The sequence below is a fragment of the Protopterus annectens genome, chromosome 4.part0 (assembly GCF_019279795.1).
Source record: "Protopterus annectens isolate FY-2018-M chromosome 4.part0, PAN1.0, whole genome shotgun sequence".
Taxonomy (NCBI): domain Eukaryota; kingdom Metazoa; phylum Chordata; order Ceratodontiformes; family Protopteridae; genus Protopterus; species Protopterus annectens.
The window spans coordinates 1,777,766,071-1,777,838,159 of record NC_056733.1 but is presented as its reverse complement, the minus strand read 5'-3'; positions in this window follow the sequence as shown (position 1 = coordinate 1,777,838,159).

Genomic DNA, 72,089 nt, shown 5'->3' with positions numbered 1-72,089 from the left:
CCACCCAGGAGAGCTCCTACACCAACATGGGACCTCAACTTTGTTCTGGAAAAACTAACACTACCTCCCTTTGAACCAGCTTTCTTTGCAGATCTTCAGTTCCTATCATGGAAGACTGCCCTGCTCCTAGCAATAACTTCAGCTAAGAGAGTCTCAGAGCTACAGGCACTAATGGCAGTGGAACTTTTCCTCATTTTTCATCAAGACAGAATTTCTCTATGAACTAATCCTTCCTTTATGCCTAAGGTGGTTTCCAGTGTAGCTTTTAATCAAACCATCCACTTACCCACCTTCTTCCCCAATCCACAGAACAAAGGTGAGAGACTCCTGCATTCCTTGGACATTCACAGGCAGCTTCGTTACTACTTGGACAAAACTAAGGCTTTCAGAAAATCTGACCAGCTCTTTGTATCCTATGCTACAGCTTCTCAAGGGAAGGCTATATCAAAGCAAACCATTTCTAAATGGATAGGTCATTGCATACGTTTCTGCTATACCCATCATGGGAAACCAGTTCCTGCTACCATTAGATCCCACTCTGCCAGGGCAACAGTTACCTCTACAGCCTTTCTCAGGGGGGTCCCAACCAAGGAAATTTTAGAAGCTGCAACTTGGAGTTCAGTACACACCTTTACCAAACACTATCACTTACCTCTTTACTCTAAGTCCAGGGCGGGCTTCACCACTGCAGTTCTGCAGGGCCTTATTGCCTCCACTAACCCTCTATGATACCTCCCCCCTACCTTAGCTTTGGGATTCAACCCAAGTGTGATGACTGCAGCAGGGTAACACGATGAACATAGTACAGTTTTGTACCTACCATAAATGTAGATGTTCGAGTGTTCACCCTGCTGCAGTCCAGGTTACCCTCCCTCCATCCCCTCTGATCTACTGGCTAAATCTCTTCTATACCTTACTGATGTATTTGCTTATAGCTGAAGGGATTTTGTGTTTGTGCAGTGGTTACTCCATTTGGTACTAATTCTGACCACCTTTTTGGGGGCACCTGACATCTGGGGCAAGAAAAACTGAAGAAAATGGCATTGGTTGCATTATATATACCCCTGGCGCACTGACTTCAGGGAAGAGGCGACAGCAACCGACGCCGGACCAAGACTTTGGAATTCCGGCCAACTGCGGGACCGCCTGACGACAGGATAACCCAAGTGTGATGACTGCAGCAGGGTGAACACTCGAACATCTACATTTATGGTAGGTACAAAACTGTACTTTAGCAAGACAACCATCCAAGTTATAGCTAGCTATAGACCACCGTCCATGACTCAGGACACCCACTACTCTTACCTGGATCTACTTGACTCCATCAAGGTACCTCCTTGCTGACTTCAACTACCCCATCATAGACTGGGTGAACTATTCTTGCACTAATGCACTCTCTCAATGATTCCTTGACTTCATCAGTTCTAATGCACTAGACCAGCTCATCTCATCCCTCACAAGGGGAGATAACATTCTGGACTTTGTTCTCAAGAACATGGGTGACCTCTGCACCACTCCCATAGTATGTTCTTCCCTGGTGAGATCAGATCATCGGACTGTCGCATTTGAAGTTTCGATTCCACCCAATCCCCCAGCTGTAATCAAGCTAAAAACCTTCTCAAAAGCTGACTACAACCTCCTAAGGAAGGTTATCTGTAGCTTCACACCACTGCCCACTTCAGAGGATGCAGACAACTATGCTGAACAGTACGTCAATGCAGTATACAAGCACCTTTACAACTGCATGGACTCAGCCATACCCAATAGAAGTAAAACCTGCTCAACAAGGAAATACAAACCTGTTTGGTGGACATCCTCTATCAACAGGCTTTACAACAAAAGGAAGAACTAGTTGTCCAGGGGTAAAAAGGAACAAATTCCAAATTGGAAAAACTCCCTCCCTGTCCTCAACAAGCAAATTAGATCACTAGTGAAAACATCCAAGGTCAATCATGAATCAAAACTAGCCTCCAAAACAAAGGGAAACCATAAAGTCTTCTTCAGTTACATCAGGAATCTCCGTGGCAAAGCTCAGGTTTGTTCCAAATTAGTACTTAACAGTATCACTTACACTGAAACTGTTGACTTATCCAACCTGCTAGTAGACAGGTTCAGTGCAGACGTCACCCCCCTGTCCCCACAAAGGCCCTTTCAACATCCCCAATACTTGTCCCGCACCTCACATCTCCATAGATTAAGTGCTACAAGCCCTATCCTAGACAAAGAACACAGCTTCCATGGGACCTGTTAGTATCGCAGGATGTATTCTGCACCACCTCCAGCAAGAACTGGCTTCACTATTGAGCACCCTATTCAACCACAGGCTAAATACAGGCTTCATTCCAGCAGAGTGGAGAACTGCCACTGTCAGCCCCTTGCACAAAGGTGGTGCCACTACTGACCCTAGAAACTATTGCCCCATTAACTTGACAAGTCTGATCTGTAATGCCATGGAGCATATTATTATGGATCTCATAAACAAGGGCATAGGCAATCTCCAAGCACTTGATCCCATCCAGTTCAGATTCGTCAAGGGCAATTCTTGCCTGTTGAACCTGGTTGACTTCTTTGAGGGTGTCACCAAGAACCTGGATGAGGGGAAAGTCAGTGCATACAGCTTATTTTGACTTGGCCAAGGCCTTTGACACAATCCCTCACTCGGGCATCATCGAAAAGCTAGCACAACTTGGCATAAATCCCTATCTCATCATGTGGGTGGCCAACTGGCTCACCAACAGGACTGCAAAGTCAAAATAGGCACCTTCACCTCCGATAGCAGACCTGTCACTAGTGGAGTTCCACAGGGATCTGTCCTGGAACCCCTACTGTTTGGCATCTATTTCTCAGATGTTCAGGCAAAGGCAAAAGGCCTGTGGCTGATGAAGTTTGCAGACAACTGTAAGTTGGGTGCTGTCATTGACTCCCCAAATGATGTTAACATACTTGAAGAGGATCTCACAGTAACTAATGACTAGTGCCAAAGTCATAGCCTCAAGCTAAATGTAAAAAAATGTATCATCATACCATTCGGTAAAAAAAAAATGACCGCTACTGATTACCACATCAACAGCAACCCCCCTAAGCACACAATCTGTGGTGAGAGACATGGGTACTCAGGTTGATAACAACCTCACATTGGACCATCATATAGCAGCAGTGGTCAGAAAAGCCTTTTACTTGATATATCTCATAAGAAAAAAGATTGCATCCAGAAAAAAGAAGGTTATTACTTCTCTATACTCCTCCCTCATCAGACTAATAATTGAGTATAATGCCCTGTTTGGGATGTACCTCTCCAAACATCTGCACCAATTGGAAAGGCCACTGAAATACCTCACAAAGAGAATCAATGGCCTCCAACACCTGTCCTATGCAGACAGGCTCAAATCACTATCACTCTACTTGGTATCGCACAGATTGCTTAGGGGTGATCCTTTTCTCGCCTACAAGGCAATCTGGGACCCTGCCCTACTAGAGATGCTCAATATCCATAAGTCTAACTCTTCATGCACTACCCGCTCAAAAGGCCTGAATCTAATATGCGACATCAACAAAACCTGCTGGAGAGACAGGTGTCTCCCAGAGGCTGCCAAGTCTCTGGAATAGACTTCCTATACATGTCAAACAGAGCACCTTGCTGACCCTCTTCAAGCGCAACCTTGATGAGTGGATGGGAAACCACAAATTTATCCCAAGAGTTCTACCTGTGTCCCTCAATGACAGAGGTGACAGGTGCTGACTGAGGTTTATTTTGGGGATAAACTCTTGGCTAGGCATGTAAGGGCACCAGGGCCATTAGCCTAGTAACCTCGTATGATCCTATGATCCTATGATACAATATACAGGTCAGATATATTTTTATCAACCAGAGGTGAAATTGTCGACTGCAATTAATGAGGAATTGACAAAGTTCATTTGAGGGGGAAAGAGGGCAAGAGTTAAGTGAAATAAGTTGTTTCTCCTCACAGAACAATGTATGTTTAGGATTACCAGATTGAAGGGATACTTTAGAACTACACAGTTATGGCTCATATACATAACTCAAACAGAAGATTACAAATCAAAATGGAATGAAACTATGTTGAAACAGGGGGAAAGTCATGAACTAAGGAGAGAAAAGGATTTTGGGTGCAAGGAGAACAATAACAACCAAAATAGAATATTATGTTTACAAAGGATCAGAAAGTATTTTGAAAGATAAGACAATATGGGAATGGAGAAATGAGATGTTACCAGTAGGGGTGACTGCAAGTAGAGTCCTAGATCACAGGCAAGAGGGACTTGAAATTTATTGGAGAAAATTAGCAAAGGAAACAAGGAATTGGGATCAAATAAAAAGAGAAAAAGTCATAGAGTGGGATAATGCCACACAGAAGTTTAGAATGTGGGTTGAAGACTGCCTTCCCTACCAGGGACAGATAACAGCATATAGCCAAAGAGAAAGGGAAGGGGGGGTATTGTATGAAAAAAACAACTCTGGCTGAGTTTTCAGTTGTGTCTAGAACAGTAGCTGCAATTAAAAAAAGATAATTAGCAGGACATATCAAATAATGCATGATAAGTATAGGAAAAGGCAATATATAAAGGAACAATGCAAGGATATTTTATGGCTCCCAAGTGTGCAACAAAAATCTAGAAGATTTAAGATTTTTGCACATCTGTATTTGAAGAGGTATTTTTAATGATTCATAGATTACTAGGCTAATGACCACTAGGGCCTTTCTAAACAGCCATGTCCCCCGATCCAACCCAGATTTGTTCCTGAGTACGTTGGATATCTATTAGGAGGGGGTATGATAATAAGGTAGCTAAGAGATTTGTGGGGGGGTGGTGTTAATTGGAGAAGATTTCACTTACTGATTGTTTCTGTCCATCACAGACACAGGAACCAGACTGGGAGCGAATTTGTGATTTTCCATCCAGTGGTCAAGGTTTCATTCAAATAGGGTCAGGGACGAACTCTGTTTCACATGGATGAGGAGCCTATTCCATAACACAGGGATCCTTTGAGTCATATATATGTCCCTCCAGTTTGTTCTGTTTATGTCACAAGTGAAGTTCAAATCCTTGAATCTAGTTTTTCTAGTGCTGTTTGTTTTGTAGATTTGCAAAAGTTCTGTCAAGGCTGGATCTCATGCCTTATGAGCCAGGAGTAGATCACCTGTCAGTATGTAGGATACTGAGTACAGACACAGGGCCTTTAGTTGATCCATATAGAATAGGGTATTCATGCCCTGAATTCTCCTGGTGAGGAACCTTTGTTGGCATTCTAACTGTTACAGGTGTCTGGTTAGGTACATGGCTAAAGGGGCATTGTACAAAAATGATGGTCTGACAAGAGCTGATGAGAGTGGTACTATAACTTCCTTGGACCTGGATACCATACCCTTATCTATAGGTTGGGTGACATAGAAAGATTTTCTTACTGCCTTTGCTACACAATTTTTAAAGACCAGATTACTCTCTCTCTCTCTCTCTCTCTATATATATATATATATTTTTTTTTTTTCTCCCAGATCCCTAAATATTGGGTCAGCTCTTAAGTTTATTTTATTCATGGAGTAATTAACTTGGGTGGACAACTTCTCAAATGACATTGTAATGCATTTATAGGCATTGAATTTTAAACGGTGACTTTGGCACCAGTCATTTGTCTGTGTTAGATCATCTTGCAAGATGTTGGTATTGTGGGGAGAATCTATGATAAGCTCCTAATTTACAGTCACCTGTGAACTTGGTGAGTCACAGGCCTTTGACATTAGCCTTGACTTCCAAGAAATAGATGTCAAACAGGAGTGGGCCCAGCACAGAGCCCTGAGGTACTCCACTGATGACCAGTCTCTTGGTGGAGGTGGTCTCACCAGTCCTGACATCTTGGGTCCTATTTGTGAACCAGTCAGCAATTTAGTGAGTAATGAAGGGATTTATGCCTAGTTCAGAGAGTTTGTTAACAATACCTGAGTGGGGTATTGTATTGAATGCCTGGGCCAGGTCGAGGTATACAGTATGCACTGTTTTACTCTCAGTCATTGCCTGGTGACCTTCTTGAAGAAAACAATCAGGTTAAGTAGGCATGGCCTTCCCTTGACAAAGCAAAACTGGAGTGGGTCCAATGAATGTTGGTTGCCAATGTCCTTGTTGATCATTGTTAATTATTTCCATGATAATTCATTCCATGGCTTTGCATATTAGACTTGTCACACTGATGATTCTGTAGTTCCTGGGGATGGTTGATTGTCCACCATCATTAAGAGAAATCACCATTACTGTCCTCCATTTACTTGGTACATTACCTGTTTTGTGGCTGCAGTTGAAGAGTGGCTCAAGTGGTCCTGACAGGTCATGTTTTAGACCATTCAAGAGGCAACCAGAGATATTGTCATTGCCCATTGAGGCAGTGTTTTTGGCCTTGGTGAGCACTGCCATAACTTGATCCCTGCTAATAGTTAGGGGTGGTGGTGCTTGAGGGGATTTCACACGGCGTAGCTTGGAGGAGAGCGAGAGTTGAAGTTATTGTTGAATTTATCAAACAGTAAATTTGTTATGTCTCCTTGATCAGTGAAGGTGATACTGTTAACCACTAGTTTAGCACACAGCTGTGTGTAACCTTTAAGGTTCCAGACATAGCTGAAGAAAGCCTTGTGATTGTTCTTAGCCTGGGAGGATATCCTGACCTCTTAATTGGCCTTGTTTTACTTAATTAGACCTCTTAATTTCTTGTTTAGTTGAATCAGAGAGGTCTTTTCTTTATGGGATAGCTCTTTCTTACTGACATACTTAACACATCTCTACATCAGGCCATAGTACTCAAGTGCTTCAAGAACACAACAATCATACCACTACCCGAAAAGTCTCAACCAGCAAACCTGAATGACTATTGTTCAGTAGCTCTCACTTCTACCATAATGAAGTGCTGGTCAAAGACTATTTAACAACAAATCTTCCTGCAGAACTGGACCCACTCCAATTTGCTTATTGGTCCAACTGCTCCACTGCAGATGCCATCTCAATGGCACTGGACACATCCTCATCCTGGAAAACAAGAACTGTTATGTCTAGTTGCTATTCATTGACTTCAGCTCTGCCTTTAACACAGTCATACCACAACATCTGATACAGAAACTGATTCACTAGGGGGTCAGTACTGCATTGTGTAACCAGATTTTGGATTTCCTAATTGACAGACCACCAAGAGTGAGGGTTGGCAATAATCATTAAGAGCCTTACAATGAGCATGGGAGTCCCTCAAGGATGTGTTCTCCATCCTCTGTTATTCACCATGCTGGTCCATGACTGCACAGCCAGGTTCAACTCAAATCACATCATCAAATTCATGGGTGATATTACAGTCATAGGCCTAATCAGCAATGGTGATGAAACACCATACAGGCAGGAGGTGAAATATCTGATTGACTGGTGTGACAACAATAACCTGACTCCGAACATAAACAAAACTAAAGAGGTAATTGTAGACTTCAGGAAAAACTGGGTGACACAGCTCCCACTCACAATCAAGGGAGAAGAAGTGGAAAAGGTGAAGAGTACCAAATTCTTAGGGGTGTGCATTGCAGGAGACTTGACATGGTCCATCAATACTAATCACATTGTCAAGAAAGCACAACAAAGGCTTCACTTCCTACTCAGGTTGAGGAGAGCAAACCTCCCACCTTGAGTGCTCTCAACCTTCTAAAAGCCACCACTGAGAGCATCTTGACAAGCTATATCACATTATGGTATCGAAACTGCAAGGACATGGATTGTAAGGCCCTCCAAAGGGTGGTGAAAGTAGCAGAGAGAATAATGATGCCCACTCTTCTGTCTATACAGGATCTGCAGTCTGCACAGTGTCTCAAAAGAGCCACAAAGCTATAAAACCATATCCACCTGACTCAGGAACTGTTCTCCTGCTCATCTTCGGGCAAGCGTTACAGAAGCGTATATTGCAAAATGACTAGATTCAGAAACAGCTTCTTTCCTCAGGCCATCAGACTATTAAACTTAAGTAGCAAGGCAAGCCAACAGGTCATCTAGTCAGTACCCACGCATGCTGAAGGAAATATCTTTTTCTTAAAGTGCAATAACTCATTACTAGGTTCTGTCACTTGTGCAATAGCTCACTGAATGCCTATTACTTTTTGTGCAATAACTTGAAATACAAGCTTCATTCTGTGCAATGAACAAAATGGTCCCTAGTCTACCACTGCTTAAGCCTCTAAGTGCAATATCTACTGTGCAATACTAAGTGCTGCTATAGTTAGACTTACAAAAATTGTAATTATGTCCTGGTGTTGTGTCAATGTTAATGTCATATATAGAGTCTATAGTTCTGTTTTTGTGTCACTGTTAATGTCATTTATAGTCTTTAGTTCTGTTTTTATATTTATATTGTTATATTTTTATATGTTTTTAGTCTGCAGACTGAGCTCAAAGCAACAAAATTTTGTTTATCCTGTACTCGTGTGTGGGTCTAAATGATAATAAAGTTTACTTTGACTTTGACTTGACTTTTTTATTTTGGCCATGACTTTATTTTGTTATATACCCTGTTGAGGTGGGGATTCCACCAGCTGGGGATTGTTTTTAGTGTTTGTTCTGGGCTAAGTTCTGGTAAGTATGACACCTTCTATGCAGCCATTTACATGTTTGTACAGTGTTTCTGTGAGTAATTCTGTATAGATAGCTGTGGTCTTGGGGTTAGGGGGTGTCTTGAAATTTGAAAAACTGTTACTTAACAGGATGTAGTTTACTTTAGAATACTTTCTAACTGATACAGGTTTAGGTGGGTTTTCTTAGTTAATTTTTATTTCAAAGGAGACAGCTTTGTGATCTGAACTGACTATTGAGGACATGCCATGGGGGTGCAATGCTCTCCCATGTTGGTAAGTACTAGATCCAGTATATTTGATCTTCTGGTTAGAACACGGACTCATTAGATCATGCACTGATTAGAGGATGTACTGGTTAGAGCATACACCGTTTATAGCATACACTGATTAGACCATGCACTGGTTAGAACATGCACTGGTTAGAACATGTACTGATTAGAACTGTGACACCCATGCACTGGCCCAGTAATCAAGGAGTCTCATTCCTCACCACTAACACCAGTGAGGGGCATCCACATTGGGAGGATAACAAGCACATATACAGTAAAGTGCAATTTCCCTTAAGAGCACACAGAGATCACAGTCAGTCTGGGGCTGGTTTCTCCCTTTCTCTCCAGATCCACAATAAGACTGCCCACTGACACAGCTATAGGGTACACATCTTAGCCAAGTGGTCAAGTCAAAACCTCCAACACCCTCTCTGTCCAACCAGTGCTTTGTGTCCCTGCCCAAGTAGCTGACACACACACACACACACACACACACACTTTGAGATATGAATTATATCCAGACACACAGACACTCCAGGGAAGGCTGGCACAGGTTCTCCAGCTATGCCCCCTTCTGCCCAGACTATAAGGTAGTACCGACTGCCACCAACCACCCTTATCAGCTACTATAAAGGCCCTTACCAAAGGGTGCCCAATTCTACTGTGCATTATTATTATTATCCAATTGGTAAGTGTGACTAAGACTTGAAGGCTATTTAGGAGTGGCCTATACAGTGTCACCAAACACATGAAAATACTCTTAAGAGCTTAAATATCTCTACACACAAACCAGCCACAGTTAAAAGATTTAATGTTTAATAATAAATTATAAAAACATAAGACACTACTCGCCAATTCAACACAGTGCTAAGAGAGAGTTCAGAAATCACAGGAAAATACTTTAAAACAATATTGTAGGATAGTCTGACATAAATATAGAAAACAGCTAGGCTAATCTGGCTATATTCCTATCTGTCTCTAAGAGAAACTATGTTCTAAATTCTACTTCCAAGGCAAAGTGCTGGTGAGTTGTTGTCAGCTTCTGAACAAAATACAAACAGCTAACTTTCTTTCTGTCCTTAAATTGATAATACACAGTACTGCTGAGTCATTTCAGATTACATCATTCCTGTCTCTTCTCTGATTAAGTTTCCCAGGCTCACATAACTTAACATTTAACATTTCACTTTTGATCTCCACCTGCCAGGAAGCCACAGCAATAAAAGACACTTTACACGTGAGACCTAGTAATTATCTATGTCTTAAGACAATAGAAAGCATTTCTAGCCTAGACATCCTGTCTCTGAGCTTGAGATCAAACAGTCATAAAATGCTTTACTTGTCAGCTTTCTTCCAGCAGGGTGCACTGTGGTTACATTTTTGAAGCTCAGAACATAACACACTTTTCTTTACATTTTTGAAACACAAGCCTGTGGATCATGTTAATATTTACAATGACATAGAGTTATGCATAAAATTCTATCTGGCTGGGCTGGAAGGCCCTCAGTTTATCACATTTCCTCTCTCCGAGAACTCAAGCTAGTTTTTTAAGTTTTCCTTGAGAAACGTTGCTTGAAAGGGTTGAGTCTATCTGGGTATACCTTACCCCATTCCCTGTCTTGAGAACCCATCTGCGTTGGCATTGCTAATCCCACTATGGTGCTGCACTGACATATCATATGCTTGCAACCCAAGGCTCCACCTTAGCAACTTGGCATTTTGCTGGCTGGCTCAATGTAACCATGTTAGGGGATTGTGATCTGTAACTACTGTGAATTTTCTTCCACACAGATAAGGCTGAAGTTCCTACAGTGCCTGCACTATAGCTAGACATTTCTTTTCTACAGCTGCATAGCATTCCTCCCTGGGTTGAAGCCTACGACTGAGATAAACCACTGGGTGCTCTTCTCTGTCTGAAGAAATCTGGCTAAGTACAGCCCCCACCCCAAGGTTTGGACCATCCACTTGCACAGCAAATTATTTGCTGTAATCTGGACTGGCTAACACAGGGGGTCCTCCCAAAGCTTCTTTAGTCTTCTGGAATGGCTGCTCACATGCTGTGGTCCACACTACCTTATCTGGCCTGTTTTTTTCTTGTCAGGTCTGTGAGAGGAGCAGCTATGGTACTATAACTGGGGACAAACTTTCTGTAGTACCCTGCTGACCTGCTTTTGGTAACAGGTGCAGGCCATACCTGAATGGCTTCCACTTTGGCATGTTCTGGCCTGATCTTACCACTCCCTACTCTATGTCCCAGGTAGGAGAACTCTGCCATACGCACCTGACATTTGCTGGGCTTAATGGTCAACCCTGCCCTCTGTAGTCTGCCCAGAACCACCCTGACATGCTGAAGGTGCTCTTGCCAGGAATGGCTGGAGATGGCAATATCAGCTAGGTAAGCAAGGGCAAAATCTCCTGCTCCTGCTATGATATGATCTACCAGAGTCTGGAAAGTCACTGGGGCATTTTTCATCCCAAAAGGAAACTTTGTGAACTCATACAAGAACAAAAGAAGTCACAAAGGCTGACTTCTCTCTAGCACTGGGAGTCAAGGTCGCCTGCCAGGAACCCTTTGTAAGATCAATGGTTGTAAGATACTTAGCCCCACCCAGCTGCTCTAGAGCTTCATCTGTCCTAGGCATGGGTTAAGCATCTGACTCTGTGTGACTAATTTCCTGTAGTCCATACAAACCTTGTGCTTACATCCTTCTTTGGCACCAGCACCAACGGGGAGGCCCAAGGTCTGTTGCACTCCTGAAATATCCCTAGTTCCACCATCTCCTGCATCTCCTCCCTCAGAGTCTGTTTGACTATCTCAGGCACCCTGTAAGGGGGCCTGCCTAATAGGCCTTTGGGGTCCTGTATCCACCTGCTGCAGCACCAGGTGAGTGCACCCTGGTTTCCCAGTGAACATGTCTCCAAACTCCTGTAACACTGCTTGGGTTTCTCGAACCTGGGTAGGCGATAGCTGCTGGGACATTGCTACCCCTTCCACTGAAGTGTCAGTGCGAGCCTCACTGAGGAGATCAGTCACCAGATCTCCCTCAGACTCCTCCTGAAATACACTGAAAATACTCAGCACAAGGGCCTCCTATCATGGTAAGGTTTCAGCATGTTAACATGGTACAATTTGTGCTCCTGCCTCCTGCCTAGCAGTTCCACCATGTAGTTAACATCACTAACCTTCCTTGCGACCTTGTAGGTTCCCTCCCAAGCTGCTTGCAGCTTGTTGTGTCTGACAGGAATAAGAACCATTACCTGCTGCCCTACAGCATACTCAATAGCTCGAGCATTCCTGTAATACCAGATCTTTTTCTGTTGTTGGGCCTCTGCCAGGTTCTCCTGGTCCAAGCCTATGAGATCCCTGAGCCTTGTCCTGAGACTCCTTGAGAGATTCACACTCACCTTCCCACTCATCACGAATTAAATCTAGAGGCCCCCTCGCAATATGCCCATACAACAGCTCAAAGGGTGAAAAACCTGTGGATTCCTGGGGAACCTGTCTGTAAGCAAATAACAGTCAGGGCAAATATTTGCCCCACTCCCTCTAAAACTGTCTTGCAAATGCTCATAGCATGGACTTGAGTGTAGAGATTAACTTCTCAACAAGACCATTAGTCTGGGGATGGTAGGGGGTGGTCTTTAGGTGCTTCACCCCGCAGTACTTCCACAAAGAAGCCAGCAGGTCTGACATTAAATTGGCACCTCTGTCAGTCAGTATTTCTTTTGGGAAACCTGCCCTGCTGAAAATCTCTAACAAAGCATTTGCCACCTTTTCCATCTCAATGGAGGACAAAGCCACTGCCTCAGGGTATCTATACCACTAGGATATACTTTTTCCCTGTGGAACTTGGGGTACTCAGAGGCCCCACAATATCCATAGCTACCCTCTGAAATGGCTCTTCAATCATAGGCAAAGACATCAAAGGAGCTTGCAGCTTGTCTCCTGCCTTGCCTATCTTTTGGCACTGCTCACAGGTCCTGCAGTAGTACCCTGTTACATCCCTGAAAATCCCAGACCAATAAAAGTCCTGCATAATAATTATCTTTGTACATTTTATGCCCATATGACCTGCAAAGGGAACATCATGGACTATGGCTAAAAGTGCCAGATGGTAGGCTCTAGACACTACAAACTGCTATGACTTCTCACCTTCTAGCTCTCCTTCAGGGGTCCACTTTCTATACAGTAACCCTTTGTCCTAGTATAGAGATTCCCCCTTCCCTTGTGAATCAGGTGCCTCACTAGCTACCTGCCTCTGACCTTGTAATGTAGGGTCTGAGAGCTGAGCTTGTCTCAACTCTCTCTTTGTAACTATTCCCAGCCCCCTTCCACAAGAAGTCTGGTATCTCCTGACAGTGGTACCTCACTGTCAGCCTGGGTACTACTACTCTCCTCTGCCCTTGCAGTCACGCTGTCCAAGGGAACATCAGTACCAACAAGCAGCTGTGACTCACCTTCAGTCTCACTGCTACAGGGTAGCTCCCTCCCTGAAGTAACCACCTCACCAGTCCTGGCTGCAAGTGTGTGGTCTGTCTGGGTCTCCCCCAGGCTACCAGCCCTACATGCTTGTCTCCAAGCCTGACTGCGTGTGACTGCATTAACACATGGTACTGCATTATCAAAATCCTTCCCTATCAGGACATTTGCAGGATAGTAGTTTGGTACCCTTGTTGTCTCAAGACACATACTGTTGGCATTTTGTCATTCCCACTTACTGGCTCTCTCACCTTTTGTTCCCCACCTTGCCTCAATGGACATCTATATGCCACATGGCCCCACTGGTTGCATTCAAAACATTTAACCCCAGGTCCTGGATGTGTACCTGGACTAGTGGCTTCCCCTGCTTCTGTCAGATTCTGTTGGGGCAGTCTGAGCTGCCCACCATGGTTTCCTTTAGCAGATGAGCAGCACCAGGTGTCCCTTTCCTGTGCAGGGATGCCTGTTTGCTAGGTATAGGTCTCCCTTCTTCCCCAACTCATCTAGAGTAGAGCATTATCTAACAGCTAACCAGATCCTCATGTCCTCAGGCAAAGTGCTAAGGGCTTGTTCCCTCACCTAAAGGTCTGCCAGCCCTTCAAAAGTGGTGACCTGACATCAACTCACCCACCTATGAAAATAAGTGCTTAGTTCAGCAACATATCCACACACACTTTCATCTGCCTTGTGTCTCTGCTCACAAAATGTTTTTTCTGTAAGCTTCAGGTGTTAACTTAAATGCTCTAATAAACAATTTTAACAGTATTATAATTTAAGCAGTCAGTATCAGACAATTTAGAAATAGCAGTTACAGCTTTACCGTGGAGTAAGGGGGTCAGGAACTGTACCCAGAGCCCTTGGTCAACATTATATTGTTTACATACCCTTTCAAACATATGAATGAAACTATCAAAATTATCCCCCTCTGTAACCTGTAGAAAAAAATTTACTGACCTTTGTTGCCTCTGGGGTTCGGTTACACCCTTTCCCATTACCCCCATGACTCTGGGGAAGAGTCAGCATCTCCTTCTCATGTTGCCTCTGACTCTCATTCTCCTTAGCTTCCAAACATCTCAGTCTCTCTGCTGCTGCTTCTAATTCCATTTGTTTCTCCTGCCGCAGTCTCTGCTGATTTTATTTCCAAATGTTTGGCTTCCAGTTCAAGTCTCTTTAAATCCAGATAGATTTTTAAGTCCTCTGTGGAAAGGTTGAACTGTCCATTTTCTGAGAGCTGTACATTCCCAAGGCCAGTCTGATTGTCCTCCTGGTTGCTATTCTGTGATGCAGCTGTGAGTAAAGCTGCAATCATTTATGCTTTAGTCAGGTTGGCATGCACCAGTCCTTTAGCCTGGCAAATCTCAGACAACTGGCTTCTTGTCAGCTTGACATACCCCTCTGCTGATGTGCTTGCCTGCTCTCCCTGACTAACTAAGCTACCAAAAAAAAATAAATAAAGCAATTGTGATATGAAACTCTGAATGCTCACTGTGTGAGTGATTGAGAGTGCAAACACCTTCAGTGACCACTGCTCACAGGCTACAGGAATTCAATATCCACACCCCTACAAGCCAATTTATATGTGTTGTGGCTATCCCATGACTGCTAACAAATTAATATGTGACATCCCTGCACTGGCCAATAATCAAGGAGCCTCAATCCTCACCACAGTAGTGGCAGTAGTGGGGAACGTACACACTGGGAGGATGACAAGTACACACACAGTAAAGTTCAATTTCCTTTAAGAGCACACATAGATTGCAGTCATTCTGGGGCTGATTCCTCCCTCTTTCTCCAGATCCCCAGTAAGATTCCCCACTGGCACAGCTATAGGGTTGAGATCTCAGCTGAGTGGTCAAGCCAAAACCTCCAGCACCCTCTCTGTTCAACCAGTGCTTTGTGTCCCTGCCCAAGTAGCTGACACACACTTTGATATACATACAAAGACACACACACACACACACACACACACACACACACACACACACACACACACACACACACACACACACACACACACACACACACACACACTCCTGGGAAAGGCTGGCACAGGTTTACTAGCTATGTCCCCTTCTGCCAAGACTGTAAGGTAGTTTTCACTGCCACCGACCAACTCTTAACAAAGGGTGTCCAATCCTACTGTGTAATGTTACTATTAATCCAAATGTTAGTTTTAACCAAGCACAAGGCTATTTAAGAGTGGCCTGTACATTGTCACCATATAGATATGCAAGTGATCTAAGAGCTTAAATATCTCTAAACAGACCAGCCACAATATATAAATGCAAACAAGCGTCACTTGCCAAAACAAACTCTTTGTATTGAAGACTGAAAAAACAGTGGCATTTGGTATTAGTGCTGCAACCTCTTCGAATGTGCGCATTGGATGATATGGACTTTTCAATGCCTTGTTCAAATCTCTTGGGTCAATGCATATTCTGATTTTGTCTGAGCCTTTTTTGTGAACTGCAACCATAGACAATGCCCATTCAGTTGGTTCTGAAACTTGTTGCACCATTTTATCCAACTAAGCCGTAACTTTTTCCTGCATAGCTATTGGAACTTTTCTTATAGGTTCATAGGTTCATAGGTAGGTACTAGGCTATTGGCCCAATGGCCTACGTAAGCCTAGCCAACAAAGTTCCCTGGCTTATGCCACCCAAGAAAGTTATTTTCCTGTATCACTGTCAAGCAGAGACACAGAAGTGATCCCCGGGGTATATTTCCTATTTCCCATCCACTCATCAAGATTTTTCTTGAGGAGTGCTAATGAAGAACTTTGCTTGATATAGATGGGTAACCTGTTCCAGAGTACAAGAAGTCTCTGGGACAGGAATCTATCCCTCCAGCATGTCCTGTTTCTTGCTGGTCTGATTACTGGAGTAACCTCTGGGTCTAACTTCATGGAATACACTACTGGAAGTTTTCCAACCTGTCATCGATAAAGGAGGGGTTAATCCAGAAAGGTTCTGCATCTTTGTGGAAGACCAGATGTGGGAATTTGGCTCCGAAATTCTCATGTCAGAAGAAATGATATATGTACCTAATAGCTGACTGCCAAGGTGGCACTGGGCTACAAGCAATCTCAAAAAAAAAAAAATCCTGAAGAAATATTTTATAAATTTTCAAGGAGGTAAAATAGAAACTCACATTTAAGTTGAATATTGGCTGCTCTTATTTAAAGGCTGCTTAACTGCAAGCATGTCCTGGGTAGGAAATAAGTTCAAGATAGTCTTCTAAATCTTGAATTATCAATAAGTGCAAGGTAGTTAAACACCAAGAGAAAAGGATCTGAAAAGGGATTTATACCTACTCACATAATGTCTAATGTGGCATAATTATCGATTAGAAGGTTGGCATAATGGTTAAGGTGTTTACCTTACCGACACAAGGTGCAGGGTTTGATTCTTACATGGGGTAATTGGCTAGGCTTAAAATGGCCTACACGGGCAGCTAGCCTAGTACTAATCTATGAACCTATGAACAGCATACTCTGAGAAAATAGCTTCAGAAAAATTAGAACTAGGTGATGCTCTTATGTGATGAACGTCTTTGGTAAAACAAAGCAGATTCATTCTCAAACTATCTTTGAGAACCAACAAAGACTGCACTGGTCTTCTGACTATATAGGATAACAAGTTGTAACAGTTCTTGGCCAAATAACATGAAAGCATCACTGAGCCTTCAGTTTGAATCTCTTCACTTCCACAAGCAACAAGTTTCACACTACTGGCTACATCGAGTTGCTCATTAGTTCTCACTTTAGCAAATGTGTCTGCTGATATAACATTACACTTTGAACCAGTGTCTACTTTAAGCTCTGTAGATTTACCATTGATCCAGACAGTACAGAACACGTCACCTTTTGCCAATAAATTCACCGCATCAGCTCTTTCACCAATTATTGATACACCATCCACATAGAAAGCTGACTGCTGTGTCTCTACTTGATCAGCCTGCTTTTTTGTGTGACCTTTCTTTACAACTGTGTGAGGTTTACTTGATTTACAAATTTTTTGGAAATGGTTCCATCTTTTACACTTGTGACATTGCTGACCAAATGCTAAGCATTTCTCTCTTTTACACTCATAATTTGCACCACGATTGCTACAGTTAACAATAAAGTTGGACTTGGGTTTTGCTGATTCATGCTTGTACTGTACTGAGCATGCTCATTTAACTTAACTGATCTTAGAACTTGCTGGAAAACTGCATAGTTTCCTTGATGAACCAGCAGTGGTTGCAGCAGCCATGTGCTTAGGCCTACTTCTGTTTGCCATGTGTTGCATGCTATTTGCATTTGCTCTGGAGCCTGCTGAAAACATGCTCGTCACTTGCAAGCATAATTGTATGTTTTTCTGTCACTTCATGGATTTGACAAATCTCTATGGCTTTACTCAACATTAAATCACTGTCATGAAGCAAGATCTTTCTCACAGTAGCACTATTAATACCACACATGAGCCTGTCCTTTATTAACTTATATTTTAAGTTACCAGACCGACTAGTTTTAGCCTTGTTTCTCAGATCAGTTATATAAGCTGCAAAAGTTTCCCCTGGTTTCTGATCTCTCGTGTAGAACAACTGCCTCTCTAATGTAATGTTTGTCTGGGGGTTACACCAAGGTGACCATTTTGTTACAGGACCTAAACTGGGACACATGAGGGCTGCCCCAGGAAACCAGGTCTGCAATCCCATTCTCCCAGCCCCCATGGAAGTGGAGATAGGGCAGCCATGTCATCTCGCACCAGAGCAGGCAGGTTGGCCTCCCATCCTTCGCCAAGCACTGTGGGGATGTCACTCTGTGAATAACACCACCCAGGAGGTAAGAGACCACATGCCAGGAAGCTTGAAGTGATGCACATTTGTCAGCACCTGGCACCATGGGGGTGAGAGACTGAGGTGTGTCACAAAAAGTGCAGAGTTGAGGGGACCCAGGGCCATCTCCTCTGTGAGGTTGAAAGCCCTAGGTGCAAGGCAAAGTGGAGAACCAGTGTCACAGAAGTCTGGCTGAGGGACTGTCTGAGGCTTCGTGGCCCAGCAGAGTTCCATGAAGCTGAGAAGTTCCCCTGAGAGGCTTGAAGAGCACATGTGATACTGCATGATTTGGCAGCAGTTAGGAGATATGTAACAATGGAAAAGATCTCTCTGTCCTGGGTAGAAGTGGAACCCCAGAGGGGGTCAGTCCCGATGGAAGTCTGGAAGGGAGAGAGAGGTGGAAAGTGACTGGTACAGGACAGCTCTTACCTGGGTGAGGGGGTACGGACCATGCCCCATCTGGGACAGAAGTCTGGAAGGGGAGAGGGGCAGATAATAGCAGGGCTGGTCCAGCTCTTGCCTGGGTGAAGGGGGTCAGGCAGAGCTCCTCATAACAGAAATCCTTAAGGGAGCACTAGGGCAGACAGCAGCGAGGGCTGGAGAGCTCCTGCCTGGGTGAGCAGGGTCAGGCACAGCCACCCACGATGGAAGTCCTTAAGGGAGCAACTGGCAGACAGTGGTGGGGCCTGGAAAGCTCCTGCCTGTGTGAGTGGGGTTAAGCAGAGGTCCCCATGATGGAAGTCTTTGAAGCGCCAGGGTGAATGGCAGAGGGGCCTGGAGAACTCCTGCCGGGGTGAAGACATCCAACTTCACCCCATAACCGACTGCATCCTTGAAAAATCTCAAAGTCCCAAGAGCTGCTCTGGATGGGAAAGCAGAGGGACTCTGAAGCATTCATGAGAGTGGATTTGCCCCTCAGTGGCTGAGGGGAGTTCTGGAAGAGTGGACAGGATTGGAGTGAAGCTCCCCTGAGCGGGTCCGAGGGCATGAGCGATCCAGCACAATTTGGCAGCCTGCAGGAGATATGCAGGTGGCAGAGTCCCCTGACATGGGGGGCCATGGCTGGGGAAGGTCTCTTAGCCAGGTTGAAGGGGAGGACTGTAGCATTTTCCCCTGACAGAAGTCAGTGCAGGAGCACCAGGCAGATGGGTGTACGGCCTGGAGAGCTCCTGCTTGGGTGAGTGGGATCAAGCAGAACCCCCCCAGTGGAAGTCCTTGAGGGAGTGACTGTCTGATGGTGGCAGGGCCTGGATGGCTCTGCCAGGGTGAAGGCATCTGACCTTACCCCATACCCAATGGCATCCCCAAAAAATCAGAATTGTCCCCAGAGCTGCTTAGGATGGGAAAGCAGGGGGACTAGCCTCCCTGGGAAGCCAAGTCACCATTCAGACTGCGCAGTCTAAACTGGGACATTTCTGTGTCCCAAAGACAATGTTTGGGATTCCAGGACAGAGACTTCCAAACTGGGACTGTCCTGGAAAAACTGGGACCATTGGTCACCTTGGATTACACATTTCTCTGAACTTGCTCTTCAAGCACTCAGGGTCTTGTCTTGACTCAGTCTGTACAATAATACGATGGTTTTCACCTTCTCTGTCATATACTGCTGGTGCATACACAAATGAATGCCCTCTTTCTATGGCTTCTGACCCAGCTAGGTTTAGCAAAATGAATGCCTTGGTGCATGCATCTTTGTCTGAATAAGTGGCTTGTATAAAAATATTGTACTCTTGCTCAAATATTCTCCAATTTTCTGCAATATTCTGATCAAATACAAGAGGTAAGGGTTTTTGAAATCCATCTTCCATATTAACACATACCAGAGAAGACTTTTGCAAATACGCACAAACACAAACACATACAGATATGCCAGAAATTTATGCCATTACTTGTAACTTTGCCCAGTAGCACAACGAGCGTCTGTATAACTGAACTTTGTGAAATAAGCTTCTCTCGGGCACTGTAATATATTTGAAATTACTGCATTGCACAAAATCACTTCTTATCAGTATAAGAAACACATCAAATAACTGCACGATGCAAGCCTCTGTGTAACTGGACTTTGCGAAATAAGTTTCTAGGGCACTGTAATACTTTTGAAATTATTGTGTAGCTAAAGTAATTTGTCATCATTTTAAAAAAGCACTTCAAATAACTGCACAATCCGAATGAACTGGGTAGGAGAAGCTCAGCGTCAATAACATTTCGAAGTAATGACACTTTGCAAATAAACTGTACACAACACACTGAAACTTCCCCCAAGTGGCAGTACCTTTCTAGGCAATACTTTACACTGCAAGAAACACTTTGTAATGGCGACACTTTGCGAATAGGCACACCTAGTATAAGAAACTTTTCAAAATGACTATACTTTGCACTTCACAAAAAAGTTGCACTTTGCCCACAAATAACTCTTCAAAATACATACACAGTAATAAGCAGACACTGTAAGCACTTTTACACACTTTGAGATACTTTAAATAACTTTAGTTATGTCCTTGATACAATATGAAGCTGTAGTTATGCCAAAACACAGCACTTTGACAAAAACATGTAGTTGCCTTAATTTATTTATGCTTAATGTGTGACTTTTGCCCTTATTATATTCATTTTGCTCATTTAATCATTTTTCATGCCCATTGCACTTTTTTTGTGCTTGTTTTATTCTAAGCGTGCCTGTTTTGCCTTAAAACATGCTCATTTTACTTTTCTGTTAATCGTTTCATCAAACACATTTCCCTTAGTTAATACGCCTTTTATGCCTCCTCCTTGTTTAATAATGCATTTCTGCCCTTGTAATGCCTCTTTCTGTCCTTTTCATGAAATAAGTAGTTAGTGCATATTTTCATTACCTTTGCTTCTTTTCTGGCTCTTTTTCGTGCTTGTTTCTCTTAGTTTACCTTCACTGTCATAAGTACACGAACAACCAAAGAACTGCCAAAATAGAAAATAACAACTCTAGTACAATCCACAAATCCACAGAAAACAGGCAAGTTTATTCCTCTGACGTCTCGGCTTGAGCCTTCAAGGAGTAAAGAACAAATAAAACATGCTGCATTTATATATACAAAGTTAATTGATAAAACAATTAATCAATGAAACAATTTAGAAATAATGAAATTTTAAATAAATACTCTCCAATTTAAGTCTTCATTAAGACCTTGTGGATACATAGTATTAAATTTCAATATATACATAGCTTCCTTATATATTAGGACTTGTTTAATATTTGAAATATTATGCCATGAACAACTTATTTTTTCTAAAACTGTAGCTTGAAGTTCTTCATTTTTACTATTGTGAAAATCCCTAAAATGCACAGCTACAGAACTTGCTTCTCTATTATTAATAATGTCCCTAGCATGTTCCAGCAACCTAACTTTAAATGACCGTTTGGTTTCACCAATATAAAATTTCTTGCACGGCCATTTAAGGGCATAAATCACCCCTTCAGAGTTACAGTTGAAGGAACCAAGAATGTTAAATCTAACATTATTGATATGGGAAAATTTGTTAACCACAAAACTACAAGCCTTACATCTCCCACACTTCAAGGTACCATTAGGAAACAAATTTCGTTGTAAACTAACACCAGGCCTTTCAAATCTACTTTTTACTAAAAAATCTTTAATATTCCTACCTCTTCTATATGAAAATCGTAAATCCACATCCAGCCATTCAGATACATTATGTAAAGAACTAAAATAATTCCAATAATGACTAACTACACGAGACATCTCCCCACTGAAGCAACCATAAGTAGAAACAAAATATAAAATATCTCTCAGATTAACTTTACTATGGGGTACATTTGGACCACTATTATAAGTTTTGGGAACAATTTTTTTTATATCTGTAACCACAAAACTTATCATAACTATTTTGTATAACTTGCTTATTATAACCCCTTTGACTAAAAGTATGCATTAGTAGATTCAATTCCTTATTAAAAACAACCTCACTATTACATAGTCTAGATGTTCTAAGAATTTCACTATATGGCAATGCTTCTAATGTATGTGGAGGATGACAACTAGTGCCATACACATACTGTGTACCACCATCAAATTTCCTATTGACAGAAGTTACAAGGCTTTTACCATCAAAAATATTCAAAATAATGTCAAGGAAAGGAACAGATGTACCTTTTTTCAAACCATCAAACTCCAAGGAAAACCTATTTTTATTTAGGTCTAAGATAAAATTATCTACTAAAGTCTCACCACCTTCAACCAAAAAAATTAAATCATCCACAAACCTAAAATATTTAATAACATAATTTTGAAAAAAATATTTTCGATATAAAAATTCTGATTCAAATAACCCCGTAGCTAAATTTGCTTACATGGGGGCAAAAAACTGCCCCCATGGCCGTACCTCGTTTTTGTCGATACAAAAAGTTATCAAATTCAAAAAAATTATTAATCAAACAAAAATGAATGAGCTCTAAAATGTATTCTGTAACAGGATAATCACCTAGAAAAAATCTAACAGCCTCCATACCAAATTGGTGACTGATGTTTGTATATAGGCTTTTAACATCGATAGTAATCCAATGCATTTGCTCATTCCACTTTACATCATTAATTTTTTCTAAAAAATCAAAAACATCAGTAATATATGAAGGTAAAATTTTGACCCTAGCTAACAAAAAACTATGTAAAAAAAGACCTAAATTGTGCAAAAAATAGTTACATCCTGACACAATAGGTCTTCCTGGGGGTGAAGTTAAACTCTTATGTATTTTGGGAAGGCAATAAAAATATGCCATTTTACAACCTTCACTATTAAATTTTTTCTTTAAATCCATTTGAGAAAAATATCCTAACCTTACACCTTTTTCAAGTAATTCATCATATTCCTTTAAAGCATGGTTGTACAAAGCATGTGTTGCCTTTTCATAAACATTTTCATCACTTAAATGTTCAATACACATTCTAATATATTGAGAATAGTGCATAACAACAAGCTTATTGCCTTTATCAGATGGCTTAAAAACAATTTCATTCATCTTACTCAGTTTAAGTAAAGCCTGCCATTCATTAAAACATAAATTATATTGTATGTCAGCTCTATATTTCATATATTCTTCAAATGCATACTCACTCGAAAAATTTAATAAACTAACAAAATGCATAACATCATGATTCAAAATAGGTGGAACAAAGTTACTATTATGTTTAATACAATTAGTATCAAATTTAAAATAAGCATCATATGTATCTTCTGATGCACATGTATGAAAACTATCACAAGAAGAATTAGAATTATCTAAAGAAGCCACAGAATTAACATTATTATAAAAAAAACTTTTTAACTGAAGCTTTCTACCAAATCTATAAATGTCCCTTTTTATTTCATGTATACGTGATACCACAGTAGGAATAAACTTAAGTCCCTTGTGAAGAACAGACAATTCAATGTCTGTAAAAGACTGTCCCGATAAATTAATAACATAACTATCATTCAGAGGTAAAGAAAACACATCACCATCTACCTCTTTTGTAGTTGCCTTGTTGAAATTGTCCTCTTTGCGATGAACCTTGTACTTCCCTCTGGCGTTTTCTACCCTGGATACCTCCACGAGCATTTCTCGTATCTCCACGAAAGGTTTGGTTAAATCTATCGGACTGTTGAGGTTTCGGTAGTGTAGGAAAGTCAGTATTCATGTTGTATATCTCTTCACCAGAGGTGTAACCCCCTTCCAACACTGAAAACGAAGAATTATGGTTACCTTCACTTCCGTATTCATTTTGAAAATGAACCCAATGATGTGGCTTCTTGCAATTGGCTCTAGAGAAAAAAGCCTTGTTGCTCTCATAATCGCGCAAGTCCCTCAATAGTTTGCCTTTTTTTCTCTCTAGCAGCAAACTCTCATAATCTTTTAACTTCTCATTTATGCCACTCAAAAAGTCATCCATAATTAAAGCAGGAGTACAGGCATTAAGGTTTTCGCAAAGTCTCTTGATTTCAACATTCAATACACGTTGTTTCACCCTATCACGCTCTATCAAAATTTGTATCCATTCGGAAACACATTTATGAGCGGATGCAACCCAGCGTTTGTGAAAGGCAATGTCTGTATCTTTTTGCAAATCAAATGGGGTCGTTGGATCTTTATACACTCTTAACCCCCTTGGTGTTATTTCAAGATCAACATACTTTTGTAAGCCACAAATATTAAAATATGTAGCCGTTTCCTTCCACATGTTTTTCTCTAGCTCATTAAAAAGAGATTTACTTTCAGCACTAATGGAAGAAGGTTATTTACGTCCCACACCATTAAAGGGATTAGGGAAGCGTTTCTTCCTTTCATCCTCCCATTTATCCCAAACATTAGATATATTACCAGTCACATTTCTTTGTACAGAAACTCTATCAGTACGATCTGAAGTAGTAGCCAAAAAATTGTCCAGAGACATTTGTGTACCATCCACAGTCTCTCTTAAAATACGAGGCAAATGAAGTTGTGGATCACTGGCCATAAGTACATGAACAACCAAAGAACTGCCAAAATAGAAAATAACAACTCTAGTACAATCCACAAATCCACAGAAAACAGGCAAGTTTATTCCTCTGATGTCTCGGCTTGAGCCTTCAAGGAGTAAAGAACAAATAAAACATGCTACATTTATATATACAAAGTTAATTGATAAAACAATTAATCAATAAAACAATTTAGAAATAATGAAATTTTAAATAAATACTCTCCAATTTAAGTCTTTGTTAAGACCTTGTGGATACATAGTATTAAATTTCAATATATACATAGCTTCCTTATATATTAGGACTTGTTTAATATTTGAAATATTATGCCATGAACAACTTATTTTTTCTAAAACTGTAGCTTGAAGTTCTTCATTTTTACTATTGTGAAAATCCCTAAAATGCACAGCTACAGAACTTGCTTCTCTATTATTAATAATGCCCCTAGCATGTTCCAGCAACCTAACTTTAAATGACCGTTTGGTTTCACCAATATAAAATTTCTTGCACGGCCATTTAAGGGCATAAATCACCCCTTCAGAGTTACAGTTGAAGGAACCAAGAATGTTAAATCTAACATTATTGATATGGGAAAATTTGTTAACCACAAAACTACAAGCCTTACATCTCCCACACTTCAGGGTACCATTAGGAAACAAATTTCGTTGTAAACTAACACCAGGCCTTTCAAATCTACTTTTTACTAAAAAATCTTTAATGTTCCTACCTCTTCTATATGAAAATCGTAAATCCACATCCAGCCATTCAGATACATTATGTAAAGAACTAAAATAATTCCAATAATGACTAACTACTCGAGACATCTCCCCACTGAAGCAACCATAAGTAGAAACAAAATATAAAATATCTCTCAGATTAACTTTACTATGGGGTACATTTTGACCGCTATTATAAGTTTTGGGAACAATTTTTTCTGTAACCACAAAACTTATCATAACTATTTTGTGTAAGGCTTGTAGTTTTGTGGTTAACAAATTTTCCCATATCAATAATGTTAGATTTAACACTCTTGGTTCCTTCAACTGTAACTCTGAAGGGGTGATTTATGCCCTTAAATGTCCGTGCAAGAAATTTTATATTGGTGAAACCAAACGGTCATTTAAAGTTAGGTTGCTGGAACATGCTAGGGAAATTATTAATAATAGAGAAGCAAGTTCTGTAGCTGTGCATTTTAGGGATTTTCACAATAGTAAAAATGAAGAACTTCAAGCTACAGTTTTAGAAAAAATAAGTTGTTCATGGCATAATATTTCAAATATTAAACAAGTCCTAATATATAAGGAAGCTATGTATATATTGAAATTTAATACTATGTATCCACAAGGTCTTAATGAAGACTTAAATTGGAGAGTATTTATTTAAAATTTCATTATTTCTAAATTGTTTTATTGATTAATTGTTTTATCAATTAACTTTGTATATATAAATGTAGCATGTTTTATTTGTTCTTTACTCCTTGAAGGCTCAAGCCGAGACGTCAGAGGAATAAACTTGCCTGTTTTCTGTGGATTTGTGGATTGTACTAGAGTTGTTATTACCTTCACTGTCATCTCTGCACCTCATGGCACTGAATATTATTCTCTGTGATCCTGGTTCTGACACCATGTTGCTCTCCTACTTTCGACACAATAGAAGGGTCTTCATGGGTTCTGTTGAAGCAGCTTTATTTTATACAAACACATCAGGATAGAAGTTAACTCATTTTAGCTTAAGTAACTTATATACAAATTAACTGCTGTAATCATACATGCTTACTCCCTGGCTGCACACTTAAAATGGCACTAGGAATGGCACGTGCTTGACATTTATACATGCATGCTTAGTCATTGACATGCTTCTTAAAGACACAGCACGTGCACTCTGATCTACACGTGGCATCATCCTGTTTGACCATCCTGGAGGTTTATTTGTTGGTAACATAGATTAAGACAATTTTAGTCTTTGTTTGTGTTGCTGTTGGTCTAAATGTGTGGAAGGCACTGTAAGCTTGCACTGCCTGAGTACTTCCTAAGGCTTTAGACCAAGTCTCAGTAATGGCACAGATGTCTACATTCTCCATACTGAGGAGGGCTTGTAGGGTGTGAAGGTTTTGTTTAGGCTCCTAGTAGTTTATAACCCAAGTAGACTTAGATCATTTTTCCTCAGGTAAACAACAAATGTTGGAGGTGTTTTGGGAAAAAAAGGGTACTTGGTAACATACTTTTTCAGAATGCAACAAGTTGGCAGATTTAAAAAAATATCTACTGGGTACTTTTATCAAAAATACTAGGTGAACAAATTATTATAACCAAGGAAATGACACAATTGAGATGGGAATTAGAAACTGAATTGCTTAGACATAGTAAGGTTCTAATAAGTTTAATACTATTGGCTGCCAAAACAGAGCAGTTACTAGAAAATGGAACTCAACATCTAACACAACCACAGCTGAACTATTGAATGTTGTGAAGGAGATAAAAGAATTGGAGGTGGGATTTTTAGAAAAAGGAAGGAGCAAACTGCATAGAAAAAAATGGAATTTGTAGGAACAATACATACAGAATAATGTTCAGGAGGAAGAGGAGTGAAATCTGAGGGAAGGCAGGACATGAACAATCCATGTCATGCTGAAGTGAATGATAATTGTTAAGAAAGAAACTATATCAGTATAATGCATGAAAAAGAAAAAAAAAATATTTATTTGTTTGTTTGTGCCTTTGGGCTTTTCCTGGTTAGGGGTCGCCGCAGCGGAACTCTGGTCCTCTAATGATTGGTAGTTGATTTTTACATACCGAGTTACCAGCTCTGATGCACAACCTTCAACGAAGGTACGCCCATTCATGCATGTCTCCACGCAGAAGACGCTCTAGCTGACAATCGAACCGGACAGCATCTTACTGTGAGGCGACAACGCTACCGCAGCATTATAATAGTTTGTTTTCTTTGTTTAAAACTGCATATATACCAAGATAACTGAGCACAGGTGTGAGAATATAGCAATAACCCATGCCTGGGTGTGGGTAATGCTGGATTTACCCACGGTTGGTGTGGTTTGGTCATGAGGGTGAAGACAACTGTGGGTAAATGACATTATTTAAGAAAAAAAATACTTACTTTTCTTAAATAATGGCATTGTATAATGCCTTCTTGCTGCCCTTCCTCAGCTGTCTGGTATTCTGCGGCAGTTCTGATGTACTGCGCATGCGTATGCTTACGCAGTACATCAGAGCTGTGGGTGGAAGCAACGGAGAAAGCAAGATCTCAATTGCTTTTTACAAAGTGTCTCGGTATGTTAAAGGAGTTTAACATAGCGAGACAGCTTTCAAAAAAGCAACGGAGAATCTCTGTTGCTTTTTTTAAAGCTGTCTCGCTATGTTAAACCCATTTAACATAGCGAGACAGCTTTAAAAAAAGCAATGGAGAAAGGAAGATTTCCGTTACTTTTTTTAAAGCTGTCTCACCATGTTAAACTCCTTTAACATAGCAAGACAGTGTGTAAAAAGCAATGGAGATCTTGCGTTCTCCGTTGCTGTAAAAAGACTTATACTAATGGAAAAAGTCTGGGTGACCGGACCTTTTTCCATTAGCATAAGTCTGATTTACAACATGCATACTGACCAATCAGCGTGCACGTTTTGGAATATTAACGGGGGGGGGGTCATTGTATAATTTGGAATAAGTACATATCAAAATTCCCTTCTCTTGAATGAAATGCATTTCACTGATAAAATGGCAAAATATATGTTTTTCAGATGAAACACAAACCTGTGTTTATAAAACATTTACACCAAAATATTATGTAGTGCTTAAAAAAGCTGGGCCAAGTGGATAATGGATATAAATAAAAAAAATGCACACAAATGGAATGGTTAAATCATGAACTATATAAAAATATTTTATTTTGCAACAATATGCACTTAAAAATTAATAATATATAGCGGACTCCAAACAATTACACAATTTAGATGTTATTAATTCAGGTAGTTGTACTCCCTGCAGTTTTGGAATGGAATGCTATTTGTATTACAAAATTTGAGAAACCAAAAGTGTGAAAAATCTTTGGAAGGAACTAGTAGACAGATTTCTTCACATGATTTTACTTCATGATTTACAAGATTCACAAGAATTCTGGTTATTGGGTGTTACTACCACATATTCTAAAGTTAAAACATTAGAAGGGGAAAAAAAAAACAAAAAGTGAGCAGAATGGCAACAAATTTATTTATAAATAGGTTGCCATTCACCTTACTTTTCAAGTTTTTTTGGGGGGTTAGTTCTTTGTTCATGCTTTTCTTCTGGAGGTGCCATTTTTTTACCTTGCATCATAATGAATATGGTTGCTTTTTATAGCCTTCTGTATAAAAAAGTTTATTAATATGACAATGACCTAGAAGTAATAAAATAATAGTATAAAAATTGATTTTGGCAGTGCCAACTTGATCTAAATGGATTATATTCTTGGAAAATAACACGTGTTCACGGCTAAATCAAGAACTTACAAGCCACTCATCTGCTTTGCATGTTTAAAGAGATTCTATACTTGGGTACATAGTTTGTTTGTAGCTATGGGGTGAACCTGTAAATGGTTCATTGAGATCATTATTTTACCCTGGTTTTATTTATTTATTTTTATTTAATATATTTGTTAACCAAGTAACAAATGTCATTTTTCAGGGCAAATAGGAAACACTGTCTTGTCATGTGACTTGCTCAGAGTAACATAGTTGGCAAATAGAGATATAAGGAATGAAACCCTTGACCATTAATTACAGGAAGCATCTCATGAACAACTCATAGCCTTAATTCTCCTTTTTAACTATCACTCTTTGGTTAAATAAAAAAAAGTAAGCAAATAAAGTATTGCAATCACCAACTATATCAATGATTGCAATCTTAGTAATTTCATTTTTTCAATAAAAGATACACAGTTCCTCCAAAGTGGAATATAATATTTGTATACCTGGTGTAATAACAATGACCTCAATTTTAATGTCAATTCATATTGCATCATAAGACTTGGTGAAAGTGCATGGATTATGATTATCAGATAAATGCTTACACTATAAAAAGTAATGCCACTAGTAAAGATGTAGAGACTGTGGCAGACTATAATCCAAATTTTGATCAGTGTATATTTGCCAGAGCTGAAAAGCATATTTTCTCCCTCATCTAATGAATAGGTAATTCAGAGAGATAACTTTTAATTATGTACTTCACTAATTTGGTCTGTTGTGAAGCTTTCAAACAGGATACATAAAACAACTTAAAAAAGGTACAACAATTTCTTATTAGTAAACATTAGGGTTGAAAAACTTGAACTACTTGGAGTACATGGAAAGGCTTTAGAAACTGTAATATTTTGTTTCTATTGGTTACTTAAAAGTGATCCCTGACTGCTCTTCAGGGCAATATATAAACCCATTCTTCTTGGAAATCTATGCCTGCAATCTGCCACTGAGGAGTTAACATGGAGTCATGGAAGCTAATAGTAAAATAAATAAATAAATAACTATTAATAACATAAACAAACTGATATTTGTATTATGCAGTGTCTTCCGGAATTATGAAATAAGATTATCCTTACAATCAAAAGTAGGAAACTGTTAACATCTTTTAAAAAATGACTTGATACATATGTAGGAAGAAAAAAATATCTTCATGAGGTTACAGACATAAAGCTTCTTGACAGTCAGTTGGTCATGAGTTTGTCACTCAGATCTGTGATCCTATACCTGGTATAAGAAATTTTAACGATAACTTTATAGCTTGTGGAAAAACACATTCTGATAATGGCAGCAGTATTTTAATAATGCAAATAAAACAGTTTAACAGAAAATAAAGAAAAATAAAAGCCCCATTAAACTTTTGGCCATATTTTCTACATTCAGGTCACGTCCTTAGACCATAAACAGAAAGAGTCTCTTCAAACACAGCAACGTCTGAGAGTTTGTATGAACAGCCAAAAATTGTATAAGACTTGTACACATTGGTGAGGTTCCTTTTACTGAAGCACATTTCCATGAAACCTAAATGCTTGTACACAGATGACTGAAACAGACAAAAGACTAACATGCTTACTGGAAACACATTTTATTGACAATATGAGGACCACTGTAATAACCTGAAAAGATGCTACTGTTTTTTTTTCCAAATAAAATACACAAAACATATACTAGCTATACTGAAGCTGTTTCAAATTAAAACGAGTTTAAATAATTATTTATCTTTTCAGTAAAATGTCAAATGTGAAAGAAAATGTGTAAAATGATATTGTCGTGGACAATAACATGCCTCAACACTAAAAGAGCAAAGCAGATGATGTTTCATTTCTCTGACAATGTATTATATGACATGTAGCAAATTGAACAGCATCATTTACATCATCCTTTAAAATTCATATACTTTAAACCACATTGATTTATACAAAAAAGGAAATATCATCTCTACACTGATTTTTGAAGAGCATGTCTGTGTGTGTGTGTGTGGGGGGGGGTTCTGGCATGGTGAGGGAGTAGCTGGAAGCAGGGTGAAACTTCTCCATCTGAGAAAGAGTGAAAAATCAAATAAAACATACTTCAAATGTTAAGAGCCACCAAAAGCTTTGTACTACTGTAAAAAGTAGAAAAGAAACACTGTCAAATGGGTGATAATACATCTCAAAGGACAGTAACAATAAATGGAGTTGCTTCAGACCACTCAGATCACATGGCCTGGCAGGCCCCAGCAGCTCAGGAGTGTGTTGATGGATGCCTCTGACCCCCAGCTGGGGGAGAAAATCAACCAAATCCATAAGGAGATTTTTAAAATTAGCCATACACTGGATGACTACATAAGCGCTAATATCAAGTAAATCCAGGAGATGGAGGAGGCTTTAAACTGACACTCAGACAACTTGACCTCTCCCCAAATGTCCTCAGTTCACCTGCAAGAAAAGTGTGAAGGATACAAGGCTGCATAGGAGGACATAAAATGAAAGTGAATTCAACTGGAGGATCATTTGAGATGAGAGAATATCAGGTCAACTTCATCAACCAAGGAAGCAGACAGGTAGCACTGTCTTCAATTTGCTAGAGACTTATTAAGTACCTGGACTGGAATAGAGAGGCAAGAAGTGAAAATAGAATGAACACTCAGGATATTCTTTTCAGCAGTAATGCCTGAGGAAAACTCCAAGACCGATCTTAATAAAGTTCGTACAAAATCAGCAGAAGGACATGGTGCTCAATGATCTTAGCAAGTTAATTGCCAATTTAAATGTTGGACAGACAAGAGTATACATATATAATGATTATTCTACTGATACACATAGACAGAGAAATCATTTTATACCAGTGATCAGAATGTGCAAGACAATGAACATGAAATTCAAGCTGTTATATCTAGACATGTTTAAGATAAAACTTTCTAGCTGGTACTAAAATATTTTGGGATGCTGAAAGCATGATAGAAGAACTCTCCCAACTCCATGAGATGAGCTTGATAGCTACTAGAGTGAAGGAGCACCTTTGAGTGAATTCTATCCAGCCATTGAAGGACAATGTGACTACCAGACCCCCAGTTAAGCCTTTTCCAGTTTTTCAACTAAAGATGCTGGAGAGACAATGAAGGATGAGAGAACACACTAAAAAAGTCAAAAACATCAATTAGTGGATCTTAACAAACAGATGGAAGAGGACTGATACGACTATTGAAGAGGGCTTGTTGTTTTCCTTTTTGCATGAGACTATAAATGGAGGATTTCCTCTTTCTTTCTTTCTTTCTTTCTTTCTTTCTTTCTTTCTTTCTTTCTTTCTTTCTTCTTCTTTACTTTTTTCTTGCAAAACAAGGGGAAGTGGCATGCCAATGGGATGTGAAGAAGTGAGAGAACGATGGCGATCTTCACCCACAGAAGAGAGAGACTGAACATTCTGGAGTTTGAACTTGTTAGCCACAAAATTATTCTGAAGTTGCTACTGTTAGTATAGTGACTGTATAGTGCAGAAAGCCCATAAAACTTTTTTCCTTAACTCTTGAAAGGACTAAGTTAATTACTGTTTTTCTTTATTCAGCTGAGTCATATGTGTAAAATAAGTTAGACACTTGTAAAGTACTTTAATATGTAAGTGCATTTGAAAATCATTTGTCATGGGCAAGAAAAGGGTGGGGGAGGGCAAGTGGTCTATTACAGTTAAAAGTACTTGTGATTGGAAAGTGAGAGGGGATATAGAAATAAATGGAAATCAAAATTATATGGGCAGAATGTGACATACCAGCATGGAAGAGAAAGGTGATTATAGGATGTAACAACAAAAAATACTTGGGGAATTTTCCTGGGAGGGGAGGTACCCATAATCCAATGGGAAGGGGCCATGCCTAGAAGTCCCATTATTCGATATCCTGATTGAGCTTGGGTTTGGCCCTTAAACAGCAAAAATGTTGGTAATCTTGTGTGTATAGTTATTATAGGGAAGTTGAAAATTGTTGGGGAGGGGGAACAAACGTCACTATGCCAGTATGTATACTAATAGATCACTATGTACAAGTGACATCAATAACCTGCCACAATCACTATGAGCATCAGAAAAGACTATTAAGTATAGAATATTGACAGATGTCTAGTTTAGCTCTAGTAGCATGGAATATGAACAGTCTCACAGAGAAAAAGACGAGGGAGCAGGTTTTAGCCTTCCTAAAGAAAACTAAGGCTGGAACACTATTACTCCAGGAGACACACATGTCTTTGTCTAATATGCAGGGTTAAATAAAGAAAGAGGGGGGTGAGTATATTAATGTTATTTAGAAGACTTATAAGTGTAGAAGAAGAGAAAAAAATATAAAAATGGGACATATATAGCCATTAGGGAGGATGGCTAGTAAAATCACTGACCCTAATGTGTGCCTATTTTTCCACAAAAAATAATTTAAGAAATAAAAGGCATTTTTGGGGATATTGTGGAATTCCAGTTTGGAATAACAATAGCAATGGGGGACTGGAACATGATGACAAATCCCACAAATGTTCTGGATGATACAGGACAATGAAACCACCTAGAAAAGGTGTTCATGTACAAAAGCTTTTAAGGACCTTAGGTTTTCTTGATGTTGTAGGAACTGATGACTATAGTGCAAGTTATACATACTATTACATGCAGTATAATACTTATTCTAGAATTGATAGGAGCTATATTACCAAAAACCCACAAGTGTATTGCATAGAAGAGTGATGCACACATCCAATAGTGCTCTCAGATCATGCCCCCATTCGAGTAAGGATAAGAGGAGAAAAGAGATCCTGGGAGAAACATTGGCATTTCCCTGCATATTTCCTAAAAATAAAGGATTTAGGTTAAAAAACATACTGAAACAGGAGTTGACCCAAATAACAGATGAGGAACGGATGATGCAAAAATATGAAAAGTGTAAACACAAAATAAAAGCTAGAACCACTCTAAAAGCCAATGAGATCTGGTGGGCTAGTAAAATGAGTTATCAGACAGCAATTGCTAAGTTTAAAAGAAGTGTAGACAAAGCAGTGGGAGCAAGGGAAGGTGGAAGTAACAACACAAATTATAGAACAAAAGACAATTCTTAATACCCACTTAGACAACTTAAATGAATAGAGAGCTGCAATGGTTCGGTTGGCTTTTTTATATAACAACCCCGGATCTGTTCGAATGCTAGCACACTGGCTCAGACAGCAAAAAGTGGAAAGGAATATTGCACAATTAAAAATGCCAGGAAATGTAACATTAGAAAAAGACCCCCCCCCCAAAAAAAAAAAATAAAAATACTAGAAATTCTAAAGCATTCTTCTTCTTCTTTTGGCTTTTCCCAGTTAGGGGTCACCACAGCGGATCATCTGTCCACTCATGATTGGCAGTGGAGTTTTACGGTGTCAGCCCGGTGCCCAACCTTCCACAGAAGACACACATGCACACACTCACACCTCAGGCCAATTTAGAGTGCCCAATCCACCTACTGCATGTCTTTGGGACGTGGGAGGAAACCAGAGCACCCGGAGGAAATAGTCAGAAACAGGATCAGGAGGGGAATTCCCAGGAAATTAGAAAATATCTAATAAGATTAAACATGCCAAAGCTCATGGGGTAGGAAGAAGAAGGTCTTATGAAGTCTACAGACAAAGAGGAGATACTAATAGCAATAAGACCAACAAAATACAGGTAAAAATTCCAGGGCAGGATGGAATTCCAGTGAAAATATGGAAAGTACAAAAGGAGGAAATAGTAAAAGTGTGGGTCAAACATTTCAATAGGATACTACAAGGGGTGGAACTCTGATGGTCCTGTGTTCAGGCAATCATAGTAGTTTTGCCTAAAGAAGGAAGAGACAGGACAACTCTATATTCCTGCAGACCCAACTCAATAGTAAAACATGATTACAAAATCTTTATGATAATATTAGCAAATAGGTTAGTGGAAATATTGCCAAGCCTGATTAATCCCAACCAACATGGTTTTGAGGCAGGGAGGCAAACCTTTGACACCATTATAAAAACTAGATATTACGATGCAGAAAGCTATAGAAGGCCTCTTTTATTGGTAGGCCTTGATGCAGAAAAAGGCTTTAACAGGGTAAGTTGGACATTCCTTCATTTAACCCTGTAAGCCTTTGGTTTCCACAGGGATTGGAATACACTTTTAATAACGTTCTATAAAGAAGCTAAGGCAAGAATAAAAAGTAAGGGGGGGGGGGTGATGTCAGATTCCTTTGATCTCTCTAGAGGAATGAGGCAGGGATGCCCCCATTATGATTATTAGTTGCCCTCTGTCTGTAGCCAGTGGAAAACAAATATCATATTCAGATCTACGGGGATATACTTGGGGTCAAACAAGTGAAAAAAATATTTGTGGATGATACTTTGTTATATGTAGCATGCTCAGAGAAAAATTTGGAAAAAATATATTTGAGAAACTTAATGAATACCACAAATTAGCTGGATATAAAATAAATAGCCATAAGACAAAGGTTATACCAGTGAAATATATACTCCCACAATGAACTTGTTACAACAATTCCCTTATCTGTAGGGCCATGATAAGATAAAGTACTTAGGGATTTGGATAATGGATAAAGTGGATGAGGCAGAAAGAGAATCTTAGAATGATATAGTCCATCAAAGAATTTCCAAAATATGAAAATGGAAGCTGATGTGGATGGAATTAGGCAAAAAAACTTCAGTGAAAATCTTTTTGGTTCCACTAGTTTTATACCTGAGGCATGCCTTTTTCTATCAGCTTGGGGGGAAATTTGACAAAAATGAAAAAGGAACTCAAAGAGTTCATTTGGGAAGGTAAGAAGGGTAGGGAAAATGGGAAAAAAACTAATGTTCCCAATAGAATGGGGGGGGACTAGGAATGCCAATCGGGAAAACAATTTTAAAGCCATCCAAGTGAGATTTTTGCAGCTGATGCAGGAGGCCTCCTATCTACCCAAGTGGAAAGCGCTATGGTTGAAGAAAGAAGAATTGATTATAGGAGAAATGATAGATGCATGGGAGTCTATAGCACAAGACCCCAAAAATACTACTTCCGTGACTACATTAAAGGTGTCCTGGAAAAAAATGTTAAAACAAAAGAACTTAGCTAGAAGGCTAGAGTATTGCCAATAGGCTTTAGGCTAGATGACAAAAGAACAGAAAGTCAAGAGATGTCAGCTGACAAAGGTTGGCTGAGGAAAAATATAAGACCATGATTCTGGGAATAAATATTTTAGGAGTGTCACTGGATGTGGCTTCTAGAATATTTCATCAGGGTATGATTTTCATGAGTTGGGGACAAGCTAAGGAAATATTTTGACTGAATAATGCATAGCTTATCCTGTATGGACAAGAAAGTCATGAAAACAGTAGTACAAGACAAGGTCTGGAGACTAGATCTGAATGAGGGAATGGAAGACTCTTATTAGCAGCTGTACAAGTCCATCGTGGAAAATGTGACAAAAGACACATTGAGTATTAAAAAACATGGGAGGCCATTTGTGAGAAAGAATGCACACCACAGGAATGGGAAAGCATATGCCTAGTAATCAAGCCAAAAAGGAGAAAAAACTTGGCAAAATGTCACCAGTAAACAGAAGCACTAAATCAAACCGATCCAAAGCAGGAGGCTTTATTGTACATACGAAAAGCACACAGGCAGTTACTGAAAGCATATGCCTAACCCTGATGCAAGCAACTAGCATATTTGTCTGGTGTTACCTCCACAAAAATAAAGAAAATGTTTCCCACACCAAGCAGGAAATGCTGGAGGTGCAGTGCAAAGGAGCTGGGAGCATGGAAGCATGTATTCTGGGGATGTGAAGGACTACTAGAATTTAAAAAGAGGCTGCAAAATTGTATAACATGAATGAAAGGTCAGCAGGTACTCCTGACCAAGAAAATGAGGTTGTTGAATTGATAGGATATTAAGTGTTCTGAACACATTAGGGAGTTAATGTCACCACTGACAAGGGAATAACCTGGAAATGGAAAAAATGAAAGCGGTTGTAACAATGGGCGAGATATATGCAATGACAGGGCAGGTAAAGGAAATGGGAAGAGAGACTCACTCAGCACATCTACAAAGAAAAGCAGGAATATGTGGGAAGCCTGGTCCAGAGTGAAGGAAAATTTGGAATTATAGAGATTACATAGAACACCCGAAAAAAGGAAGAAAGGGTAATAGTGGGTCTGGGTATTTTCTGGAGTTAGTTTAGTCACTATATAAGTTAGATACCAGTAATTTTGATAATTGTCTACTGACTTCAAAATATTTGATTTGCAATTCCCATTTCTGGACTGGCCTATTTGTATAATTTTAGAGGTTAAACATTTCATGTGACTTAAGTATCATTGCTAGTAACGGAGTGGGACTGGTCAATGGGGATGGTAAAATGTAATTACCTAAGGATCATCTACAATGTGTGTGCAGATAACCCTGGCAGTTTTCACAGTTCTTACATATGGCAAATCTGTGTTCTGTATATAAGTTTGACAGGGTTGACTTTCCACAAGGGCATTTTGTGGGGGATGCAGGTCACATATTGGAACCTTGGCTCATGGCACCCATGAGAAACCCACACAACCCCGTTGAGCAAGGATACAATGATGCCCATGCTCAAACCAGGAATATTGTTGTGCATGTATCTGGCCTGCTCAAATCAAGTTTCTGACATCTAGATACTTCTAATGCTGTCCTGCAGTATGAACCATCCACCTCAGTCAAAATACTCACATTCTATGCCAAGTTTCACAATAGAATTGTTAATAAACAGCTGCAAAAAGTCAGCAAGTCCAATGACTGCAGTTATCAGCACCACAGACAGGGCCGGTATGGCAAGCAGATACACATGAGAAGTGTGAGGTAGAACCAGCAGCTGTAGGTGATCCAGGCAGGCATAGGTGTGCACAATATGTTATGGTTTTGGCTAAGTGGTGGGGTATAGCATACACACTCAATACCTACGGGAAATCTTAAGAGGTTACGCACATACAAACAGTAACAGTGATGCATACAATAACAGCAAACTTTACTTACCCACGGAATGGTTGTGTTCTGCGAACATTAGACAGAGTCAAACTCAGAAGCCACATCTTGCAACAGCAGCATTAGCCACTATAAGTGATGAATCTATAAAAAAGAGATAGAGGTGATTACTCTCACATGGAAGAACTGTACATCATTAAGTTAAACATGACTCAGCTGTACAGGAATGTCAGCAGTAATTCATGACTAATATATGGAACATAAATATTAATCTGCCCAGTACTGTGCATCACACATTAATGTTGCCCAAAGTATACATCTCCAACAGTGACCAGGACAATTTTAGCACCAATTGCACATGATACTGAGCAAGCAATAATTACTAAGTTGTAAGACCGCATTACTAATATAAATACAATACAAATACAATACAGTTTTATATGCATATGGTAAGGCGTTGCAGCTTTAAATGTGTTATTGAAAGTTGGCGCCAAATTGTATATTTAAAGTCTGGTTTGATTATTAAGCATTGTTCTGATGAAGCACACGTTGTGTGTGTGAAAGCGCTTAACCTTGTGTCGATTGTGGATTAAATTTGGTTTTACTAGCTCTGTGATCCGTGGAATCTTTTTTCAACATCAGCACTAGTTTAGCGGTTTATTACAGTTGGTATTCCCTGATTCATTGGCGTACAGCGTTCCAGCACGCCACTATTGTTTTCTTTAGTTACTTCGCTGTTTTTGGTTTATTGTTTCTGAGAGATGGATCCGGGAAACATTGGAGATAATGCCCCCACACAGGATGAGGAACTGTCGGACGTTCGGTCCGAAATAACCTTGTTGCGAGGTGAAATCAACAAACTCCATGAACTGGTAAACCGCTTAGTTACACGCAGTGGAGAGTTGTTTTATGGTGAAGCGGAGACGAATCTGGCTGGTCACAACAACTCCACCGAAAGACGTAACCGTGTGCAATGTGATGGTTTGAAGCACGGAAAAGAGCAGAATTGCCCAGGAGAAGTACGGAAGGAATTCGTATTGACCTCCTCTCCAGAAATTCCGAATGGACAGGTATCCAGGCACAGTGTAGGTGAGAATATAGACCTACCTGATGTTGGTGATTCTACGGAGCATGTAAACAGTAAAACTATACCTACAGAGTTCACATTTGATTTTTCTTTTGGCAATTATGCGGATGAAGCCAGGAGAACGGGGGCTAGACCTAAATCTAGTCAGAACATGAGGACATATGCTAGTGCTGCTACAAGGGAACAGAATCCAAAAGGTACTGTTGTTCTCAGTAAACAAACTATAATTGGAAAACCTAGTAGCGAACCAAGTAAAGAACATTGTTTAAAAGATTTTTTGGACAGAGATTGTGTGTTTGGTAAAAAGAAGGACAATGTTAACAATTCTTTTTGTAACATTAAAAGGTCTTTAAAGGACCTTATATTTGAATTTGGCAAAAAGCTGAATGTGATTAATGCAATTAAGCTTGACAATGCTTACTTGACACACTGTATTAATTTTAAAGTTGTACCAATGGGACTTCGTTTTTTTAAAACACCCATGGGCATTAATTGGTCAGATGAAATAGTCTCTGATTTTAACAAAATGTTTGACAAGTTTGGCACAGAGTATATGAACATGTTGATTAAGTACTATGACGCCAAACTTTGTAAGGAATTGGAGGAAATTGAACGTATGAATGATGTTATTGTAAATGATTTATTGTTCCCGCAGTGGGAGAAATTATACTATAGACAATTTGATTCTGCAAAAAAGAGAACTGACAAGATTTTTGAAAGGAAATATAAGAAATTTAGTAGGGACATTGAGCAATACAATACAGGGAAGGCATACATTTGGAATGGATTGTATCAGGTTCCGCATAAGGAGGTTAGGGATGAAGAGAACATTAGGGAGGTTAATTATTATGATGAATATGCGGAAAATTTTCATCAGGATTACAACAGAAAGCCACACAAAAGGTGGACAAAAAACAAATCTTGGAGGTAAACACACATAGAGGGACAAAGTATGTGGGCCCTATTTTAGATGTTACGCATTCGCACAACACTACAACAGGTCATGTTAATGACCAGGATGAGCACATTGAATATGACGGATGTATTAGTAGGTATAAGAATTTTCAAATTTTTAATTATACTAACATGAAACTGAATAAGGCACACTTTGGGCTTTTATCCAAAGGAATGAAATTTATACCTGTAAGAAATTTTAGATTAGTTGATTGTGTGTGTGATGTTAAGAAATATGTGAGAAAATTAAATTTAGCTATCATGTTTAAGGACAACACATCTAATGTGGAGCAGTATACCTCTACAGATGTGAATATATTAAGGAAGAGAAGTACTTTCATGCCGATAATGAACAAGGAGGTAGGAAGATTTGAAAAGGCAGTTACACATGAAATATATAAGAAAAGTAGATCATTTAGAGGAAGTAAAAAAAACACTAACCTCACTGTGGAAGAAAATGAAGTTTTGGACGAGTTAAGGTCTAGGGCAGACATTAGAATCATGAAGCCCGACAAGGGGGGTGGGGTTGTGGTATATGATAACATGGAATACAGAAATAGAATACATGACATACTTCACAATTTGGAAAACTATGAGAGTATCTCCACCAATGAGTTGAATATAGCATATAAAAGGATTGATTTATATTTAGAAGAATATTTGATTGACAACAGAATCACTGATGATTTATACAAATATCTTAGGGTGGAACATCCGACATTGGCTACTATGGTGGGGATACCGAAAGTACATAAAGATGTCAACAACCCACCTTTTCGACCAATAACTTCGGGGAGTAAATCAAAAACATTTCCAATAGGGGTAGCCATTGACAATATGCTGAAACACATTTATAACAAGGTGGAGCACTTGGTTAAGGATTCTTGGGAATTCCTTGCCAATTTTCCTACTTACATTAGTAATAACAACCTTCTTTATGTATCTATAGATGTTATAGACCTATTCACTTGTATCCCGAAGAAAGAAGGATTAGAAGCATTTAGCGAAAGTATTTACCGATACGGTGAAATGGAATGGGATAGAGTACAACTAATAAATGAACTAATGTCCATTGTCCTAGACAATAACTACATCTTTTATGAAGGAGAAATATTTAAACAGGTCAAAGGTGTGGCAATGGGGTCGGCCTGCGCCCCCATTTATGCCAACTTAGTAATGTTGAGTTGGGAGGAGAAGATTGTTTTCCCTAGTGTATATCAAGAAAGAATTAAATACTACTCACGTTTTTTAGACGACATATACATTATATGGGAAGGTGATCAGGACTCCTTTGATGACTTTTTTACTTACATAAACAACAGTAGTAACTATTTAAAGTTTACATTTAATGTTAACAAAACAGGAGTACCTTATTTAGACACTATCATTACTAGAAAAGATGGCACATATAAATCCAACATACATAGGAAAGAAACTTTTAGTAATTCCTACTTGGATTTTGGAAGTTGTCATCCTAATAAGACCAAAAGAAATATATACAAAGGACAATGCATTAGGGCACTTAGAATGACTTCAGAATACACCGATATGTTGAATGAAATAGAACTTATTACTTCTTTCTTTATAGATAAGGGATACAATAGGCGGATGATGGACAAAGTTAAGGTAGAGGTGATTGAACAATGGGGGAATAAATTTGTCCCTATGCTGGGCATTAAATATGCTAATGTATCAAATAGTAACATCAAATTAATTGATAGAGTGAGTGTTAATGAATACGGTAGATCGTGTGTTATAGAATTTGGTCCATACAGTAACACAATTAAGGAGATACTTAATAAACATTGGTACACACTATTAGTAAATGATGAATTTACAGACACATTAGGAATTAAGCCTAGATTCATATACAGGATGGGACAGAATTTGAAACTTCTTTTGAAAAAGGGCACAATGGAAATGGTGAACAAAAATGTGGGTAGTACGAAGAGATGTGGCTCCTGCAATCAATGTAGGTATATTACGGAAGAGACAGAGATAGTGTTAAAGAACTATAACAAGATTAGATTATTTCCTAAGAAAGGAAATTGTAACACTAGAAACATTGTGTATTTGGCTATATGTAAGACACGTTCATCCTATTATATAGGAAAAACTGAACAGCAGTTCAGAAAAAGAATATATGCACACACATATTCTATAAGAAAAAAGGATGAGAAAAATGCTTTAGCCAAACACATAATGAATAAGGGTAGTGAACACGAGTTTAAATTTTGCATTTTAGAAACAGTTATGTCAAATCCCAGGGGAGGCAATACCAAGGGACATTTGTCATACAGGGAATGTTATTGGCAGATTCTGACTGATGCAACCACACCCCCGGGAATTAATGAATTTATCTCGGTTAAACCAATACTTGCAGTATGAGTATTTTATACAAACTATGTTATTAGTAGTATATCATTTAGCCTGTTATAGTGCTTTTACAATTAGTATACATTAATTTGTAAATATACACATAACATCTTTTGGAGTGGTTTAGACATGATATTGTTGATGTATAAGGTAGTAAGAAGTTTTTTTTTTTTTTATATGATATGTTAGGACACAATTCAACACTTTCATATATTTATCTTGTCCCAATAATAAAAAATAAAAAATTTTTTTAATTTTAGTAACTTTTAAGATAAGATATTTTTAATCAAGTAGTTTTTAACTAATATATGTATTTTTTAGACATCTTTTTAGACATTTAATATATATAGTATATATTAACTAATAAAGTATATATTAACAGTACACATTAGAAAAGTTAGGAAGCACTAGTTAAAATTTAAAAACTTCAAAAATTTAAGAATGATGCATAAAGTATAATTTATTAATTTATCAGGTTATTTGGTTTATTAGTGTAATATTTGGGGTTCTTTAAGTGTGTTCATTGAGCACTATGTACAATATTGAATTCCATACATATAGGAATACTACATCAGTTTTATATGCAGATTGTAAGGCGTTGCAGCTTTAAATGTGTTATTGAAAGTTGGCGCCAAATTGTATATTTAAAGTCTGGTATGATTACTAAGCATTGTTCTGATGAAGCACACGTTCTGTGTGTGAAAGCGCTTAACCTTGTGTCGTTTGTGGAATAAATTTGGTTTTACTAGCTCTGTGATCCGTGGAATCTTTTTTCAACATCAGCACTAGTTTAGCGGTTTATTACAGTTGGTATTCCCTGATTCATTGGCGTACAGCTTTCCAGCACGCCACTACTGTTTTCTTTAGTTACTTCGCTGTTTTTGGTCTATATATATATATATATATATATATATATATATATATATATATACACACACACACACACACACACACACACACACACACACACACACACACACACACACACACACACACACACACACACACACACACACTTACACACATAAATAAATAAATAAATAAATAAATAAATAAATAAATGTTGATTTGGTAGCAGGACCATCATCAGCAGCCATTTGTTCCCATGCTATAGCACTGCTCTTTTTTTTGGTCTTTGAGATCATGTTATTGACCTCATGTCTGATGGTGGGATAGTCACTGCCATGGCCACCAAAACACTGACATCACTGACCACCTGCCCCCAGATATGGTCAAGGAAAGGCTTCTCAGCTAGGATTTTAAGGAAAAAGCATTATACATGCAGATTTTCTTGGGTGCCATATCCCTGTATGTGATTTAATAAAACACAAAAAATGCATATGTATCAGAAAAAGAATTAACTCTAATGACAGCAAAATGAATATGCATTTCTGCAGGTATCATTAACAGAAATTAAACAAATAGTCCATAAGACTACAAACATGTAATACATCACTATAACACCCCCCAACAAACAATGCAACAGAGAATGGTAATGCTGAAAAAAATGTGTAACTCCATAATAGATAATAGCATTAACAATAATCAAGTGTATGACATGAAAAAAAATGTAACCATTTGGGATAAGCTTTGTTGACATCAGGCATGTACAACAGGCTTAACATAGTTTTGGGGTCTAAAATGTGACCCTCACATTGCCACTGTTCATATAAACTCTATTCATATATGTTCACATCCTCCAAGAAATATTGCTATAAAGCCATGTGTCATTAGATGAAGATACTTTGAAATAACAACAGCTATGCCTTTTCTATAGCACCACAAAGGACAAACTGCAGATATCAGCAGTGTTACTGAAAGATAAGCCAGCACAGTGATTTAAATATTAAATGGTAAAGAAATTGAAGTTGGAGAATCCAAGCAGTCACCCCAATCATTCATAAATCACACAATCTCCTCAAAGTGATGGGCAGGTAAACATCATGTAAGGACCTACACACTGACGTGTGCATGCTCAAGTAGTACAAGAATGAGTATTGAGAAGTGGGGTTTGCTAAAAGCTTGCAAGTGTGACTCATTAACAAGCACGAATTATTGATTCTTTAACACTCCTGCCACTTTGATGTACACTTAGTGAGGGTGGGTCAGAAAAAATAAACTTACTAAAAAGGTTTGAGAGTACATTGACTTACTTAGGATACAAACTTTAAAACATGTCTGGGAATATATGCTCAAGAAGTAAACTTGCCTAGGATTACAAAGAGTAAGTAATGTAAATTATGTGGTAAAGAAACATACAAAGTAGTTATTTGTAAATACAAGGAAACCATAATGCCATCAATTTAAAATGTATCAAGAGACAGTACTGCTCACAAAAGAAAAGGAAGAACGCACTCTTGTATTGCAATCATTTGTTCTTACTGTGACATGATTTCTCATGTTAACTGTTGCACTTATCACAAACATCTGGACATTAACTGTGAAATGACATAGGACAACTTTAACAAAATGGGTATATTGCTCCATAAATGTAAAGTGTTAGAATGTCAAAGCTTGATTATTTGTGCTCTACTTTCTCAGCCTCATAAACCCCTCTCTATATGTTGCACATACTTTTAATTTTGCCAGTGTTTCATGTTAATGATTTCAAAGCTCAGATCTAGAGAGGGTGAAGCCTATGCAAAACTAGGGATCCTTATTGTCCACATTTTCATGGTATAAGATGACAGAGTTGAGAAATCATCACATAGACACATTTTTCCTTTTCTCTCTTTTTTGCTTCACCCTTAACACAAAGCATGGCTTTCTATGCATTGATGACTGACAACAGTAACTAACAGGGAGCAATGGTCCACTTCCCAGGGCAAAAACTCAAAATTTAATTTGAAATGCCATCAATAGTGCAGATAAGCCCGGTGCCAGAGCACTTCTGTCAATACTCTGGGCAGTATTGAGTGAAGAAAATGCTCTGGTTAGCTACATATCTCTGTGGCTCAAAATATTAATGCAGTGAGTCTAGAGAAATAGCAAAAGTAATGCCGAGTTCCAGTCCAGAATACTGATTTACTGACAAGGTTAGAATAAGTGGTGTCACAGAATTTTTATTAGGAATTCAACAAACCAACTCTATCTAATGAATGCTAAATATGTTACCTATAGTTTGTGTGAATTGCTGTTAAGCATAACACTGATATATTTATTTGAAATAACACAGTCCTGGCAGGCAGAGCTCCAATAAAGGCTGTCCCTCCTCAAACGAATACACAGTAGTGTAACAAAAGGAACCACTGACTCAAACTGTAGAATGTAGAATGTAGATCTTTAATAACCCCAAACACATGATAAAAACAGCAGAATTACATAGTAGGATTAAGCGCTTTCATCTTCTTACAGAAGACTTCTTCAGAATCAAAGAAACCTATCACAACACAGCTTTATAAACAGCACCATGCCTCCCAATTGGATGCAATTTAATTGGTTCAATATTCTGTGAAAATAATATCAGAAAACATATTTTAAAGACATATATATATAAAACTCATTCTAATTAATAAGTAAGTAAATAACCCTATGTTAGACAACTTTATAATAAATAAATAAATTAATAAATAAACAAATGAACTTTGGGTTATGATAAAAAGGCTAGCACATTAAAAAGCATGAAAAAAGCACTATAAAAAACTACTAAAGAAGGCCGTCCATTAAAAAACATTTTATGAATAACATCTATAAAAACCTTTGCATATATAAATATGAACAGCATAAATAGAATGAATAACAAATGTTAAAAATACTAATTGTTGGTTATTGTTGGTTACATATTATAGTATAACTGTATTAAAAGTATCCATAAAAATGTACATATAAAATAAATATATATATATATATATATATATATATATATATATATATATATATATATATATATATATATATATAAATATATATATATGTAATGCATATTGTGAATACTGTAAATAATATGGTATAAAAAATTCCACGATAGTATAAGCAGTTGTCTAGTTGTTATTATTATTACAGGACAGTTTAATTTTTAGCCCTTTTGGGCTTAGATGCCTTTAACTTTAGTGCAGGGAGGAGTGATACATGGTCATTCATACTGGGTGGAGTACAGGCATCTAACCTTAACTGCCATATCATTTCCCTGTACTCCAGCCTGTTCTCCCAATCCCCTCCTCTGTCACTGGTAACCACCCTTTCCAGTACCCAAAATTTAAAATCTGCTTGGGTACAACCCATAAAATGTCAGAACAGGGCATTAGTTTCTCTCTTCCTATTAATGTCATACATATGTTCATAGACATGTCTCAAATTACGTTCAGTCTTGCCAACATAATTTGCCCAACAAAATTTACAGTATGCCAGGTAAACAACCCCTTTGGAATAACAACTACTTTGGTTTGCGGTGCCGGAACTTGCCTCTAATGAACCTGATGCCAGTTTTTCTACCTATACAGACAAATGTAAGGACTTAAAACCAAAATTAACTAAATATATGAATCTTTTGTTAGACAATTGGTACTTAAATGAATGTTTCAAATACAACCAGGTGCCAAAAGGGTTACAAATCTTTAAGTTCCCTAATAACCTGGAATTTTGGTTCTGCATTTTATAAAGAAATTGTTGAGATTCTAAATGGTTGTGGGCTAGCACTTATGAAGGCCATTATTAACAACATCAATAGTATCATAGCTAATTTAAAAGTAGATATAGACAGATTTTACAAGGAAATTACCAACGATTGTTCAGATTAAAAAAAAAAAAAAAAATAATTTCATCTGCTTTTACTGTACTTGTGTTTCTACCTACTTCATTTTACTTTTGCATCATCTTAAAAATACTCAGTTGTATTTATTACTGCTTGGTGTAACTCATTCTAAGCCTTTTGGTTTAAACACTTGGGCTTCGGACCAGTTGTTTTGCACTGAGAGGGTTTGTGGTCTGCACTGTTGTGGCAGAACAGGTAACTTACATCCTTCTAGGTTGGGAACTGCTGATTGAGGGCTCAGTGTCTGTTATTCTAAAAGTGTATTAATTCTGGTTTAAGCCCTTGGGCTTTCAGGCCAGTTATTTTACATTAAGAGGGTTCGTGGTCTGCACTCTTGTGGGAGGAGAGGCTGGACTCTGCCCTTCTGAGCTGGGAATTTCTGGTTAAAGGCTTATAGTGCATGCATATCTGAACTGCTTCTTACTGAAGTTGGTGCGCCTTGTTTGCTGTGGCATAGACTGGATTTGGGCTTGCTGGATCTAGCTTTGTTTGTGTAACTTGAGCACTAATCCAGACATTCTCTAAAGTATTCAATTGTATTTATTACTGCTTGGTTGTAACTTGATTAAAGTGTAGCTATCATTCTAAGTCTTTTGGATTAAGCACTTGGGCTTCAGACCAGTTGTTTTACATTAGGAAGGTTTGTGGCAAGCACTGTGGTGGCAGGACAGGTAGCTTTCATCCTTCTAAGTTGGGAACTGCTGATTGAGAGCCCAGTGTCCAAGTGTATTAGTTCTGGTTTAGGCACTTGGGCTTCAGGCCAGTTATTTTACATTAAGAAGGTTCGTGGTCTGCACTCTTGTGGGAGAAGAGGCTGGACTCTGCCCTTCTGAGCTAGGAATTTCTGGTTAAAGGTTTATAGTGCCTGAATATTTGAACTGTATCTTACTGAAACTGGTACACCTTGTTTGCTCTAGCATAGACTAGATCCAGGCCTGCTGAATCTAGCTTTGTTTATATGCTTGTTGTTTGTTTGCTTGTTGTTTCCCTGGAAGCTAATTCCACCTAATAGGCGGCTTCTCAGTGCTTCTGTGGATCACTAGTGATATCTGCATTGCTTACTGTACTTATTTCCTTGTTTCACTTGAAAGAAAGTTACTGTTTGTCATTTTTGCATTTAGTTACTTGTAACACATTGCACTCAAGTTACCTGGCACTTGCTCACTAAAGCAATTATATAAGTCAGCACTAAAAATTAAAAGCACTACACCCTCACTCCCCACTGGCCCGTGTTTTCAATTATTAGGGAATTCCAAATATTATTCTAGCATGTCCAAAGGTCAGTTGTCAATCTCCTCTCTGGTCCAGCTGGTGAATCTGGGAATCTTGAGACAATGTTATAACTGCCTCATGTACACAGACAACCCTCTCCTCCTCCCACATAACACAAATACTTGCGAGAGATGCAGCTATTTAGCCAAACTGGAGGCTGAGCTCTCTCAACTCAGGACTGGCAAGACCAGACAGGAGGAGAAGGCAACTACACACACCACAAAACCAGCCTCACATAATGCTACCACACCACTGAATCAAACACATAAACACACAAAGACATACTCGGAGGCTCTGAGTAAAAATTTACCTAAACAGCAGAGGCCGCCAAAGCAGACACCCAAACAACTGCTACCTCAAGACACCCCACAAGCAACACATAAACCACAAAAGCAGTGTGCAAAGCAGTCACAGCCCTTAAGGCCAAATACAACACCAAACATACTTGTCATAGGTGACTCCATAGTCAGACACACTGACATCCCACTCACCAGGCTGAACAAGGGGAGGGTCACAGTAAGCTGCCTATTGGGCGCTAGAATCCGCCACATAACACAAGCATTCAGGTCACTCCACGGCAAGTACAAATATGACACAGTCATTGTCCATGCTGGTGTGAACGACCTGAGACGTACCTCCCTGGACTACATGAAAAGAGACATAGAGGAGCTCTCTGATTATGTAGCCCAGGCAGGTATGACTCTGACCCTGAGCAGTATCCTTCCTTCACCAAGAATGATGCCACAATATAGAGACAAGATGATCAGCTTTAACAATTGGCTTAATGTCCGGTGTCATTCAAAGGGGATCCAGTGTCTGTCTGCCTGGGATGACATGCTTGACAAGCCACGCTGCTTCGCAAGGGATGGCTTGCACCTGTCACCCCTGGGATTCCGGATATTGGCTAAGGCTCTTGCCACCCCCATAGTGCCTTTTTTAGGCAAGGCTCAAATTCTAAACCTACCACCCTAGAAAACAAAAATAGGAAGAAACTGAGGGTAATGCTGCTCAATGCCAGAAGTCTAAATCTCAAAATGCACACACTCGAGGCCCTTCTCAGTATGGAGAACATCGATGTCTGTGCTGTAGCTGAAACCTGGTTCAAGGCTCCTGAGAGCACCCCGGCACTATTAGGTTTTACCTCATATCATGCGTTCCGGCCCCCAAACCCGGACCACACCACAAAAGGAGGGGGTGTATCCATATTCATAAAGGATACCCACACCTCCAGGTTGGTGGCAATGCATGAAGCTTCGGAAACCATCCAGGTGCAACTAACCATAGGCAAAACTGCTCTACAAATTGTAGCATGTTACAGGCCACCTTCTCAAACTCAGGAACCCCACACAGCCTTCCTGAAGACACTGGAGGGTATAAATGTATCTCCAAACACCATCATATTGGGTGACTTCAACTACCCGAATATAGACTGGGAACATTACTCAAGCCCTAACTTTCTAGCCCAAAGGTTCCTGGAGTTCATAAATTCAAATGCCATGGAACAGCTAGTCACTGTTCCCATGAGAGGAGAAAATATACTAGATCTCATTATCACAAACATGGGGACAAAATGCTCCACACCGGAAGTATATCCCTCATTGGTGAGATCTGATCATAAACTAATCTCACTGGAAATCCACATCCCTCCCCCACCCCAAACAAAAAAGACCACAGTGAAGAAATTCTCTAAGGCAAACTTCACACTACTCAAGACTGGTGTGGTATCCTTCAAGGCCCCTGAGCCAGTGGAAACCACAACCCAAGCTGCGGAAGCCCTTACAAATGCCTTCTATGAACACCTCCAGGACTGCATGGATCAGGCAATCCCAAATAAAACCAAGACTCTTTCCACAAAGGGCAAACGTCCAGTCTGGTGGACCCCAGCCATTAACAAACTTTACAATAAGAGGAGAAAGCTATTACATGATAGAACAAAATCCAGAAAAGGGAAGTCACCCCTGATCATTATTAGTAAAAAAATACGAGCACTCATAAAATCAACTAAGGCTAATTTTGAGAGAAAAAATTGCCATGGATTCAAAGGACAATCATAACGCCTTTTTCAGCTATGTTAGGAACCTGGGTGGAAACTCCCAGATATGCTCAGAATTAGTCCAAAATGATACAAAAATCACTGAACCCACAGACATTGCCAGCATACTGGCAGACAGGTTCAGTGCAAACTTCACCCCCCTCTCCCCCCTAAAGGAGAGATAACTATCCCAGCGGAGTGTAGCCTCCCAGACATCTCAAATGCGCAGGTGAAAGCTGCTCTCTAAAGCTAAAAACACAGCATCAATGGGACCGGATGGTGTCCCTGGCTGTGTGCTACATGAGCTAAATGAGGAATTAAACCCGCACATAAGGCAGCTGTTTAATCTCAGCCTTACCACAGGATACGTGCCCAAGGAGTGGCGTACGGCAACTGTGGTCCCACTCCACAAAGGCGGTGCCTCTACAGACCCTGGTAATTACTGCCCCATAAGCTTAACAAGTCTAGTCTGCAAAGCTATGGAGAGGATCATAATGGAGCTCATAAACAAAGATATAGGGGACTTGCAGACATTGGACCCGACCCAGTTTGGCTTCGTCAAGGGAAGATCATGCCTTTTGAACTTGGTTGACTTCTTCGAAACAGTCACCAAGGCCATTGATGAGGGAAAGGCAGTCTATACAGCCTACCTTGACCTTGCAAAGGCTTTCGACACAATACCCCACTTGGTTATTGCAGAAAAACTTACCAGCTTAAATGTAAACCCATATGTCACAAGATGGGTTGCAAACTGGCTTAAGGACAGAACCCACAGGGTTAGAGTTGCTGGCGCTATGTCAGACTCCAAGCCGGTCACAAGTGGTGTCCCACAAGGCTCGGTCCTTGGCCCCCTATTGTTTGGCATCTACTTCTCAGAAGTACAGGCCAACATGGGAGGACTTTGGCTGACAAAGTTTGCAGATGACTGCAAACTGGGCGCCATAGTGGAACGTGCATCGGACATGGATATCCTTCAGAAGGGACTCACGGAAACAGATAGCTGGTGCCAGAGCCATGGCCTGAAGTTAAACGCCGAAAAACGTATAGTCATACCCTTCGGGAAAAACAAGGTAACCCCAAGCTACCATATAGGTGGCAATCCACTAAGCACAGAAGAGGTTATCAGGGACCTGGGGACCCAGGTTGACAGTGGCCTTTCTTTTGACACTCACGTTGTTAAAGTGGTTAGAAAGACCTTCTACATTGCCCACCTGATCATGAAGGGATTCACATCCAGATCTAGTGAGGTCATTGTTCCCTTGTACTCTTCACTTATCAGACCAATGATCGAGTACAATGCCCCATTCGGGATGTATCTCACCCGACATTTTCAGCAATTGGAGAGACCCCAAAAGTTCCTCACCAAAAGGATAAAGGGACTCCAAAATCTGTCATATGCTGCCAGATTGAAGAAACTCCAGCTCTATTCAGTCGCATACCGTCTGCTCAGAGGTGACATGTGCCTGACATACAAGGCCATGTCCAACCCGGAATTAATGGACATGCTCCACCTCAAAAAATCCAAATCCACCAAAACCACTAGAGCAAGCGACTTAAACCTTAGCACGGATATAAATAGGACATGCTGGAGGGATAGATTTATCACTCAGAGACTCCCTATGCTGTGGAATAAAATCCCGGTCCATGTGAGGCAGAGCACCTCGCTGGCTCTGTTTAAGAGAAATCTTGACCTGTGGACGAGAGATCGTAGGTTTACCCTGGGAATCATCTCTGTGTCACTGCTGGACAGAGGCACAACAAACTAATGGGCACAGTATTTTTTCATATAAGGGGTGGCGTAAGCCACAAAAATTTGGGCTAGGCTTATAAATGCCTTAGGGCAGATAGCCTAGTATAAACCTATGAACCTATGAACCTATGAACAAAAATGACTATTTGATTGTGTTACAGGATACTGACAAAGCTGTTTCAAAAAATTAGAAAAGGAAACTATCTAAATTAGAGAGGGATAACAGGGATTATTCCCAAGGGTGGGCCTACCCTATGGGGAGCAACCGTAAAAGGGGTAGAGAGAATGGAAACCCTGTTATGTTTAACCATGGTAGACAATATGTGGATCACAATAATGGGTTGAAGTATGGTGGTGAATCCCATTATGAAGCCCAATTTGGTGAAATTGAAAATGGTAACATTGTCCCTTTAGAGATGGATGGTCTGAGGATGTCTGAAAGGATTTGGAACTTAACGTCCCAACCATCCTAAGCAGAGGTCACGAGGAATTATCCCCGTTACCGAGGGAGACAATACCGCAGATAGAGTATGGATTATTTGGGGACAATGGATGTAATGATGACACTTACCAGTCTTCAGATTTAGAAGTAGATGGGTCATTGGACCTACTAGGGGTGTTTTGTGACATCATTGTTGGAGAAGATATTGTGCATAATATTGTGGTCACCAAGGACAATTTTCATATTTACAATTACACAGACTTGAATGTTGATGACACCTTTTTTTCCCTTTTTAAAAAAGCTTTTACCTTTGTGCCAACAAAAGGAGGACATGTAGCTAACATGATTTTAGATATTAAATTGTTCATGAGAAAATTAAACTTAGAACATTTGTACCACAACCAGCCACTAGTCCAGTACACCAATGTACTGGTTAGAAGGAGTACATTTAACCCCCCTTTGAATCAGGAATTACTTCATTTTAAGAATCTTGTTACTAGTGAGTTAAGAAAGAGTTCAACAAACACAGATGATTTAGGAATAACCTAACCGTAGAAGAAAGAAAGGTGTTAACAGAATTGACTAATAAAGCTAATTTGAGAATGATGAAACCTGACAAGGGGGGTGGGGTGGTGCTGATGGATAATATGGATTATGCTACCAAAATATCAGAGATCCTGAACACAGACAACAGGTATGGTGTGGTATCTAGGAATTAATTGAATATAGCTTATAGAAAGATTGATTTGATCCTAGATGACAATTTAACTCAGGGTTTGATAAATGAACAACTTCACCATTTTTTAAAGGTTACTAAGCCTTTTATACCGAGTATGTTTGGGATCCTTAAGGTCCACAAAGAAGTAGGTAACCCCCCTCTTAGACCTATTGTCACCTCAGAGGGCTCAAAAACCCAGCCTTTAGCCATATTTGTGGACACAAAACTAAAACCTTACCAACAAAAATATCCACACATTCTTATAGACTCCTGGGACTTTTTACAAAAAATGGGGAATTTAGAATTTGAAGCTGATTTTATTTTTGTGACGGTGGATGTCAAAGATTTATTTTCTGTTATTCCACACCACAAAGGCCTAGAATGGTTTGAACACATGTTAATAGAGTTTGGATTTCTATCTGCAGCTGACTTTAGGTTGGTACTTGAAAACATGGAATTGGTGCTTAAAAATAACTTCTTGATTTTTCAAGGGGAGTTATACCACCAACTGGATGGGGTTGCCATGGGTTCTTCCTGTGTCCCCATATTTGCTAATATTGTTATGTTGTATTGGGAAATTCATTATGTGTTTGGTTCTATGTACAAATATTACATTTCTAGGTATTTTCATTTTTTGGATGATATTTTTATTGTGTGGAGAAGACCTTTTGAGATTATTCCCACTTTTATTGAATTTCTGAACTCCACTACAGGATTTTATAACATTCACTCACAAGATAGGATTGAATGAAATCCATTATTTGGATGTTTGTGTTGGAAAAGATTTGGAAAACAAAAAAAATTATATCTAAGGTTTATAGAAAAAAGTGTTTTTCAAACTCCTACCTGCACTACCAGAGTAACCACCCTAGTTTTCAGAAACTTAATATTGTTAAGGGACAAATGGTAAGAGTTGCCAGGATGACGTCCGAAAGGAATGACTTTTTTCAACAGTTGGACTATGTCCACTCTCTTTTTTTAGAAAGAGGATATCCAGATGAACTTATTAGGCTTATTAAGGAACAAGTTTCACACGGATGGGGGAACACATACACACCCCTTCTCTATGGTGACCCTTTAATGAAAAAAACAGGGTTCTATATCTAGTGCATTATCTGTTACACCATATTTAGTAAAGACTTATGATCAGGATACCTGGTGGATTAAGAAAACTATAAATAGAGTGTGGGACATGTACCAAAGAATGCATAGTAGGTTTGATATTTTTAACAAACATTTGAAATATAGTTTTAAGAGAAATTATAGCCTTAAGGAGTTATTTGAAAAGAAGAAGGATACTACTGTTAATAGGACTATTATAAAAATGAGGACATACAAGTGTGGAAGATGTTCCCAATGTACTTTCATGGCCAACTGCAACATTTTAGAGATTCTCAGTATATCCTTTAACTTAAAGGCCACAACATACAGTAGTTGTTATTCCAAAGGGGTTGTTTACCTGGCATATTGTAAATTTTGTTGGGCATATTACGTTAGCAAGACTGAACGTAATTTGAGACAATGTGTCTATGAACATATGTACGACATTAATAGGAAAGAGAAACTAATGTCCTGTTCCGACATTTTATGGGTTGTACCCAAGCAGATTTTAAATTTTGTGTACTGGAAAGGGTGGTTACCAGTGACAGAGGAGGGGATTGGGAGAACAGAGTACAGGGAGATGATATGGCAGTTAAGGTTAGATGCCTGTACTCCACTCGGTATGAATGACCATGTATCACTCCTCCCTGCGCTAAAGTTAAAGGCGTCTCAGACCAAAAGGGCTAAAAGTTAAACTGTCCTCTAATAATAATAACTAGATGACTGCTCATAATATTGTGGAATTTTTTATACCATATTATTTATAGTATTCACAATATCCATAGGTATCACAAGGGATAAGAAACTAAGAGTAATGCTACTCAACGCCAGAAGTCTAAACCTCAAGATGCACGCACTCAAAACTCTCCTTAGCATGGAGAAAATCGATATCTGTGCAGTAACAGAAACCTGGTTCAAGGCTCCCGAGAGCACCCCAGCACTACCAGGTTATACCTCATACCATGCTTTTCGGCCCCAAAACTTGGACCGACCCACAAAAGGAGGGGGAGTATCAATATTCATCAAAGATACCCACACCTCCAGGTTGGTGGCACAGCACGAAGCATCAGAGACTATCCATGTGCAACTAATAGTGGGTAAAACTGCCTTCCAGTTTATAGCCTGCTACAGACCACCCTCCCTAACCCAGGAACCCCACTCGGCCTTCATGAGAACACTGGAAAATATGAAGGTCTCTCCAAACACCATTATATTGGGCGACTTCAACTACCCAAACATAGACTGGGAGCATTACTCTAGCTCCAACACCCTAGCCCAAAGGTTCCTAGAATTTATAAACTCAAATGCTATGGAACAACTTGTTACCACTCCCACAAGAGGAGAAAACATACTGGACCTGATCATCACCAACATGGGGACTCTATGCTCCAGACCAGAAGTGTATCCCTCACTGGTAAGATCCGACCATAAACTAATCTCACTGGATGTTCACATCCCGACACCACCCCCTGCCCAGAAAACCACAGTGAAAAACTTCTCTAAAGCAAATTTCACACTCCTCAAAACTGAGGTGGAATCCTTCAAAGCCCCTGGGCCTGTGGAAAATACGGCCCAGACCGCAGAATCCTTTATAAATGCATTCTATGAACACCTTCAGGAATGCATGGATCATGCGATCCCAAATAAAACCAAGACCCAATCCTCCAAAGGCAGATGTCCTGTCTGGTGGACCCCAGCCATAAACAAGCTATACAATAGAAGGAGGAAGCTATTAAATGATAGAGCAAAATTACAAAAAGGGAAGGCATCTCTGATCAGTATTAGCAAAAAACTACGGGCACTCATAAAATCATCTAAGGCCAGCTTCGAGAGAAAAATTGCACAGGACACTAAGGATAATCACAAGGCTTTCTTTAGTTATGTTAGGAACCTGGGTGGTAATTCCCAGATATGCTCAGAATTAGTCCAAAATGACAAAAAATACACCGAACCCACAGACATTGCCAACATCCTAGCTGACAGGTTCAGCGCAAACTTCTCCTCCCCTCCTGACCAAAAGGGCAAATATCTATTCCAGCAGAGTGCTGCCCCCCTGACATCTCGGATGCTCAGGTAAGAGCCGCCCTCTCCAAAGCAAAAAACACAGCATCAATGGGACCAGACGGTGTCCCGGGCTGCGTCCTACATGAACTCCAAGAAGAGCTAAACCCAAACATAAAACTACTGTTCAATCTCAGCCTTACTACAGGATATGTACCCAAAGAGTGGCGTACAGCAACTGTGGTCCCTCTCCACAAAGGTGGTGCCTCAACAGATCCTGGAAACTATCGCCCCATAAGCCTGACTAGCTTGATCTGCAAAGCTATGGAAAGGATAATCATGGACCTCATAAATAAAGATATTGGGGACCTGCAGACACTGGATCCTACCCAGTTTGGCTTTGTTAAGGGCAGATCCTGCCTCTTAAACCTGGTTGATTTCTTTGAAACAGTCACCAAGGCCATTGACGAGGGGAAGGTGGTCCACACAGCCTACCTGGACCTCGCAAAAGCCTTCGATACAATACCCCACTCGGGCATTATAGATAAGCTCACCAGCTTAAATATAAAGCCCTATGTCACTAGATGGGTTGCAAACTGGCTCAAGGACAGAACCCACATGGTTAGCATTGCTGGAGCCATGTCAGACTCCAAACCAGTTACAAGTGGCATCCCACAAGGCTCAGTCCTGGGGCCTCTCTTGTTCAGTATATATTTCTCGGAGGTACAGGCCAACATGGAAGGGCTGTGGCTGACCAAGTTCGCAGATGACTGCAAACTGGGCGCCATAATCGACTCTCCAGCTGACACAAGCATCCTCCAAAAGGGCCTCATAGAAACAGACAACTGGTGCCAGAGCCATGGCCTCAAGCTAAACGCCAAAAAGTGTATAGTCATCCCCTTTGGCAAAAACAAAGTGCCCACAAATTACCACATAGGTGGTAATCCATTAAGTACAGAAGAAGTAATTAGGGACCTGGGGACCCAAGTTGATAGCAATCTCTCATTTGACAACCACGTGGCCAAAGTGGTTAGAAAAACATTTTATATAGCCCACCTAATCATGAAGGGATTCACATCTAGATCAGAGGAGGTCATCGTGCCTCTTTACTCATCCCTCATCAGGCCCATAATTGAGTACAATGCCCCTTTTGGGATGTACCTTACCAGACACCTGCAGCAACTGGAAAGACCCCAAATGTACCTCACCAAGCGGATCAAAGGGCTCAAACAGATGCCATATGCTGCCCGGTTAAAGAAACTCCAGCTCTACTCAGTGGCATACCGCCTGTTCAGAGGCGATCTGTGCCCGATGTATAAAGCCATGTCCAACGCGGAATTAATGGACATGCTGCACCTCAGAAAATCCAAATCCTATCGAGCTACACGCTCGAGAGACTTGAACCTCAGCACTGAAATAAATAGGACATGCTGGAGGGACAGATTCATAACCCAGAGGCTCCCTTCACTCTGGAATAAAATCCCAGTCCAGGTTAGGTAGAGTCCCTCATTGACGCTTTTCAAGAGGAATCTCGATGAGTGGATGGGAGATCGTAGGTTTACCCCGGTATCACTTCTGTGTCACTGTTAGACAGAGGCACAGTATACTAACCTCAAAAAAAGGGCATAGCAAAATTAATTTGAAATGGGTGGCGAAAGCCAAACACATTCTGGCTAGGCTTATAGATGCCCTAGGGCAGATAGCCTAGTATGAACCTATGAACCTATGGACCTATAGATATATATTTATATATATATATATATATATATATATATATATATATATATATATACATATATATATACATATATATACATATATATATATATATATATATATATATATATATATATTTTATATGTACATTTTTATGGATACTTTTAATACAGTTATACTATAATATGTAACCAACAATAACCAACAATTAGTATTTTTAACATTTGTTATTCATTCTATTTATGCTGTTCATATTTATATATGCAAAACTTTTTATAGATGTTTTTCATGAAATGTTTTTTAATGGACAGACTTCTTTAGTAGTTTTTATAGTGTTTTTTCATGCTTTTTATGTGCTAGCCTTTTTATCATAACCCAAAGTTCATTAATTTATTTATTTATTATAAAGTTGTCTAACATAGGGTTATTTACTTGCTTATTAATCAGAATGAGTTTTTTATATATATGTCTTTAAAATATGTTTTCTGATATTATTTTCACAGAATATTGAACCGATTAAGTTACATCCAGTAGGGAGGCATGGTGCTGTTTATAAAGCTGTGTTGTGATAGGTTTCTTTGATTCTGATGAAGTCTTCTGTAAGAAGATGAAAGCGCTTAATCCTACTATGTAATTCTGCTGTTTTTATCATGTGTTTGGAGTTATTAAAGATTTACATTCTACATTCTACAGTTTGAGTCAGTGGTTCCTTTTGTTACACAACTGTGTATTCATTTGAGGAGGGACAGCCTTTATTGGAGCTCTGCCTGCCAGGATTGTGTGGTTTTTAGTCATTATACCAGTGTTCATTTTTTATCATTTTTTATTTGAAATAACACTTTCATATGTATACTGCTAAAAGTACTTATTAGTGGGTTCCTATTAAATTGTCAAAACTCCATTTACGTGAATAAGAAATCAACACATATTGCGTGAAATACGTATTCGTCAAACATGCAAAACTGCGAAATTCAAAATGTCGAAGTGTTTTGGTTGGCCCGTCTGCGGTATAGCTCCATAAAGTAAGTGTGCGATAGTTACGGACCTTAGGGTTAGGGTGCAGGTTAAGGTAAGTGCATAGATAGGTAATGTGTGTAAGATTTAGTGTAGTGTTAGAAGTAGGGTTTTGTTAAATGTATTTATGTGTATTATTTATTTTGTTTGGGTATATCTCTGTAGGGGAAGTGTGCGATAGTTACGATCCTTAGGGTTAGGGAGGGGTTAAGGATAGTGCATAGATAGTTGTGTATGTGGGGTTTATTGTAGGGTTAGAAGTTGAGTTTTGGTGCTTTACTTTAGGGTTAGGAGTAAGGTTTGGTTAGTGTATGTATGTGGTTTATTTATTTTGTTTGGGTAGGTAGTATATAGTGGGTGGTGGGGTTGGCCGACTATGAACGTTCGATATTTTAAATTTTGCAGTTTAGTGCGTTCTGTATTTTCGCGGTTTGAGTAATATGTGTCGCTGTTTTGGCATTCGATATAATGGATTTTCATTGATTTAATATAGACCCCTTATTAGTGATTGTCAAATAGTGAATCATTATGTAACTTTAGTTGCGGCTCAACATGTTAATGCAGCAGCATATGTGTGACAGCAGAAATAATGCAGGGGTTGATTCATGCTTTTGATAAATTTAAGGTACTATTCACATTGACAGAAATGTTTTATTGTTTGAAAATGAGCTATGCTTAGAAGTGATAAATTTTGGTATACATTATGTATAAAATGACATTTACTAAAGTGTGAGAAAAAATCTGTAACATGATAAATTTTGGAAATATTTATAATATATTCTGAATTAATTCTCTATATCTACAAAGTAGTAATCATATGAATAAAACATTTCTTTAAAACTATGCCATTACTATTGGTATATGGTGTGTCAGAAATGAGCTTTATGTAATCTACTGTGGGCCACTTTCTCAAGAATTGTCTTTACCTGAAAGCCTGATACTGTGTAACAGAAATGTGACTTATGTGGCAAACACTATGAAAAGTCTGAATGTGTCATATAAATGTCATACGTGCTGTGTTCATTGCTAGATATACCTTTGCTTGGATTGTTTTTTGCTTGATTTTATTTAATTTAATTTTTTTGGCTTCTGCATTTGCATGCTGCTTGACAGTGTACAACAACGGTTTACATCTGAAAGTAAAAACTGTAAATTTTAATCTGGGGTGCCATCAGAAGTGCAGATAAGACTTTGGATAGTACTAAGTGAAGAAAATATACCTGCAGATTACCTTTCTGTGTGACTTAATATATTAATACAGGGAGTGTCAAGAAACAGCCAAGGTAATGCAGGGTTCAAATTCATATTTCAGATACTTTTACTGAGGGGGTCAGCTAAGCAGTGCCACAGAATTCTTATTAAGAATTTATTGTTGTTGTTGTTGTTGTGTCTTTCGGCTTTTCCCAGTTAGGGGTCGCCACAGCAGAACTCCGGTCCGCTAATGATTGCTAGTTGATTTTTACGTGCCGAGTTACCAGCCCTGATGCACAACCTTCAATGAAGGTACGCCCATTCACGCATGTCTCGACAGAGAAGACGCTCTTGCTGAGAATCGAACCGGACAGCATCTTACTATGAGGCGACAACACTACTGCAGCACCACCACCGCTCTTCTTATTAAGAATTTATTATGAAGTAAAATTAACTCTTAAAAATATTAAATTTTGCAACACAACTATGAATAATGATTGCTCCATAGGTCAACTATAGTCTGTATAAATTATGTTAAACATAGCAATGGTAGTTAATTTAAACTATACTTGCATAGCTATTATGTGCACAATATTTATTTAAAAAGTATGACTCATTAAAAATAATTATTGTATGTGTAGGACAGTATATTATGTAAGGTATGTATGGCACCTACCCCAACATGTTTTACTCAGGCATGCAACTGCATGCATATGAAATGTATTTACATAAAACAAAAATTACACAATAAAAACGGACTGCCATGCCTCCACTCTAGTAACATGAAAAGTGAAAGTCACACACATACAGGCATATCTTAATTACATCTCCACTCTTGCTGAAATTGTTATAGCTCAACATACAAGTTAAAAACATTGGTTATCCTGTGGCATTGACAGCTAGCAAGCAGCATTTAACATTTTAGCCATCTTTTTAGTTAGAGGTCCAATTCTCATGTGGTATTACTCAATGTTTGCATTTTGCATGTCCAACCAAGCCATTGTGTACCAATTCATAACATTTTTACTCCAAATAATGACTATAACCCACATCCTTAACTCTAAGCAATGACTGTAAAAGCATTTGATGATTTTACAGTGGAGCATGTTTAAGTACCACAAGTATCACACATGGCCATGTCACACTATCATACTTCACACCTCCATTGTATTTTGAAGGAATCATTCCAGATTTCTCTGCCAGGTCATTTTTGTCCTTTCAATTGCACAAATATAAATGGGAAGGATGTGTATCATTGTGCACAGGCTGGAACATGCCATATCTGAACTGGACATTGATTTAGACATATAGTTCTAGGTGTCATTCAGAAGACATGGCAGGTGAAGGTGGTGCTCTATTTAGAGCCCAAAGGTGGGTTGCTGAAATGTGCAGGATCTTTGTGGCTCTCATAAAGCACTTCAGCTGTAGGCTTCTGCAGGGGAACTATATCAGGTCTCAGTACAAGGTTGAGGCTTGAAATGGCTTGGCTAAGGCTCTCTCCAGTGCAGCTGGCATGCCACACACTGGGGAACAATGTTTTCACCATGATAGTGACATGAAGAGATGCAAACAGGACTTCCTGAGCTGATTGGAGGCTGAATTTAGGACTGGAAACACCCTTGCATTGTGTAAGTATAATTACCCATCGCCAGTCAATAATATAACAGGGTTGGCCAGGAATTACAGTTATCCAATGTACTTCTTTTTTGTCTGTTTTCTATTCTGTATAACTGCTAAGGAGATCACTCAGAATAGAGAGGCAAATGAGGAAAGATTAGTTCACCTTAGAGACACATGAGTTAAGTTAAAAAAAAGTGTGGTTTTCTTGCAAATTAGTGGCAAATCATTTTAAGACTGAAGTTAGTAAATAAAGACAGACATCTGAGTTTTGGACTTCATACCCTCCAGAAAAAAAAGTTTCTTTTTTTTTAAACTAAACCCCGAGTGCTGTAGTGCTCAGTGCAGGCAGGGTATAATCTGCAGCAACTGTTTGCTACAGTTTAAAAAGAAGATTAAAAAAATAAAACTAAAATATGCTCCATGTAGGCAGGATATAAACTGTAGCAACTGTTTGCTACATTTGTAGCAAGCAGTTTACTACATTTTAAAAAGAAGAAATGTTTTCTTTTTTTTAAACTGAAACATGAGTGATGTAGTGCTCAGTGCAGGCAGGGTATAATCTGTAACAATTGTTTGGTACATCTGAAAGAATCAGTTTGCTACAATTTGAAAAAAAAAAAAAAAAAAAAAAAAAAAGCTAAAATATGAGTAACGTTCTATGCAGGCAGGTTATAAACCATAGCAATTGTTTGCTACATTTGTACAGTTTAAAATGAAGAAATGTTTTCTTTTTTTTAAACTAAAACATGAATGTTGTAGTGTTCAGTGCAGGCAGAGTATAAACTGTGTAGCAGAACAGAAACAAAATGAACACAGCTGAGGAACAAAAATAGAACTCCAAATTTAATGAAACAAGGTAAAAAGTAAGTGCTTTTGTGATCTCACACTGATCGCTTCTTCAGACTCTGTTACAAAACAGGTGAGGTCACCATATTTAAACCTAATTAAGACCAATCATAAGTAACAATAAAAATAGTCTGATTAACTTTTAAAGTAACGCACTGAATTCTCCATAGGAGAATGCTTTATGAAAAAACATTTGATAAAAACAATTAAATATAATTTAATAATGAGTACATATGATTCCATAAACACATAGGTCTCTACTCCTAAAAATAGTAATAAATAAGTTCAGTGTTTAAGTGGTCTAGCCTTCAGAAAAGGCTTAAGTGACACTGCACTGTTTAATCCAGGTGGTTTTTCAGCTTGTAATAGTAAAATCCATTTCTGTTCAGCTATCTCCACTCTATTCTTCATGTCACTACCCCTAACATTTTCTTCTAAAACGTCTAATGCCATAAAACTAAAGGTATGTTGTGTACTTAGTTCCTGCACTGTTTTGTAACAGAGTCTGAAGAAGCGATCAGTGTGAGATTGCGAAAGCGCTTACTTTTTACCTTGTTTCATTAAATTTGGAGTTCTATTTTCGTTCCTCAGCTGTGGTCAGTGTGAGATCACGAAAGCGCTTACTTTTTACCTTGTTTCATTAAATTTGGAGTACTATTTTCGTTCCTCAGCTGTGGTCATTTTGTTTCTGTTCTGCTATTAGTTGCTCTGAGGTGAATACTGAGTGTTAATCCAGCTCCAGAACATTTTTCACTCTTCAGAGTATAAGGTGTAGCAAGTTTGCTACAGTTTAAAAGAAAACGGTATTTTTTTATTGAATATGTTGAAGGAGGGTTGGGGTCAGGACATAGAAATTGGACCTAAATTTCTGGGGCAGGCAAAGGACAGGGGGGGCATGTCATGCATCTGGCCACCTGGTTGTTGTACCAGTAGATGGAAAGAAAGAAAGAACATCCATTTTTTTTGCTCTTCGGCAGCTGATTGCTTACACTGTACTGATCAGGTTATGACACTGAAGTGCTTTTTTTACCTTTTTTGTTCTTTACTTGAAGAGCTGAGGAGAGTGAGGAACTGGTTCACAGTACTGGCTCCAGGCTTTGGTTAAACCAGCTATGCTTCTGCCACTGGGACTAGTACTGGGGGGTAGTGATTTTGGCATTTGTCAGATGCTGACAAGAGTGGTGGAGGAAGTCATGGAGTGTGGCATCAGTGCCCAAACTGGCAGAGTGAAAAAGGTCTTGCTTCAAACTATAAACTCAGTGCCACATCCAGCACTGACCCAGGGATCTGCAGCAGCAGACAGTGATGACAGTTCTGAGGGTGGGGACTAGATTCTCACTGTGGTCAAGTTGGACATGGGCACACCTCCAGTGTTCCCTACCTATCCCCAACAGTGTTGTCCCCCAACCTTATGTGTCCATCACTATCTCTGTCTGTCTTGTATGTCCTGTATGTCTGCATATGCTACCTACTCTACTCTACCTACATAACTTTCTTCAAAAACAAACAAATAAATAAATAAAAAAAATCGGCACCTGTCCCAGAAAAAAAGTTACATCCCATACATAGCTCTCCACTTTGACTATGTGTCTGCTTAACACACTTGATTTATTCCAACTGGTTATACATCATTATTCTGTTGCTGTCACTTAGCTCTGATGTGGTGATTAACTTCATCAAATGTTTGTTACAAGTACACATTTAATTCATGAAGAAGTGGATGGCTATGGTGCTATCCCACCACCATCCTGCACTTTCCTTTATTTTTTCCCCTGTGTCCTACCCTGTGAGTGCCCCATCCCCGTATTTTCACCACTGTGCTATCAACCCCTTTCCCCCCCATTTAATCTGGTCAAAAATAGAATTACACATAATACACATGGCCAGAAATGGCCCATAAAAAGCCCTTCAATTTTTGTCCTCAGCATTTGCATGATGCTTGGCATTGTGCACCACTGCTGAGTTATGGTAAATGGCATTTCATGTTCTATGACAAAAACTGGTGAGTTTTTTGTTACACTAAATTACTACAGTTACCTCTGCACATATGTGCTCAACCCCTCTGTACTATAGGAATACAGACTGAAAGCACTATTGTGAAACATTTACTATTACATACTTAGGCTGTAGGATGTAACATACAACACATGGGATGTTACAGTTGTCATTACTGTGATGAAACTTGATGTTTAAATTCTTACTTGCTTCAATCTGTTGTCACTACCCCTTTCTAATGTGTGCTTTTCACTTATGAAATATGCATTTCAACATGCTGTGCTGAGATCATTTTTAGGTCTGTAGACAGCTTTCTGCATAGTGTCAAAGGTTCAAATCCAGAAGTATGTCAAACAATTATTTACTGCTTTTTATATTACTGTTGTGTATGTAACTGTTGGCTACATCTGTTATTAACCCACCATTATCCTGCTTATATCTTAATTATGTTTCTACTCTCCTACTCTTGCTTGGAACGTTTTATTGTTCAGAGCATGACAGAATTATTATGATGACAAATCTAAGAGTGACCCAACAAAAAGATGGCCAGAAGTGGCCCGTAAACCAAAATCTTTCTGTGTCTCTATCCCTGTCTCCCAGTCTCACTCCCTTTCCCTCTTCTGTCTCATCACTGTTTGTCCTCAGTATTTGTGAGATGCCTGGCACTGAACAGCAACTATTACTCAGGGTAAATGGTAATTCATATCTTATGGCAAAAACTTGTGAGCTTTTGCATTTGGTCGCATTAGTGTGCTGCCCCTTGTGCTACTGTGCTTAGCCTTACTGAGCCATGGAAACACAGGCTGGAAACACTATGCAGAGACAGTTATTATCAAATCTTGAACAGTTGCAGAGTTGAATGTATACCATATAGTATGTTGGAGCTGTAACTACTGTAATGAGGTATGCTGCTCACAAACTGTATACCATATAGGATGTTGGAGCTGTAACTACTGTAATGAGGTATGCTGCTCACAAACTATATACCATATAGGATGTTATAGCTGTAACTACTGTAATGAGGTATGCTGCTCACAAACTATATACCATATAGGATGTTGCAGCTGTAACTACTGTAATGGGGTATGCTGCTCACAAACTTAATTGCATCTTAGCGTTTCCATAGTACAGGATTCTGCCAGCATTAACATGCTTGGTCCCTTATGTGTTTCATAATCAGACCCAAAATGCTCATACCTTCCCAAAAATTAGTCAAGGCATTTGGTACAATCACAACTTTGTAGCTTAACAAGCACAGTTAACAAAGGAACATATGAACAGCATTGCTGATATACACACAAAAGGTTATAGGATGAATTAAGTGACATTTCTTGCATTTTCTGTAGCATTTTAATTATGACTCCTATACGTATGTTATGCAGTGTTTGTATTATTCAGTGAAGTTATTCAAACACAGACAATTGCATGAGTTAGTATATGTCTCAGATACATAGAGTGTCACCACATATAAGGAGTTTCTAAGCAGAAATCTGCATTATCTGTATAATGATTACTTTACTGCAATTATCTGGATAAATTTGTAAATCATGGCACCCAAACATTAACATAATACTCATCTATTCTGAATTTGATCAGAATCAGAACTATTTCTATATCTGTACTCCTTATTTGTGAATACTTTATCATCAGTTGGGCAAAAGAGCTTGTCAGCAGTCCAGTTCAGGAAGCGATTTTAACAGAAAGAGAGTAATGTCAGTGGCTTGCACTACTTCAGTATGTTGTAAGGACTTTACTGTGATTATGGCTGAACATTTCATTATGTAAAGTTACACCTGCACTCCAACTCATTTAGACTTGCAAATGATGTACAATGGTGTAGGACATTTTCACACATGCTTCCGCAGTGCTATTAAGCAATGCACTGTCATATTTTTGACCTGGATGTTTGTATTTACACTCTACATTGTCCCAGCATGAGGAAATATTGAAAATGACACAACAAATGATTACTATTTGCATACAATCATCCTAAGCTGAACACTCGGGAATGTTTGGTTATCAATACACTGATTCACAGTTGTGGTTGTCATCAATATGTCATACTGTGTAACAGTTATGTCAGTTATATAACTGGCTTCATCAAAAGATCATATGTGTACCCTTCCACTTACAAGACATATTTATACTGGGAGACTGCTTCCACATCAATCTATTGAATTTTTAGCCAACACACATTCTGTGCAACACACTGATGATATCATCTTTCAGAAGTGTACTGTCTCAGAGTTGTAATCAGATTTCTCTTGTGGTGCCTGCTGTTGATAACTGCATACTGTAGATAGTGTAACTAGGTAAGTAGGTGGTTAGAATGCAACAGTGTTGAACTAATGTGTGTGTGTGTGTGTGTGTGTGTGTGTGCGTGCGTGCGTGCGTGCGTGTGTGTGTGTGTGTGTGTGTGTGTGTGTGTGTGTGTGTGTGTGTGTGTCTAGAGTCAGGTAAGTATAGCTTCAACAACAGATTTGATGCGCCCACTTTCACTCAGTAGAAACACTTACACTGGAAAAATGCTGATCTAGCAGTTCCTTACACTTTTAACACTAACATTTGTTCTGCTACACACTGATAAAGTCATCCTTTCAAATGTGGTCTTAATCTTGCCCTTAAATTAAGACTTTTCCTGTGGTGCTTGCTGTTGCTACTGTGTTATCTATATTCTATAACTAGATAGGTAGGGGTTGAATCCAGCAGTGAGTGACTAGTGGATGTTTATTTCTCTTGTGTTAGGTAGGAATCTCTTGTGCTAGGTAGGAATGGCATCACCTACATATATGATGTGTAGCTTTACAGTGTAGTAGCCTCTCCCACCACTTTCAGGCCCTGTTACCACACACATCACCCTATGAAATCAATGGAGATCTCATCATTTCAAATGTGCACTGTCATACTTGTAAACAAATATCTTGTGTGTGCTTGAAATTCATGCAATGTTCTCTAGCTTGTTATCTTACTTAGGTAGTTGAGTTAAACTCTGACATTATTCCATAGACTTAGTTATGTCAAAGTGTGTGTCTGTATGTGTGGATGCACACAAAGTAAGAATGGTGTCCCTCTGTTATCTGAGGTGTACATGTATAGCTGGAGGGGCTTGTTTCACAATTTTATGTCCATTTTAGCCCAGGCAACTACTTTGTTAAAGATTGATGAGGCTATTTGTCAAAATGTGATTGATTTCAACCTCACACTAAGCCTTTTGTGGCATGAGAAAATGATGCAATGCTCTGTAGCTTATTGCATTAGTAGGCCATAAGTTTGAATCTGGGATTATCTATGCATTGTGCTTAGTTGTGCTTCTGCAGTCACAGGGATAACTGCATTATGCAACAGGTGTGTTTGGGTACAACTATCATCATGCAATATTTTGTGCAAAGAAACAGATCGCATTACTCTTTTAATCAGCTTAAAGGTACACATATGCCTTGTAACAGTAAGGTGATACAATGCATTAAAATAGCCCTATCTCACATTTGTAATAAGACTTCTTATGTGGTATGTGCAGCTGAGAAAATATCCTGGAGTTAGAAAGGTAGGTGTTTGAAAAAAACACTGACTGAATGGTGGTGGCAGACTATTGGTTATGCATGAAATGCATCCACTGCACTTTTAATGCATGCAGTTACACTGGGAGAGGGATCCTCTATTACTTATGATAAGACTTTGCCTGTGGTGCATGCAGTTCATGCACAGTTCTATAGATTGTGGACTTACATAGGCACCAGTTCAACTCTATCAAAGGACAACATAACGTAAGCATACTGAAGTGATACGTAAAACATTGCATCAGTTTATTTCTAACAAAGTCCTCTCAACACATTGGGGATTTCATATCATCATGATGCTTATATTGAAAGTTTTCCTATGTAATACTGACTTGTATATCATGTGTACCTAGATAAGAAGTGTTTCAAATCTGGGAATGTATATGTGCAAAACAACACGGATGTACAACAACGGCTTAGCCAACCACCAGTGATATTGGTAAATCACATGTGTGTACAGTAATATTGCTTCATCCTTTTGATCCTTCAAAATAATTCGTATTGGATAAATGAACATCAAAAGCCTTTGACACCCTCTGTTACGATCTCCTGTAGCAGATGCAGTTTCTACACAGCTCAGTAGACTGGGGACCATGACTGACAGGGGTTTGAATCTGGTAAGATCTGTCAGTCAGTTATGACAGACAGGAGTAGCTTAGTGAAAGACTGGAGATATGGCACAATAAAAGGACCATTTTTTAGGTCTCACACTCCATGTTAGGAGAGCCATAACCATTACAGAGGATACTGATTTCATGCCTTCAAGTGTTTCTTCATGACACATCAAATTTGCCTCTTTTTGTGGCACAAATGATTAATACACCTCAGTCTAAGATCTGACTTCAACATGCATTCAAGTCTGACAAATGTAACTGCCGAGTATGTCAGTGAATACTCAATGGCATTATTTATTTGTACAAAAATAACAATCTGTACTGCATTACTTTGTGCAAACATTTACATATACATTTTATTATTTTGTTCACACTGTAGGGCTTTAAAGGTGATGATGTCTTATTCATAACTTCTTAAGGTGCAAAATTATAGCAGTGTGAGTGGACATGTGTTATGATACTTTCTTCTGGTTTTGTGTTGGGTAGTTGATGTTATTATAGCCTTTGCTGTACTTTCGTATGAGCATTCCCAGTATAATGATGCATTAGATGTGCATCATTTAGAGCAAAGCACATTAAGTAATCAATGTCCTGAAATAGTTTCTGTCATTTGCTCTTCTTTGTCAAAATAGGTTCATAGGATCATAGGTTCATACTAGGCTATCTGCCCGAGGGCATTTACAAGCCTAGCCCATAGTTTTGTGGCTTACGCCACCCCTTTAGTATGGGGAACTATACCCATTATTTTGCTGTGCCTCTGTTGAGCAGTGACACTGAGGTAATCCCTGGGGTATATCTGCGATCTCCCATCCATTGGTCAAGATTTCTCTTGAACAAGGCCAGCGAGGTGCTCTGCCTCACATATACCGGGATTTTATTCCACAGCATAGGGAGTCTTTGGGTGATGAATCTATCCCTCCAGCGTCCTATTAATAGCCGTGTCGAGGTTTAAGTCTCCGCCCTTGTTGCTCTGACGGATCTAGATTTTTGAGGTGAAGCATATTCATCAAATCTGGGTTTGACATGGCCTTGTATGTTAGGCAAAGGTCACCTCTGAGCAAGCGGTGGCGACTGAATAGAGCTGGAGTTCTTTCAGTCGGGCAGCATAGGACAGATGTTTGAGACCCTTTATCCTTTTGGTGAGGAACTTTGTGGCCTCTCCAGCTGCTGCAAGTGTCGGGTCAGATACATTCCGAATGGGGCATTGTACTCAATCATTGGTCTGATGAGTGATGAGTATAGGGAGACTATGACCTCCCTTGATCTAGATGAGAATCCCTTCATGATAAGGTGGGCAATGTAGAAGGTCTTCCTAACTACTTTAGCTACATGGGTGTCGAATGACAGACTACTATCAACCTGGGTCCCCAGGTCCCTGATAACTTCTTCTATGCTCAGTGGATTGCCACCTATTTGGTAGCTAGGGGTAACCTTGTTTTTCCCGAAGGGTATGACTATGCATTTTTGGCATTTAACTTTAGGCCATGGCTCTGGCACCAGTTATCCGTTTCTGTGAGACCCTTCTGAAGGATATCTGTGTCAGATGTGTTTTCTACTATGGCCCAGTTTGCAGTCATCTGCAAACTTTGTCAGCCATAACCCTCCTGTGTTTGCTTGTACTTTGGAAAGTAGATGCCAAACAAGAGTGGGCCCAGGACTGAGCCCTGTGGTACACCACTTGTGACAGGCTTTGAGTCTGACATGGCGCCAGCAACTCTGACCCTGTGGGTTCTGTCACTCAGCCAGTTTGCAACCCATCTTGTGATGTATGGGTTAACATTTAAGCTGATGAGTTTTTCAATGATACCCGAGTGGGGTATTGTATCGAAGGCCTTCGCCAGATCGAGGTAGGCTGTATGGACTGCCTTTCCCTCATCAATGGCTTTGGTGACTGTTTGAAAAAGTCAACCAAGTTTAGAAGGCATGATCTGCCTTTGACAAAGCCAAACTGGGATGGATCCAAAGTCTGCAAATTCCCTATGTCTTTATTTATGAGGTCCATTATGATCCTCTCCATGGCTTTGCAGATAAGGCTTGTCAAGCTAATGGGCCGGTAATTTCCAGGGTCGGTGGAGGCACCGCCTTTGTGAAGTGGGACCACAGTTGCAGTGCGCCACTCCCTGGGTACGTATCCAGAGGTAAGACTATGATTAAACAGCTGTCCTAGCTGTGGGTTTAATTCCTCGTTGAGTTCGTGGAGCACACAGCCAGGGACACCATCAGGTCCCATGGATGCTGTGTTTTTTGCTTTGGAGAGAGCAGTTCTCACTTGGGCGTTGTAGCCTCTGGCAGGTTGGCTTTTCCAGCATCCATGCAAAGGACTTATGGACCAAGTCACTGAGGATGGCAACATTTGTCACAGACTAATGTATAGTTGGTGAATGGAAAATGTAAACTGTCAACAGGTTGCTTATATGTTAATGTTTAGCCTGAGTGTGATTCACATTATTATACTCACTTCAAAGCTAAATAGCAAGTACAGCGTGATGGTATAGTGCAGTCACATGTGCATTTTGATCGATTTTTTTTTTATTTCTACAGGTATGGTGTGGCACTTGCATTAGGAAGGACACAAGTTATATCACTGATTACAGCACCACAAATGCATCATACTCAAATAATTATAGCCTGACATTTGTTTCATTTCCTCAGTAGCTAATGTCATAATACCATAATGCTGGCATGTAATTTTGTTTTGCCTAAGCATTGCCTGGTCTACCTATTCATTTGTGTTATATGCATATATTCATCCTAAGCATAGTGATATACATAACAACATTCCTAGGCACCCAACCAATTTGTCAAGGGACTGGCTACACATGACTTGTGCCTTGATTTATGTGCATGTTTACATATATCACATGACCATGACCCTCATTCTGCATATATATATATATATATATATATATATATATATATATATATATATAT